Consider the following 55,236-nt stretch of genomic DNA (forward strand, 5'->3'; position numbering starts at 1 on the left):
TCCTTTAACTATTAAAATAAAACCTCAAAATGCTCCTATGTTCTTTATCTATACTTTTTTTATTAGACTTAAAATAATAAAAAAGAAAAAGAAAAATCAATTAGAAAAAATTTAAACGTCTTTCTTAGGTTTTTTTTTTTTTTTTTCTTTGCTAATGAAAGAAATGCATTTAATGAAAAGACATAGGGGGTATTTGTGGGTCTTGAAATTAAATTAATAAAGGGTAATTTAATGTTTTAACTACTAAGATAATTAAGGGTATTTTGGGATTTTAATTATAATATCACTAGAGGGTTATTTGAAATTTAAACTAAAATATCCTTTTAATTTAGGATAATTTGAAATTTTATAAAAATATTTGACGGTAAAGTTAAAACTTAATGGAAAAAACTGAGAAATGGAGAGATTAGATAACTTTGCTAGGTAAGTAATAATATCCGATTAACATGGGGTCCAAGTGCCATTTGGTCAACTAAGAGGGAAGGTAAGTGATATTTACCCTTTAGTTTAAGGTTTCTAAAAACTTAAATTATGGAAAGATGCATTTTCATTGTTCTTTTCAATGCAATACTAATCAAGAAGATAAGTTACGGCTAACTCCACCCAACCCAACCTAGTTAAAATCAATCAAGGTAAGGTTGACCTAGACTAAACCCTGCACTGAGACTTTTTAATATTGAATTAGGGTTGCAAGGGGCCTAAAGTCAAGTTAAAGGGTCTTAGAGTTGGACTTGAGTTTGAAAAGCCCTTATTCTTTTCACCCCTAATTAAGGAATTTTGTTGGGACTTGGGAGAAGGAGGCAAGTGTGGCACAAGAAGATTTGAACTCATGATCTTAATAATTTCCCCCCCCTAAAGATAGCACGTGAATTGCACCGTTACTATTATATATTACGTGGAAATTCCCCCCCCCCTAAAGATAGCACGTGAATTGCACCGTTACTATTATATATTACGTGGAAATTCAACCTTCAAAATTCGCAAATGGAACTCTCCTTGAATGTTTGGTGATCAGATAAACAATATGAGGTGAGTCAAACTGTTAAAAAGATACAAGTTTCCTTTGGGGGTGAGGGCTTAATGGTCTTAAAATTACTATCATACAATTTGGTGACTCACATGTCTGGGATTCTAATCCTCTCTACTCTTCTGTTTTTCGCAATGGACAGTTGTGTACATCTTGACTTAGGCATGAGACTATTACCATCTTCTACGGACTATACTAGGCCTCCAATGTGACCCGGACATGAGACTATTACCATCTTCTACAGACTATACTAGACCTTCAATGAGGCTGACGCTTGCATGAGTCAAACTCGAAAGTCCGAACATTGCGTGGTCAGGCCCAAGGTCAAGGTCGGTATTATTTAATCCCTCTTTTCCTAAAAATATTAAAAGATTATGGGTTGTGAGAGATACATTGGGATCAATTTAAGATTTTGCAATGTTTTTTGAGTTAAAATTTCCGGGCCCATTTTAGATTCTATATTTCTGCCACCTAATCCTTTTTGCTAATGTATGGATGAGATGAGATGAGGATAAGTCAGAAATGGGATTGTTCTGAAGCTGATTTCCTCCAATTTTCAATCCAATCCAATCCAATCCAACCCAAGAAGAAGAGAAGAGAAGAGAAGAGAAGGGTACACGCGCAGCGTACGAAAAAGAAGGCGTTGTTGCATTTTTGTCGTGTCTCTGTTCTGAATCTGGGGCATGGAACTCACTTGGGATGCTTTTCGGTGGTGGGGTCCACCTTGTCTCTGTGTGGATGAGTTGGAACAGTTTGTCCTTTTGATGTACCTCTCCAGTCTCCACAATATTTGATTTTTTTTTTCCCCTTTGTTTTTTGTTTGATTTATTTCTTGTGTCTCTCTCTTCTTCTTCTCTCCCCTCCATCAGTTTCAAAAGTTCAAGAGACAGATTATAATTTGCAAGGTTGTAACTTGTAACTTGTAAATTAACAACAATTATTAGCACAACAAAGTATCAGCAACGAATAGAGGATGATGAATGGGCTTACGCCTCTTGAACCAGATTACTCTGAGTTTGCTGAAGTCGATCCCACTGGAAGATATGGAAGGGTAACCTTGCACCACTCTTCTTCTTCTTCTGTCTTGATTTTTTTTTTCCCTTGTTTTCACCATTAGAATCCTCAAATGGTTCTTGGGTTCGTTTATTTTTCTGTTGCAGTACAATGAAATCCTTGGCAAAGGAGCTTCAAAAACAGTGTATGAGACCTGCTTATTAAGTTCGGTTATCAGCAAAATTTTAACTTTTCTGAACTGGGTTGTTGATAAATTTTCTTTGTTTTGTGCTTTTCTTCGGAAATTTTGTCGTTTGCAGTTACAGAGCCTTTGATGAGTATGAAGGGATTGAAGTCGCTTGGAACCAGGTCAAACTCCATGATTTCATGCAGAGCCCTGAAGATCTGGAGAGACTTTACTGTGAAATCCATCTCCTCAAGACATTGAATCACAAGAACATCATGAAATTTTATACTTCTTGGGTTGATACCGCAAACAGGAGAATCAACTTCGTAACCGAAATGTTTACTTCTGGGACTCTGAGGCAGTAAGTATATCTGATCCATTTCTTCTCTGTTTCGGTAGGGCTTTTGCTTATGTTCTCATTTTTCCTGTTTTTCTCCTCGGGGTTAGGTACCGGGAGAGGCACAAGAGGGTTAACATTAGAGCGGTGAAGCATTGGTGCAGACAGATCTTGAGCGGTCTTCTCTACCTCCACAGTCAAAACCCTCCTGTGATTCATAGAGATCTCAAATGCGACAACATATTTGTGAATGGGAATCAAGGGGAGGTCAAGATTGGCGACCTCGGCCTTGCTGCAATCCTCCGTAAATCTCATGCCGCCCACTGCGTTGGTGAGTTCTACTTCTCCTAATCCTTGAAGTGTTTTCAAGCTTTTGATGCAAATTAATGGCTTGATATGGATATAGCGAGAATGCGTTTCTGATTTTCGGTGAACTGTTTTGGACATGAATTGATTAAGAGATAACAATTTGGTTGCAAATTTCATAATTTTTTTGGTTTCCCCGGCACCCCAGAGTTAACAATTTGGTTTCAGATTTCATAGTTGTTTTTGGTTACCCAGGCACCCCAGAGTTCATGGCCCCAGAAGTATATGAAGAAGAGTATAATGAACTAGTTGACATTTATTCCTTTGGGATGTGCATCTTGGAAATGGTCACTTTTGAATATCCATACAGTGAGTGCACTCATCCTGCTCAGATCTACAAGAAAGTTATATCTGTAAGACCTGCAATCTCCCTCGCTATGTATGTTATGGTTCTCCCCTTATATCTGTCTAGTTATGTAGTCTTATGTTTTTTACAATAGGGGAAAAAACCAGATGCTCTATATAAGGTGAGTGATTCTGAAGTGAGACAGTTTGTGGAAAAATGTCTGGAAACTGCATCTCGAAGGCTCCCAGCAAGGGAGCTTTTGAAGGATCCTTTTCTTCGAACCCATGATTATAGTTCAGATTTTAGGCAAATAGACTTTAGGCCAGAAATGAATGATGTGGGCCCTCTCGAAAGGCAGCCTCTCTTCGAGCTTCATCACAGTAACAGTTCCTTGTTTGATGAGTATTCTGGTGATCTTGGTCATGAACTTGATAATGGATGCGGTTACCATCCAGCAGAGATTGAACTTTTCACTTACCAAGAGGATGATGACCAGTATTCTGATGATGTTGACATCTCAATCAAGGGGAAAATGAGAGAAGATGGTGGGATCTTTTTGAGGCTTAGAATTGCAGACAAAGAAGGTTAAAGCTTGATTCCTGACTTTTATTTTGTAATCTCATCAATTCTTATAACCATAATATTATTTTTTAAATTGTATTAGTATCAAATGAAGAACTTCAATTCTTCCATGCAGGCCGTATCCGCAACATCCACTTCCCTTTCAACATTGACACGGATACAGCTTTGAGTGTTGCAACAGAAATGGTTTCTGAGTTGGATATCACTGACCAAGATGTGACTAAGATAGCAGATATGATCGACGGGGAGATTGCTGCATTGGTGCCAGACTGGAAGTCAGGGTCTGCCAAAGAGGAGACTGCACAATTCACAAGTATAAGCTTTTGTCACAATTGTGCTTCTAATGACTCCTCCACTGGTTCCTTAATAGACTATCTCTCAATGAACCAACAAGCGCTCCATTGTTCTCTATCTGGATGTGCTGCAACACATGGTCGATTTGAAGAGATCAGATATCAAGTTGACGAGTTAGAGCATTCTGTGACAGGTGATGCCCCAATCTTGTCAAGATGTTCAGATTGCATACCATATGCAGATGTTTGGGCTCACCATGAAGGCCCTGAATTAAGTTCAGAGTATTCTGGGGAGATTCACTCTGATTTGGAACATGAGAAGGTGGATCAATCAGTCTGTTCCAAGGATGAAATGGTGAAAAGTGTTGACAATCAAAAGGAATTCGGTTCAATAAGCTCCACAGATAGGTTGCCTATCCATGATTCTACTATACCTTCATCAGCTGGTGACTTCTCTGATGATTATTACGGTAATGAGATCCAACAAGAACTGAGATGGCTCAGAGCGAAGTACCAGATGGAACTACGAGAGCTCCGAGACCAACAGTTGGGGATTAAATCAAAAACTTCTTCTCCAAGGTCCAACTGTAGGGATATAACCTTATTCAAAGGGGAAAACAAGGAAGCAACTTTGAAATCCTTGGTTTCTGAGAAGCAAATTACTTCATTTTATCAACTTCATGCCCAGAAAAGCTGCCCCTATTCTGAGACCCGAAGGGCTCGACATTGTGAGGCGACTGACAAGTCTTCTAGTCCAGACTACATGGCAACCACCAAAAGTTTCTACACTGGGTATCTGCTTCCACACCCAATTCACAGAACAACATCCCTTCCAGTTGATGCTTTTGATGTTTAGTTCTCTAGTACCCACAAATTCTTTCACCTGTCCAACTACACACACATACGAGCTGTATATTTGTTGCATTATACTTCTGTGTAGCACTGTTTCTCCTCCCCTGTTTGGAATGATGGGGTCATTGTAGATCTGATCAAAGATGTAACTTTTAACAGGCAAAGTTTGATTCACTTTAGCCAATTTCAATAAGGTAATGAAGAAAAGTTTCTTTTGAAGTTTCAGTTTTGTCCTTGGAATCTTAGCCAACCTGTGAACTCCTCAAAGCATGTGATGTGTTCCATGTTCTGGGGCCATACTTGGGTGTTCAAATAGCCCACTTACCTGACAATTATTTGGTTTTCATAGAAAGGAAAATAGCTAAAAAGAAGGCTTTTTTACATATACATATCTTCTTCAGACCTCCATGTTCCGAAGCAGCAGCACACCATCGCAGCTTCGTCCAGTGAAATATAAATCCACAGTCAAAAAGAAACTATTCTACTTCCATGCATACGAGTTCAGCTGAAATTAAAGTAGAATTTGGGCTGGGATTGATAATGACTACCCAACTTTAGTAGGGGATAAGCATCATGAAAGGTAACAATTGTTATTTGAAGAGATATGTGGATCTCTCTTTTTAAATTAGAAATGAAAAAAAGAAGTGGGATCGGTGGCTGGTGAAACTGTAGAAAGGACAATTGATGATGATGAACACAGAGAACTTAGTCATCGAATCATTGTAAAGCTTTGCTTGTTGTACACTTTCTTTACATCAATAATGCGATCATGATGACGACAATGAAGCGGAACAGCCTCTTTTTCGCAATTGAGGAGGAAGAAAAGAAAAAGGGAAGGGTCGCTCTCGTAGGATTAAGCAGACGTTGTCATGGATTAAATTTTTTTTAATTTTTTTCAAAATCAAGGAACTTTCCATTTATGGCTGTGAAAGGAATTAGACTGCATTCAAAGTAGTGGAATCCGGCCAAACTTTGATATACACCTAACCCTTGACTGCAACAATGGTGATGAGATTCGAGGCCTACCAGATCGTAATCCTCTGAGTTACCCACTTTGATGTACACCGTTCAAAACGCGACTTGACTGCAAAAAAGTCATGAGATTCAAGGCCTACCAGATCGTAATCCCCTTAGTTGCTCTCTTTCCACCAAGTGGGTTGTCGAACACCCACCTTTTTACTTCTCACGGTTCTATTTCCCTTCTCTTTTTTGCACTTCTAGCTTTCTCTAATGTGACCTATGCCCACCATTGATCACGAGCATGCTTAGGTGCCCCTAGACCTAGAGCTCTTCAACAAGCTTCTTCCCTTTTAATGTCAGTAATGGTTTTTTCATTTTCATTTGACAAAAAAAAAGAAGTCAGTAATGGTTTTTTGCTTTTTTGGTAAAATAATGGTTTCTTTCAAGTAAACAAATCTCTCTCAAGCACAGCCATTGTCCCTGTTGTTGCGGCATATGGCTTGAAACTGCAAAAAGATGCAGACAACACGCTTTTGTAGAGAGTGTCCAATTAAACCGCGACAAGACACGCAACCTAAACCATTCGTTCACCGACAGAACCCAATGTACGAAAAGCAAACACAAGTAGATTCTACTGTATGGGTACTTCGTTTTCACTTGGGAAAATTGTGATTCAGATTCTCATCTCAACTAGCATACACAAAAATGTGTGTTGTGTTTTTTTCCTTTTTTCCTTTTCTCGGAGGAAGAGGATCTACATATTTATCACACAAGCAGCAACATTACATAGATCTTGAGCCAACGAAGGGTGCCTTACTGACACAGCCATCCTGGCAAGAGAATGAGATCCATGGTTACATTCTCTAACAATAAAAACAAAAGAAACCTCCTTAAACTGACTAGCCATCTACTGAATGTCTTGACACTCCATTAAGAGCATTAACCACCTCCAAGCAATCTATTTCAACTAACACATTATCCACCAAATCCGCGAGAGCCTAAGACATGACATACCTTCGCGCACCGCTAGTGCTTCACCTAGTGCAATAGCATCGAACTGGGCTTGGAAGGATATCCCCTTGATGGGCTTCCCTCCATGGTCTCTGAAAATAAGGCACAAGCCACCTCCTCTTTTTTTTTTTTTTTAATTTATTTAGATGCATCAGTAAGCTTGATGAAGCCCGAGTCAGGGGGAATCCAGTGCGCCTCCAAGCTGATCATAGAGGGCCTGGAGGTTGGCTTGATGGGCTTAATAGAGTTGCAGCCAATATACCCTCGAGCTGAACCTGCTGCGTGATCCGCTACCTGCTGGGTGTCCAATGAAGCTTGTTGAAGACGAGGTCATTTCGCACCTTCCAGATGCTCCAGCACAAACAGGCAATGAAACCAGTGGCCTCCTCCTTGTACCTGCTCTTCTCCTCGGGCAAGGGTCGCTTCCAGGATTGGAAAACACCTCGACCACTGAAGGTTGTGAGGGAGGGGAGAAGGAAAGACTTGAAGCAAACCAACCGGCCCTTGCAAACTGGCAATCCAGTGGCGCGTGATCCATAGACTCTTCATGACCGCATCTGTTGCAATAGGGATCAACCATCACATTCCTCTTGCTCGAGTTATTTAGCCACTGGTAAAGCTTTCGCACTTGCTCACCACCGGCATACACAATGTAAAAGGAGTAGTTTTCAAACCCCTGCCATCAAACATTTTAGATTTAAACAAAAAAAAATATATGTTTCTGGAAATACACCCACGCTTATCAACGAATCATGTACAACAAGCTGATAGACTGCAGAATAAAAATTCACCATATTATAGACATTTCTTTTCAATTAATGAAAGCCCCATGAATGTACATGTATTTCTCCATTATATCAAAATGTACATGTATTTTGCATATACAGAAACATTTTACTATGCCAGACGATACTGAAGACTCTAAACGTTGCCTACTTCACAAACTGATACAGAAGCTATTGACTGGTTATTGACTCTTTACAGAGGCCTCAAAAGTGGGTAATCTTCAAGAAGCTCCCGCTCTGACAGTGTGTCATTTTCGTTCTGAGGAGTCCACAATACCTCAACTGCCTGCATGAAATCGACACTTTTTTCACAAAATGGAAGAAATAGAAAACACTGTTGTTGTCAAGTGTGACTTTTTAGTATTGTTACCAGAGTTCTGCTGGATGGAATGGAACCCAGCTTTTGTAAGGCATCCTTCAAGTCTGCACTACCATTAATGGCAGGTAGCTTATGAACTCCTTCCGCAGCTACCAATATTGTTATCTGAAAACATGGACATTGACTTAGAAGAAAAAAACTTAAAACAGGAAAGGGCAAGCAGCAGGGAAAAAATCTAACAAAATACAATTCAAATGTGAAACCTCATTTTCTTACTCATAGGGTAAGAGCAAGTCACAGTTAATCTCAATAGTCCTACATGAGAAAAGGAAGAGAAAATAGTACTCTGAAAAAGAAAAAGAAGAAAATTCAACTCCAATATAGCAAAATTCTTTCAAAGATAATATGTCCAAGATTGTTCTGTAGTTGATTTTTACAGTCAGTCTGATCTGAAGACTGACTAACAATTGTACTAGAAGTACGTGCAGCGTGTCAAAAGTAAGCCATGTCTGTCCAGAAAAAATCATCGTCTTATTAATCACTGTCCAGAGACTGGAAAGAAAACAAAGGAGAACATTTATTACATTGGAGACATTCTTGGAGGTTTGCTTCATCTTTGCATGCTGAGAAGCATAATGGAAGATTTAGTTAACATAGAGCAAGAAACAGGAAAGGAAAATTGCTGGCCTTTGGTGGTTATGTTTTCACCTTCAATAGTTCATTCTTTGTTGATTTGTTAACTTCCTAAAGAACCATCAATATTGTTTCCTTTATCTAACACACTAACCACATATTCCGGAAATAATGGATACCAATGAGACAGAATTATTCCAAAAACCCAATTGCACCATCATGATGAACTCAACTGTAAGGTGAGGAAACAGAAAAAGGATGTTGCCACTAATAATTCAAGGTGCATGGACGAAGCAGAAGGTTGCTCTTGGTGATCCAATGTATAACTCTACAAGCCATGAATAGGAACACCAAAAATTTTCTGAGCAAAATGTAAAGCAACAAAACAAAAAACAACAACAATAAGCCTTGTCCCACCTAAATGGGGTCGGCTAACAGGAATATACAGAATATAAATGCTAAACCGTCAATGACAGAACAAATGCTGCACATGCAAACCTAGTAGCAGGGGCACCAACAGTAGCAAAAGACTGAAAAGTAAACTATGCTGGTTCAGCCAAATACAGAGAAAATTTGCACAGGGATGAAATGACAAGGGTCTCGCAGAACTCAAGTCAGAGGCAAAATGAAATAAATTAGTAACTCTTCATTGAAGCTTTTCTCAAAACACATTTTCATGACCTCCAACTCTGGTCTTCCAAAAACAATAAAAATAAAAAATAAAAAATCTTTTGGTTTGAAATTGTAATTGTTTTTCCAATCAAATCTGGCTCACTGTACTAATTTTGGAAGTTTAATTAAAGAAATGAATGCAAGGATCAAACACAAAAATAAGATTTGATAATGTTGCTTGGTTGTAAAATCACATTTATGAAACAAAAGACTAAAAGACAACCTCCCCCCCCCTCCTATTTCCCCACCTCTGCCATATATCCAATAATTACATCAAAATTCAAACCAACTTACAAAAGGAAACACTCCATTCACATTCCAGATGGGAAAATTGGTTGTTGAGTAATATTCTCAGAAGATGCAATTGCATGCTTAGTTAACAATGTCCGCCAACATGCATAAACACCACCTACCATTGAGTTCGTAACACATGCCCAGAAGTAACCCCCCATATCGCGAAATATGCTAAATTGTTCATTATGGTGGAAATCAGTTTCAACCTCCATAAGATGATGTTGTCTAGAATGATAAGTGATGAACTAGGCCCACTTCTCCCAAGATCTTGATCAAAACCAACATACAGGACAAAATAGGTTAGGTCTAGATAGGTTTTGTCATGGCCTTATGCATAGGGTTGTGTGGTTTGGGCCATGATGGGATGATTTGTTGCTAGAGACGGAGTGTTTAATGTAACAAAGCTTGGTGAACTCAAACATGATGGTCAGGTTAGGTCTCAAAAAGATTAAATTAGGTTTGAATGCAAAAGGGAGATTTCTTGAAAATGGGGTGAGAGTGAGATATCTCTAAATAATATAGATGGAAGACTTAGAGGTGTCTGAATGGACTCAAACTTAGCAGCAATCTGAGTAATGATAGAGGGATATGTTCCTCCAAGTTTGGTTGGATTTGGATGGCTGGATTGGAAGATATGGAGCCTCTTGTTTTTTGGGGTTTTCAGGAGTACGAAAATTCAAGAAAATATTTATATCTTGAAATTTGCGGGTCAAGATGGAGTTGAAACTAGGATGGAAGTCACCTAGGGTAAGGGGAATGATGTGCCTGAAGCTTGGGACAGATCTGATGGGTAGATTGGTGTAGATCTGACCTTGAAATTTGAGTCCCTTTGGAAGTCTTAAAAATTCAAGAAAATAACATACGAAGTGATATGAAGGGGGAGAGAATGTAGGATGCCAGATACAATAGTTGTCAAGGCATCGCCTAAGCATCACCTAGGAAACACCTAGACATCCTGGTCAATCTTTGGGTCAAGGCGTCCTAGTGTTGCTTTGTCACGTTGCTTGGTGTCGCCTTGGCTTTCGGTGGCTCTATTGTCTTGCCTTGCCTTGTCACCTTGACAACTATGCCAAATGCTTGGATGCTGAACCCTTCTGGAGCTTCAGATCAATGGCAATGGAGTCTTGAAGGCTGTAAATTCAGCCACGGCAAGGATCTTGGCTTGACTTAACCTAGAACATCAGAGAATACTCTACTCCTGGAACTTCTCTAACCAAAGAGAACATAAACCAGTAATTGCAGCAACAAACATAAAAGCACTTGAGGCTTGTGGAAAATAACTTTACCAGTCAAGTGTAGTCTATTCCATCAAGTGGGGGCTATTAATAGCCTGACATATGATCCAACTGAAATTAGGAATAAGAAAACGACTTAAACTAGGACAACAGCTAACAGATTATTGTACTAAGTAAGCAACCAAACCATGGGCTGCTACAATTAAAAGGCGGGAATAAAACTGACTTCAACAGAAGACTAATAACTTAAACAACCTTGCTGTCCTTGACTTCAGGTTGGGCAGAATCACTATAGAATTACTTAACAATGACAAAAAACTAAGTGCAGAAAAACAATAATGACTTGAAATGCTGCTGAGCAAGCCAAGGGGCTTCACTTGGCTTCTAAGGACAGGGAATCATATCCGAGGGCTCTAAGTAGGGGTTGGATCTGCATCATGGGATCTCAGACCATATCCAGCTTCTCCTTCATCGGGACTTTCCTGTTAAGGTTTTCCATCTTTGGACACCCTATTTGGCCATTCTCCCATTAGAAGATGAACTCTACCACCAGATGATTCAAGGAAACCTTCCACAAGGGGCTATCCCATGTAATCCACATCACATTCGACTGTCATATAAGGATTCAGCTTACTTTCAGGTACACATACCTTAACTAGCACTGCTGTTCACCTGTGCAAGCATAGTTACCATGGAATGGCCCAGACAATTCTCTGTTTCCAAACTTCTTGATCACTTGGACGCCTAATATGCATAGGATGGTGCCTTGCCCACCTTGTTGGTGTCACCTTTCTTGTTTGCCCCTCTAGAACACCTTGCTGCCTTGATAACTATGTGTGTAACACCAGCCTCAGGTGTAAGAATTCCTCCCCACACCAGCAACATTAGCTGTAAAATGAAAATATCGGGCATAGTTGGGTTGCTTTAATCTTTCTAGTAATCTAATAGTTGATCTTATTTAGTTATTGTTTGAAACTGTAGGTCCAATAGGACTTCTGAAGCTATGGATTAGATGAATAGTGAATCTGGTCCTATTGAGTCCTACTTTCTATTATTGAGCCATAGTTTAAATTTGAAAGGCATGTAGTATATGCTCAGTTGGGCCCATAATTTGATGAAAAAGTTTTTTGAAAGTTGCTGCTTAACGTGAGAGCCACTCTACTCCTCCCCTTCATCGAGTTCTTCAAGCACTTCCCCCCAGCTGCCATGCTCAAATTTCTTGAAGGTCTTCCAGTTTCTGGAAACTCTTGCAAGATCGGGGTCTTCTTCTATTGTTTCAACTTGTTGGCGAGATCCTTCAACAGACAGTAGTTTGAATTCCTCAATCCTTACGCTTTTTCTTCTTTTAAAACCTCTACAATCCCAACCACTGGCAATCCCCCTTTCTTATTCTCACTTCTCAAATTTCAAAACCTAAATAAGACCTAATCAACCATCTGAGAGACCGCAAGCTTTGACCACATAAGCCCTTGTCAATAAGCACTCAATCCCCTTTGCAGTCCTATCCATCCATTAAAACCCTAACAACCTCCATCCCAAATTCTTCTAAGGACACCCTCATTTCCACACAGACCAAAGAAACCGTAAAAGTTTCATATTTGGATCAAATCTCCTCCATACCATAAGGGAAACTTGATTTTTCTTGCAACCTCACCATCAGAAACCTTCATCTCCGTCATTTTCTTCTTTCTTGAAACCCTGAAATCAAACCCTAATTTGACAATATTCCAATTTCAGCAATACAGCACCATCAATGAAACAACCAAACCTTCACTGCTTCACTGATGGACTTCCTTACGCCAACTTTACCATCAAAACCTAGGTCTTACACTCTTATCATCCATAATACTAGTTTGAACTTAAGAATCCTCATTTGACCTACACAAGCTTGCTAGTTCATCCTAGATCCTAGATATTGGCTTCTAGTTGGTCTCCTACCAATCTTGGACTCTATCAGCTTGGCTCTCATCAATGCCACTTCAAGATATTAACAAATGGGAAATCACACCCATGGTAGAAGTTTCAGTCGAAATAATTTCAGTCAAAACATTTGATTTTTATCCCTCGAAGTTTCAATCTTCAGTTTCAAGCCTCATATGGACTCAAAATGATCTAGATTCTTGCAGACTTCTTATTTCAAGCATAATAAACAAAATGGAACTACTAGTTTACCAAAAAAAGCCCATTGAAAATGTAACATTCAAGTATACAATACACATGAGAAGAATCGAGAATATTACCAAGTACAAACCTCCTCTATTCCATGTCTCCCTCTTCTCTCTTGCACCCCATACAATGACAATACACATCCCATGGTGTTTGCTCCATATAGTTGTTGACGTAGTCAGTACCTACAGCTCTGTATGTGGCCTCATCCACATGCCTAAGATGTGCTGATGGTGGGAAGTTGGGAATCTCCTGATAAGGAATTGGCTTAATTGTTTATGGAAGGGTGGTGGTGGTTGTGGTATAAAGTGGAAGACCTACTCAACAAATGAAAAAACACCCTCGTCGGCAAGGGCGGGAACACCATAAGCTCCATAATGATAATAAGGCTCCAATGGCAAACTCCAATAGGTGACAATGGGAGGGGCACCATAAGCTCCATGACTATAAGGCTCCACTGGTGATTTGACTCTAAGTTTGATAGCCAAGAGGGACACCATAAGCTCCATAAGTCGACCCAATAGAACCAATACTCTCCATAGCAGTATCATATGAGGACTCTACATGCCTATGCCATCCAGATCCTCTTGAGGTGGAATCTTTGAAATCATCTATGCTCATCGATCTCATAGATCACACCAAGCTCTCTACATCAACCGGACAATAAGACCCATATGATGGAGTGTCCTCAATCTCATATCTGTGTTGTCTCCCCTTCCCCTTCATCGAATATGTCAACAAAATATTTTTTGCCTTGAGATGCATCTCCACCATGGTTTAAATCCTATGTCGTATGGGTGAACTAACTCTCACTCTGTGAATCTTGGTGGTTGTCCTCCCCCTCCCTGACTCTCACGTACTGTTGATGTTGGTGCTGGTATTGGTGGTGGTTTGTCCCTAAGATCGGCTGAATCCTGATCACGAGGTCCAACACTCTCATCATCCCCTCCATCACCATCATCGTAGTCATCATCATTGTCACCGGGTGCCTGAGTCACATCATCCTCGGTGTCTGACCAAACAATCAAATCCTCACTCTGCGTGGATGCATTAGGGTGTGGCACGAACGGACGGGCAAGCATTGCATGTGCACTCCCCCTCTTGGGCCATGAAGTTCGTCACATCAGCCCCCATCTCCTCTGGCAACTGTCTACTGGTACGACCTCCATCCTCATCTAGCAAAGGCTCTTCACTATCCCTGATCCAGTCAACTATTGGGTTATCATCATCATCCATCTCAAATATGATAACCAACTCGATCATGTCACTCTCTCTATTCATCCCCTGTCTAATATGATCCCCCCTCAATCTCATATTATAGTATAGATAGACAAGTCCTCTAGACACTTCACACCCAATCGGTTGCACTTCTTTGAGTGGATGAGGTTGAATGTGCTCCAATTTCACACACAACTAGTGGCAGAACATGTCTGGGAGAGCACTTTACATGCAATTGTACTCTAGTGGGGTGAGTCATGGCCAATGGCCACCACCATTCAGGTGCAACAAATGTAGACTCCAAGTCATTTCAATAATCAATACTCAAGTAACTAACTTAAAGATAGAATATAACTAATTAAATATATAATGAATTAAATTTCCCTAGAGAGAGATTCTTGTCCCGATATGGCCACGAACAACCGAAGCTCCCCAGTGGCATCCATAAATGCCTTTATCTAACATATAAAGAAAAAACATAACTAGGTTAATACTTAATAGCTTAATATTAATTTATGAATTTTGAATATCAAATCACCATCTTATCTCCATAAGGATGATTGTCTATTTAGATAGATCCGATTCCAACCTCTCCACTACGGTTTGGACAACATCTATAAAATCTTGCCTCATCCCAAGATTGTCTTTGTAATGGTACATGGGATTTAGCTAGTATATTGTGTAAGAAAAAGCAAAAGCAAGAGGGAATAGTCAATACTTAATAGTGTGATAAACTGATAATATAATGAAAATTAAATTGATTCCTGAACTTAACAATTCACCAGCCTTATGTAATGGATGTTGCAACATAGACTCCCATCTATTTTGGATGATGTCGAGGATTTTCTTATTGACTTGTGGGTAGACCTGAGTAACTTGCTGGTTCATCCTATCTATTGCAGCCCATATGTGTGGTAGAGTAGGTCTCATCTGCTGATCTACCATCCTCAACACGTGCACCAAGGCTTAAGCATCTTCACCACTATCCTCAAATTCTTCCAGAAAGTGTCATCGAGTATGGTCAACTGTGCTCTCCTTCCTCCTATGGATGAAGAACCCTCCCAATTAAACCATTGCTCCAATGCAAACATGCTCTTAAGGCCAGTCTTCCTACTTCTAAAGCTCTGCAATGCTATCCAATTAATAGCAAATCTAGTCATGCTTGGCCTCACTAAGTCACCCTGACACTTGTACCTCATCATCGTTAGTGCATATGTGTGGTTATTGATGAAGGTGCTAACTTTTCAAGCTTGCTCCACGATCTTCTTCACAAGCTTGACCTTCTCAATGTCCTTTAACATTGGGCCAATGCAGTGAGCAGCACATGGATTCCAAAAAAAACCAATATCCATCCATCAAGGCATCAATACAAAGTCATAAAGTGTATATGTAATGTAATATATGTATTTAAAAATGAAAATTAGTACTAGAAGTAGATGCATGTTTTGATACATGGGGTTCTCCTACATCTTCAACCTAGCATTCTTGTAGTTGGAGCCATTATTAATCACAATTTGGATCACATTCTCCATTCCAACCTCCTTCACCACTTGCTTCAATGATTTGTAAATGTATTTTGCATCCTTCTTCTCACTAGATGTATCTACTAACTTGAGGAACATTGTCCTTCAATCATAATTCAACATGAAATTGATGATGAACTGTCTAGTGGGACCAGTCCAACCATCAGCCATCACAGTCACTCTATAATAACCCCACATGGTCTTTGATCCATTACTATCAAGGAATGAAATTTCGCCGGATATCGCTGGTTCGCTGCCCAGCGAACCTGGCGATATGGCAAAATTTCGCCTGAATATCGGCAAGATGGTGAAGGAGCTCGAGCTAATGGAGGGGTGGTTTCACACTGGGGTACAGGGTACAGCAACTACGGTGGAGTCCCACCCACTCTTTTCCAATGTCTTCTGTAAAATAAACCCCTTTCTTTCAACCCATCCATCTCTGCAACAAACAAAAGCACCTTCTTACCCAGCTTCTATTTGGTCTTGCAGAACGGCGACAGCAAGGATTGAGAGACTGAGACAACGGCAGAGAGCCAGAGGTTTTTGGTAAATGGAAACCAGTGGGCCGTAGAACTATAGAAGTTCTCCTTCTTCTCCTTCAAATCCGGTCATTTTCTTGTGATTCGTCGGAAAATCGTAAGGGTGTGGCTTGCAGTTGCAGAGATTGAAGGGCTTTGAGAGGTCGTAGAAGTTCTCCTTCTTCTTCTCCTTCAGATCTTGCCATTTGCTTGTGATTCGCCGGAAAATCGACCATTTTCCGGCACTTTTCGCTGAATTGCATAAAAATCGACGATTTTCCGGCGATATATGCTTTTCCGGCGATAAACGTCAAATATCGTTTTGCTCCCTGGTATCGTTTCGCCAGGGGGCGAAATCACTGAATTTCGCCGAATTAAGTTCCTTGATTACTATACTCATTCAAGTCCTCTTTCGTTAAGGCAAACAAGCATTATATATTTCATATGAGGTGGGCCCCTATTCACCACTCTCAACCCCACCTATCTCCTCAGTCATATCCCTATAATAAGGCCCTTGGGTTGTATGTGCTAGAATACTATGGCACATAGCCGATTTGGAGAAGCCATCCCCACTTTCTCCTTCACACTCCCCCCACAAGTGCTTCAACTTTCTCTGCTTGTGCTCAGGCCTCCTAAATAGGGTCGGATCATTATGAAGAATATCAAGATCCATATCCATAGGATGTGTTGATGAAGCTCGAACCCTTGTTAGGGCCCGTGGAATAGGAATCTCCTCCCTCACACTTTGATTCCTCCTCATAGGGACTTGGGAATTGTGTGTGCCTCCCATACCTGCTAGGTCTCTGAAGGACCCACAACCCATAGCCCTCTGCTGCCTCCTTATGTCATCAACCCTAGCCTACTGCCTACTCATCATCATTGCCCTCTTGATCTGTGCAGACTCTGGGTCAGGGTCACATCCAAACTCTCCTGGCTCCTCTGGATCAAAATCCCACTCTCCTGACTCTGGAAGGTCATCTAGGCATGCATCCTCAAACTCCTCCCTTTGTGTTATCTTCTCTTTCCTCTTTTGCTTTCCCCTAACCAAGTATGAGGCCATTGCCTTCTTGACCTCTGAAGGCACCCTTTAGCATCCTACTACATCCCTATTTTCCCCAGCTAAATGCACATTCAATCTAATGGCTCCACCTCCTCCTATTTGTTTCTTGTAGTAATTACCCTCACTCTTCTTCCCATCAACTATCAATGGTCTCCCATGTTGCCAAGCTATGTCAAACATCTTTAAAAAAAAGTATTTGAGACAAGAAATACACACTAAGTATCTTAAAAAGCTCCACAATATGCTTCAAAATTATGTACATGCTTCTAATATGAGGCAACCTTTTTTAAATATAAAACAAGGTTAGTTAGTATATTTAATATCCAAATGATTTAAAAATAGATGAAATACACACTAAGTATCTTAAAAAGCTCCACAACATGCTCCAAAAATTACATACATGCTTCCACTAATACTCTCTTATTTTTAATTTAAAACATAAATCAATTAGTATTTTTAATATTTTTAATATTTAAATATTTTAAAATTATTTAAATATCTTTCAAATAAAATAAATAATTTACAACAAAAAAAATTGATTCAACACCATCACAGCAATATGGTGTCTCACATACATTAATTTGAAGCTCATACATCAACTACGCAAGTATACATATACATCTTTAGCAATATATATAATTTACAAAATATAAATACTAGGAAGAACCAAAAATTATTTTTGACACCACAAATTCATAGATCAACACTCTAGACTAGACATACTTTAATTTGAAAGCAATCTAAGTTGATTTGAGCCATAAAAAAAACAAAACAAAAATAAAAAATGGAGAAATCTAAGTTTTTTCATAAAGGTACGAAATTTCATGTCGTTTTGACGGAAATTCCGTACCATTTTGGTCGAAACAAACCACTTCGATGAAAAAAATTGCATTTCGTTTTGGTTTCAAAAAATGCAGGAATTTCACTCAAAATTTCGACAATTTCGAGTGAAATTTCTTCCATGATCACACCATAATAAATCCAATTCACCACTCGCCAGCTTTCGGCGTTATTACTCTGCCCGTTCATATCATCCTTGCTTGGGAAACATACTAAGGCATTGGAGAGTCCCTTGTAAAGCCACATCCCCACCCTCATGCGCGTGCAGTGCATGTGCACATCCTCTTTAGTCTCTCTTCCTTTGTCTCCATGCAAATGTTGCACACACAACGGGACGATACAATCTTCTGTGGAAATATCCATGTTGTAGATACCACAGACTGGACTCACAAACTACATTGTACCTTCTCAATATCTAACAAACAATTCGTCTGCCCCATCCTACTGGCCAAAACAAAACGCAAGAAAGGGGGGGGGGAAATAACCGCAAATGTGGATTACAAAGATGAAAGCAAATAACAGGAAGAGTGTTCTCCAAGCTGGTAGTTTGATGAATGCTCCAATCAAGTAGCATAACATGGTTTCGTTAATACAGAGCAGGAAGGGGAGAGAGGCTTTGCTGGCATAGCTTTTGCCGCCAGCTTGAGATACTTTTTCGGTTTTCCACAAGATTAATTCACCGAAAAGAAATTATAAACAATACACAGCTAGTTAAATGGCAAATATCACCGAAAAGAAATTGTAAACAATACACAGCTAGTTAAATGGCAGATATATACAACTTTAAGTATAACCATGCCAAAATATTTTAACAAGAAGCTATCATGTTACTTGCAAATTAACCTTACCACTATGTATTCATTACTGAATCCACTAGCCCTTTGGCTTGTTCTGCTTTGCTTTTTGATGTTGTTCACATTGACCAGTGTTTCTTCATCGAATTTCCCTCTTTCTTCAATGGAAAGCTGATTGAATCGCTTCTCTCCATCCTCAATGCTTCGCTTCACATCCACCTGAAAAGGAAGTTCCATAGAACACTTGAATGCACTGGGCTTTCAAGAATATATAATGAAAGAAGTTTGCAGAACAAACTCAGGAAGAAAAGGCCCAATTCCAACCGTGAAATAAATTGCAGAACTCAATCAAAAGGAGACAGAATCAGTAATAGTATCACTGTACAAGCACAAATTTAAGGAATGGTAATCAATATCTAACTTCATACTTTTCTTAAATAATTTCCCAGGTCCTCGCAGTATTTATAACATGGAATCAACAGGAACTTTCAGTTGCAACATGGAAAGTACTTGGAATAGTGTCGACAGGTAAAATGGAAAAAGGAAAATAAAATTAATGCTTTAGATGCCTAAGTGGACTATCAATTTGGAACACTTGTAAGAATTCATAGCAGACAATTTTTGAGGAATAGAGGAAATAAAAGAAATGGGTTTTGAACTAACAGATCGTGAATTCAAATAATTCTCATCATATAACAGATTGCTTCATAAGATAAAAGTATATAAAAAAAGTTACCCGAATAGGATGCAATAAACTAAACATGTATTATGACCTAAACTTTCCTAATAAAATTTACTCCTCCACATTGTATATTCAAGAGGGGTAGGCCTTGGTCCAATGTAGCCAGAGGTCAAGGTAGCGGGACAGTCTCTCCAAAAAGATTGCTGAGGTAAGGCTGCATAGGGAAATCCCCCCCCCCCGGGGGTGGGGACTCTGCCTGTGCAGAAGCCTTTGGCACAAGGTTTGCTCAACTGTTTATTCAGAGACAATAAATGCAAACTATCTAGTTATGGATGCCTAACTGCCGACATATGGTCTTTCTGGTAAACCAAATATACAGTCTTCAAGACCATGGAAATAATCAATACCTATTGATATCAATATGGATTGGGTTTCCATTAATGTTTGTATGGTGAAGAAACATACTAAGAACATGTATGGCAAGTTCATTATTTTAAACTTGAGAAATAGTTCTTGAAAAATGATCCTTTGATCCAATTTGCAGATAAAATTGTATGGCTGTTACATGTTTGGCCATTATCGATTTTAATTCCATAGATGAAATCATGGGCATGGCAGCAATGCAGGTGCCACATCTTAAAAGCACTGACCTTGTTTTCCAATAATTATAAAGGTCAAAATACAAAAGGAAAGAGGTATAAATATCATATTATAGAAATTTAAGGGTCGAACAGTGAAGTACTGAAGTGCTTGAGTAATAATATATGGTGGGCCCAAGACTAGTCTTAGGTTTTTGACACCTCGGCACATAGGTCAACTAACTACCTTGGGCCTTAAGGCCTCCCTTGTAGCCCAGGCAATGCTTCAACAACAATGAAAGATACAAGAAAACCAAGGGTTAATTCCACATAAATTAAATGTGAGAGAAGATGTTAGGAAAATTGGCAGAAAAATGCACTAGAACAACAATAAATGATGGTTTAACAAAGGATAGTAAAAATTCCAGTTAAGGTACTTCTTTTGTATCGACCTTTGTATATGTTTCAGTCTCAGAAGTCATTACAGCTCACACGAAAACACCATAAAATACTATCCCAATGAGGTTTCTACATAGGGACAATGTCCATGTATTTGCAGACAGTAAAGATTAAACCATACATAGGACATGCCAAATTACTTTCATGAAAGATAAGAATAAACAGTAACATAATCAACAGTCCAGACACCCCCCCCCCCGAGGGAGAAAAAATTAAATAATTTTTTGCAACCCTGGTGGCTGGTGTTTCTTAATTTAGAAGTAAAACATAAAAACGAAGAGCAGCAACACAATGCGATGGAACATAATATTCACTTACCGATGAATAACCTGAGATGCAATAATCAGGATGACGTAGTAGAGATAATGTGGTCTCTGCAACAACAACAACAACTCCTCAGACTTGTTCCAACTAATGTGCTCTTTCCAACAATAGATAGAATAAGAAGATTTTCTGTCAAGATAATTGGAAGAAAAAATGCAAAACTCCACATAAAAAACAATGATATACCACACGCAAGTAGATTCTTCACCTTAAGAGTAAGTGAAACTAAGTTCCATGTCCTTCAAACTCACCACACCATCTCAGTAACATACATGAGATGGCATCATAATAAGGTATACAACCATAAAAACTTTTATAGAAAATGGAATGGAGCTAAGAAAAATGAGGCAGCACAATTATTTGGCTTAAGTGAACAAGCATCCAAAGAAAAAATATGCGTCACCATGTTGGCTTTATAAAACAATAATTTGAGATAAATCTCCCCAACTCCCCCCCCCCTCTCCCAACACCACAGGGCCACACATCTCAATTCTCAAAGAAAAAAACAAAGAGCATCAAAAGAAACTAGTACTTGCATGGCTATCTTCTATAACAAAAAGTGAAGCAATTAGACCATGCATATCCATGGAGAACATCTATATGCACCCATGTTCCACTCTCTATCCTTCGGAAATTAAAAATTCATTTGGCTATTTCTCACTTGAGATTAGACCACTAATACTATAACCTTTAGGACCATAATCTCACCTCAATCATCTGAAGGCTGTGATTTGACTTGAAAGGTTTATCAATTCTCTACAACAACAACAACAAGCCTTCTCTCAAGTCTCAACTAACTGGGGTCGGCTACATGGATTCTTGCCTTTCAATCAGCTATGTTTGAGGTTGTACTAGATACAAGGCCTAAGCTATGCATATCCTTTCTCACCATTTCTCTAAAGGATATCTTTGGTCTGCCCCTAATTCATTTAATTTCTTCAATTTGGATTAAATTGCTTCTTTGAACAGGGGCATCTAAAGGCCTCCACTGAACATGGTTGTGCCACCTCAAACTGCTTTCTCTTAGCTTATCATTTATTGGAGCTACTCCTAGACTGGCTCAAATATGATCATTCTTTATCCTTCCTAGTTTTGCCAGTCATCCATCTTAGCATCCTAATTTCCACTACATTAAGTTTATCTATATGATACTTTTGAATAGCCCAACACTTTTTAACAGCGCAACACTCCGCACCATACATCATAGACGGTCGAATGACAGTTAAGCAGAATTTCCCTTTGAGCTTTAAAGGAACAAGTCAATCATGCAAGACCTCGGACGCACCTCTCCACTTCAGCCATCTTATATTAATTCTTTGGAAAACATCATCCTCTATATCACCGTTTTTATTTATGATTGAGCCAAGGTACCTAAAACTAGCGTTTTTATGGAATCTCCTTCTCATTAAGATTTAGCACTTGATCATCTGTCCAATCACAACCAAAGTTACACACTAGAAATTCCATCTTCGTCCTACTCAGTTTAAAGTCTTAGTTCCAAAGTTGGTCGCCATGATTCTAACTTGGTATTATCCTTGTGTCTCACCTATTAAAACAATATCATTAGCAAAAAGCATACACCAAGGAACCTCATCTTGAATGTCTTTAATAAATTCATCCATTATAAGTGCAAATAATTGTGGGCCTAAAGTTGATCCTTAATATAGCCCAACTATAATTGGCCAATTGGGAATTCCCACCTTATCCCCCCCGGTTCTTACACTTGTCATTGAACCATCATACATATCTTTACTCTGTTCACATATTTATTTGCAAGTTGCAACATTTATTTTCTCTAGTATTGGCCAAACTAACACCCTGAGGACTTTATGCTTTTTTTAGTTCAATAAAGACCATATGAAAATCTTTCCTACACTCTCCATACCTTTCCATAAGTCTCCTAATAAGGTAAATAGCTTATGTTGCAGATCTTCTCAGCATAAAGCCAAACTAGTTCTCCGTAATACTGGTTACTCATCTCAAACGTGCTTCAATTACTCTCTCCTATAATTTCATAATATGACTCAATTTGATGCCTCTATAATCACTATAGCTTTGAATATCTCCTTTACTTTTGTAAATTGAAACCACAATGCCTCTTCTCCATTCATCTGACATTTTCCTTGTGCTCATTATCTTATTAAATAACTTGTTCAAAATCAAGCTAGGCCATAGGTTCCTAGGCTCTTCCATACTTCTAATGGGATTTCATCATGACCTTGTGCCTTGCCTACTTTCATCCTCCTTGGAGCTTTTTTTACTTTTGAAAATAAAAATTTTTCATATAAATGTTCTAAAATTGGTGCCATCTTAAATGGTGTAATTGCCCAAACACAAATACCAGAAGTATGTTCGTCTAGTAAACTAGAGAAATAGAGTTCCCATCTCTTCCTGATGTCCCATCATGTGCTAGTACTTTACCATCTTCACTTTTAATACATCTAACATGGTCCAGATCACTACTCTTCCTATCCTTTATTTTAGCTAACTTATTTATAAATCTTCATACTTCTTCTTCCTTGCTTTTCCCACAATTATATGAGTTTCATTTCAAGCCAACTTATACCTTTGCAGATCCTCTACATCCTTAATCCATTGCCATGTCTCAAAACTAGCTTTCTTATTCTTAATGGCTGCTTGAACCTCACCATCTCACCACCAAGTGATGTAAACTAAATCCAGGACCACCCAATGAGGACCCAAAGGGCTTATCAGCAACCTCAGTAATTTTTTCCAAGTATAGGGGTATTTTGGTAATTTTACCATTTTTTGGTTAAGTCCACTTAGGGTCTAGTTGGGTCCAGCATGTTACTAGGACGCTAGATCTATTTTTATTTTTGCAATTGAAACATTATTTTGCAAGTATCAAAGAGTCCTTAGTGTTGGATTCTTAGTTTGTGTTGGAATCCCCTAGTCTTAGTCTACTTCCTTTTAGGACTCCATATCTACTCTTAGAATCCAAATTGGATCTCTCTCGAGCAATTTATGATAAGAGACCTTGTTTATGTGCGAGTCATTATTTAAGATAGAATCATACTTAGAATTAGATTATCAGTTCGAAGTCAAGTTGGTTTCCCAATCTTTAGTTTGTTTCTTTTAAAGGCTATAAGCCTTGATTCTCTGTAAACACAAGTTGAGTTGAATAAAAACTCTCAAAGTTTTGAAACAAGCAGGATCTTGGCTTCTTGGGAAGGCCACGGCAGAATTAGAGTGCCTTTATCTTCAATTTCAGCAAGTGTTCTTCATTCCAGAAGCAACCTTCAATCGCCAAGTAAGTAAACAACAATCCCAACCCCTCCCCTTTTTCCCTAGTCCGTCCCCCTCCATTCCAGCGACAGCAACCCACCCCTCCTCCCCTTGGAACTTCATCAAACCTAACCTTTAGTCCCTCCTTTTACCCCTAAGGGGACCCCACCTTTTACCTACACCGTAGTCCTACTCCTAGAATCCCCAATAAGCCCTACATCCAACAGGTCTCAAAATTCTGCAATTCATACCTTTGGAAACCCTAAACCCTAGTTCCATTAGAACTCCAATACCTCTCCAACCACAACTCCAAACACCTTACCCTCTTAGGATTAGCTTCCCCACCCTTCCACACTCGGTCCCAATCCCAGCCCAATCCTAGAATCCCAAACCCTTGTGACTTTTCAAACCTATCCTAAACCAACTAGGACTAGCCTAAACATATTAGACTTAACCTAAAATTATAAAATAGTAACAACGCCCCTTTCCAAGCCCAACCAAAACCCTATACAGCATTTCTTAAGCCCTCACTTCTAACTCCAGATCTGAAATTCAAGTACAGCAGAAGCCAAACCTTGGTAACACCCCTTCCAAGCCCTAAAACCCCTTACACCTGAACCAAAATCCATTCCCAGATCTGAAACTGAAAATACAGCAAGGTTACAAGCTTCAAAACATAAGATACTTTGTTTCAAAGCGTGGTCAAACCCTTTGTGGGTACTGTTTCTGTTACTTGAAACCCTGCTTCCTCCAAAAAATCACCAATAAGACTATTGGTTCACTGAGAGAGGATCCTGGAGTAAACCTAATCAAGGGAAACATCATTGCAAGGCAAACCCTAGAGTTTTGGTTTACATCACCAAGTCTCTCTATAAGAATGGTGCCTTCCTTTTGATTCACCCATGATATCTTTAGCCACCTTTCTAATACATGTAGCCATCTCATTCCACATTGTATTAGTGTCCACCTCAAATTACCACTTCCCTTGTAATACTTCATCAGTGAAAGATTTTAAGCATTCTCCATTTAAGTTTCACCACCTTACATTAAGATAGTTAACCTCGGACATCTTATGAGTGTGTGGAATTAGACACACATCCAAGAAACTAGTCTATGTTGTGCAGTTAAGTTTTCCCCTGCTATCACATTGCAATCCTTACACAACAATCCATCAGACCTTCTAGTTAGGAAGAAATCTATTTGACTTTTCTATGATGTCCACTTCTGAAGGTAATTAAATGTTCATCTCTCTTTTTAAAGTATTTATGATAGATAGATCAATGCAACAACAAAATCCAAAATTGAGATCCCTTCCTCATTCCTCTCTCCAAAGCCATATCCTACATGTACATTTCATAGCTTCTTTAATCTTTCCCAGCATGCCCATTTAGATAACCCCTTATGATAATCTTTTCTTCTTGACAATTCCTTGCACTAATCCATACACATTATCAAAATTGTAACTTCAAACTTTCATTCACCCTTACTTGAGGTGCATATGCAACAATTATTTTTAATCTTTCTCCATTCCAAGCTTGACAGTAAAAATCCTCCTATCACCTAATTTTTTAACATCCCCCACATCGTTCTTTAAATCTTTATCCATTATTATACCTATTCCACTTATTATTACTTTTATCCCTAGTATACTAAAGTTTAAAGTCATCTAACTCTTTAGCTTTTTTACCCTTCCATCTAGTCTCTTGGATGCAAGCCACATTAATCTTTCTTTCACTCATTACATCTATTAATTCTAAGCTCCCACCTGTTAAAGATCCTATGTTCCAAGATGCCAATCTAATCTTATGTTTCTGAACTAGTTTTTTTACCCACACCTGTCCATGCCGCAAGAACCCTACCTACTTATCATTGCATCCGGGCGCCGAAGTGGAGAATTTCTTACAGGGGACACCCTAGCTAAGCCTTGCCCAGTTATCACTAACCCCAGGACATAGTGTAGTGCATCGCTTCTTTTGTCAGAGACGCCCTAGCATAGCATTTATCCTGTAAGATTGTCAAATCCATGTAAAAAGGGATTGGCTAGATTTTTTGCAATGCCGGCTGCTGCCTTGACACACCAACTCTCCTCCTTTACCTAGGCTTGGGACCAGCAGCGAAACACTGGCGAGGACCAAGTGTTTGTAGCAGTCTAAGTAAACTTCTTCGTCAAAGTTTCCTAGCATTTCCTGACCAATCTTACTTGTCTAGGTAGAACACTTCCAAATATGGATGAACAACTAGAATGTAACTTCTGTTTGTAATCTATATGGTTGCTCCATAAAGGTGATATCCAAATCTAGCACTCACTGTCACAGGATCAAATACAAACTGTACTTTGGATAAAGTGATAAAGAAAAAGTAAAGCATGAAACCATTGTATCATCAATTAGTTTAGATTTTGTCAAGAAGATCAACAACTAATGGTATTTACTTTACGCAGCAATTGATGGAAAATTTGGAAAGAGGAAGAAAGATCTTCATATATTTTTTGGGAAAAGTCTTCTCGATGAACGTGTGGAATTCTTTCCCATGCCCTTTTACATAACTCTCACTCTTCCCACCCCTGCCCCAGGAACTTGTGGGACCCCTATTGACTAAATCAATTTCCTTGTGCTGATTGGTATGGCATGGGAGATTTCCTGCATGCACTTTGGGGAACACTTGCTCATCTTATTAGAGAAAACACATGAAATGGTCATAGGCCTACGCACCATCTTGGCATCCCAATGGAAATCTTGGGGGCAAGGCTCTTAGTGGCTAATGCTATTGCCATGGTGCTATTTAAATTATGGGAAACGGCATGCTAACCACACACAGCACATCATGGCATGTACCTGCTCCCAGACACAGCCACACTCGCAATGACACGTACCCACTACCCCCATGCGCTTGTGTCTAGGCCAGGTACATACTACTCTCAATGACACGTACCCACTAACCCCATGCATGCTTGTGTCTAGGCCAGGCACACACCACTCTCAATGACATGTACCCACTACCCCCATGCATGCTTGTGTCTAGGCCAGGTACACACCATGGTGCACAACCAGTTAGGCTTTCCCTTGCCCTTTATGTTTTTATATTTTATTCTTTTGGTATGTTTCCATTGAGTTGCATACACTAAATTACTATCATACATACTATTTTAAACTAAATCACCTAAAGGCATAGATATACCAAATGAATCCTCAACTCTTTCTCAAGAATTCACCAGAAGGAAGATATGAAACCCTTGATTACTATCATAACTCCCCATTCACTCCAGCAACCAAATGAAACCCTCAATTCCTGCCCCAAATCTCACCCCCAGCAACTCTTGTAGCAAAGGCTCTGGATGCTCTAATATCAAGGAGCCTTTTTTTTCTTATGCTTTCATTCCATTTGTTATGTTTCTATTGGGTTTGTGTATTATTATTATACGCTACTATGCACCAAATCTTCTAAAGGCACAATATATGTTGAATGAAACCGATGGCTCTTTCTCATACCTTCACTTATGGGAAGAAATGGAAACCTTGATTCCTAACATACCTCCCCTCTGGCTACCAAATGAAACCCCTGATTCCTGCCCCAGATCTCACCCAGTGGCTCCAGCAACCACAAACTAGGCCTCAGTGATATGGTAAGTTCTTCTCTTCTTCTATGTTAGTGAATTTTTTTCTTTGTTCTCTGTCTTCTTCCTCCAATCTTGACTATTCTCTGGGTGTTTTCCCCTTTCCTTTCATGTTCTGATTGTTTCAGTTATTTTTCTGCTCAAGATCATACTCCAGCAGTTCCAGCAACCACAAACTTGGCTCCGATGACAACTGCAACCTGCAATTTTGGTAAGTTCTCTTATTCTCCACATTCTTCTTTGCAGCAAGTTTGCTTTTCCTTTTTTATTCTTCTTCCCATCCTCTAATCACAAATTTTCTCGAATTTTATTTGCTGCAGTGGCTGCAGCCTGCAGCGGATGATTATGATCTTGCCACGTATTCAAGATTAAATCTAACACTTGTGAGAGAAAATATGAGGAGACATACGTAAATATGCGTTTTTCTTTTTATATTAAAAGGTTTAACATTTTGTAAAGTTACAAACTGGAACCCCTCATCTACCCGATTCTAAAGCCCTATTTCCCAAACCCTAGTTGGAATGCCATATCTCCATTTCCATTCCTAACCTCAAACCAGGGGCAGAGAAGCCAAAAACCAATAAATTTTTTCTTTTGAAGCTGATGTAATCAGACTTTATTTCTGTTACAGAAGCAAATTGTTTTACTAGGAGATGTGTGCTTTCCCATAGCTAGTTTTCTCTTCCGTTTTCTTATAATAAGGTGAAAGGATTGAAATGAGGCAACTGGAACAAAACAAAAACAGGTAGAAAAGAAGCTCTATTTGAATGTTAAGTCCAGACAAAGAATAGTTAACGTTTTTCCGAGCATCACCCAACTGAAAAGAAAGAAGAAAGCCGGCTTGCACAAACTGTAGAAGCCCATCCTCTTCCAAGAGGAATCTCTCCTCCAGCTGAGAACGTCTCATAACCGTTAGATTTAATCTTGAATACGTGGCACGATCATAACCGTCCGGTGTAGCGCTGCAGCAAATAAAAATCCTAATTTTTCTGCTCAAGCTCTTGCTCCAGCAATTCTAGCAACCACAAGCCTAGCAATGGTGATGACCAAATATAAAATTTCTTCGTTAAGTCCACTGTTTCACTTTTGCAGTTCTTTCCTCTGTTCATCCTTGCATCTTTACGCCTTTTTTTTTTGTTCTTTTCTCCTCCAACCTTGATTCCTCTTATTGAGGGTCTTTTTGCTTCCTAATTTTCTATTCTATTTGTTCTTCTTGATCAGTTGCAACTTGATTGCAGTACTTTCTTTTTCCCCTTCATCTTTTCCTCCTCCAGCGCCTCATTTTCCTCCCTTTGGTCTTCAATTGTAATTATCTTGTATGTAATGATCTTCAAATACAATTGTGCAACTGTTAGTATCAATTAAGTAGCTTTCTCATTTTGTAGTTAAAAATTATGTAAACCAAAATTATTTGTCTGTTTCACTTATTCTGTAATGTGGCTGTTATATGATTATATAGTTCCTTGAATCTGCAATTCAACTGTGAAATATAACCTTAACAGCAGCAAATAGGTTCAATAACTCATACACGTCCAGTATTCTAGTGCTATAAAATGTAATAGGCTGCTAAATTAGCATTTATTGATTGAGTTAGCTATTACTGCACTGTGTATGGACTATTTATTTTATCAATGTAAATGTAGCTTTACTCATTTTGGGATCAAAAAGAAAATCACGCCTAGGCACCACCTAAGTGTTCAGAAAGAAACTCGAATGTCCTAAGTGCTTAGGAAGAACCACAAATTCCTAGGATCACTTTACGCCTTCACAAATATTGACATGGTACCTAGAAAGATCCATTTGACATGTTTTGAGCATAAGTAATACAGAAGAAGTGAATTATTAAAAAGATCAAAGGCAAGGACAATAATCCTCTAGCTAGTCACAAAACTACTGGGAAAGAGAAACAGACAGGTTTCTAAACACAATTAGTCGGCACCAGAGTTAAGCGTCAGCCCTTATCTATTCAACAAATTACAGAGTGACCTGCTCAGCATATACATAGGATTGGTAGACAAGACCAAATAAAGAGGAAGAAACCTAAGGAAGTTGCAGAGGGTGCTTAAAACCCAAAGGCTATAGAATATAGTGGGCTAGAACAGAATATAAGGAAAGGACTAAATGATTTTAATTAGGAACACTTTGAAGGGAATTATTTGGCTTTACTAAATTCTTTGAGAATTCAAATGGAATATTATTTATAGTAACAATTGCTCACTGGACTCTTACTTGTACAGAAACCTTTGGCACCCGGTTCGGCCTTTTTCTATTATTTATAGCAACAAATTTTGGACAAGCTAGAATGTAAAAGGAATTAATGAATTGTGATATAGTGAAGGAGGAAAGTAAACGAACAAGATCAAGAGTAGCACTCTCTGAGCCTTTACCTGTCAATACATAACTCAAACCCATCGATGTCGACGTGTCTGCAGTTTCGGCAATCCGATCAAGATCCCTTTGAAGGGATCGTGCCATACCCAATAACCCCACCTATTATTGGACAAAATAAACAAATCAGACAAGAACCTGCCAAGCTAGACTTGGAAGAAGAAACGAACACCAAGAGATGCCAAAACCATGAACCCAGGACCTGGAAAGCTCAAATAAAATACTTGCAACAAACACGTAAAATGGCACCAGCGGAGTCACTGTCTCCCACTTATAGCGCTAACAGGCTAAGCAAAGACGAAAAATTAACATACCTGAAGCATCAGAACACTAGTTTTCTGGGTAGCAGTAAGAACACCATCGTCTGAACGATCAGAAAGAAATCCCGACACCAAAACGAATGCAGCAAAACCCATTAAAATCAAAAAGAAACCCGAACCCGCGCCCACCCCAACTCCAAACGCCGGGCCTGCATAAAATCCCCCACCACCAAACGGCGTAGGCGCATAATATGGAACCGAATACGAAAAACTTGGGCTTGCCGTCCGTGTTGAATAGCTCCTTGACGAAGAAGACGACGAACCAGACGAGAACGACCGTCCTCCCATCCTTCCACCCGAAGCCGCTAAAGCTGAATGCGGGTCATATGTCAAAAGCAACCCTAACACGATCGCAGCAATAACTGGTTTCTGCAATGCCTTTATAGTCTTCAAGACGGCCTCTGCCATTCCTTCAAGCGGATTTCGATTCTTCTCTCCATCCGCCGGCACTATCGTCCATTTCTTCGAGTCCAACGCGCATTTAACTCTATATCGACAGTTTCTGAAGAAGCGTTCATTATTGTTCGACGATCGAAAAGATACCTGAGGTGAGAAGCTCTGTAGCAGAGGATTCCATTTAAAATATGGTGAGTTCGACTCCCTCACGAATGGAACCGCTTCGAGAATCGAAGCAGTTGCCATAAGATTGATCCCTCTGCTCTGCTACTAAATTCTCGCTGCACTTCCAAATCTTGGCTTTGTGGCTCCTGTGCGTAGAAATGGACGTAAGAAGAATACTAGCTTCAACCCAGAAGATAGACATTTGGCTATGGCCCCGCAGAATCGCCCGCGGGCAAGTTATGACCGCGAACCTGGCCTATGGAATTATCGATGTTTCGGACCTCATCTTCTGTTAAGTCACATGACTACTAAAAATTAGCTTCACTTTTTCTTTTTTTTTTTTTTTTTTTTTGGTAAATGGTTAGTTACAGATAATAAAAGATATCAAGCTGCGTTTGTTGGTAAAGGTGGACAAAAAATATATATGTATGAAACCCATATGTATTGTGGCGAAGGAGAAAGATATAGAAGAATATTAAATGTGGATATCACTTCTTTTTCTTTGTGGAAAGGTGTTTTGAATTGAACTAGGAATAGAAAATAAAAATTACATACGTGGGTAACACTTCCCATTGGCATCCTGGTGAATAAGTCGGGCCAAATCCGGAGGAAGGTTACAAAGACACAAGTGGGTTTCTCCAGGGAAGTTCGAGAAACGAGCCAAAAGATTTGCACAAAAATTAGATTCCTTAATATGATTTGAACATACAATGATGTAGCCTATGCTTGATGTCCAATATATCATCTACAATACCTCTTGCTGCCCATGGGATTTGTAAGCCTCCAATTAGGATTTGAACTGCAAGTTGAGAGTCGGATTGCACTTGTACTTGAGTATGGCCATAACGTGTAACTCTTTGTAGACCACAAAGTATTGCTTTCAGCTCCATATGAAGCACATTTTTGTCATTGCTACAACCCGGAAAAGCAAAGATTACATGGCCTTCCGAGTTTCTTCCAATTGTGTCGTAGCCACCATGATCACCTCAAACTGATCCATCGCAGTTAACAGCAATCCAAGGATCAGGTGGTCTGGTCCACTTGTGCATTGAGAATTTGGCTCGTCGGAAGTTCGGATGAATGTCCCAACAATTGTAAAAATCACAGCTATGATTAGTATCCTCCACATAATCGGTTAAGTTCATAAATCTATGTCTTGTATCAGAGATGATCCAAGCAAGTAAGGTAGGAGCAGAAATGTTATCACCTTTAAAAATCTTGTAATTCCAAGCTTGCCAAATGCGGTAGATGGTCACATTAAAACTAAAACACTTAATTTTGCAAATAAAAAATGACCCTGGTAAATGTGATTGTACCCAATGAAGTTCCTCCATCCATGTTGAGCATATTTGTCTTTGATATCCATTTCTTACAAGAATATTATTCCATATAAATTGAGTGAATGAGCGTTTAAATAGCAAGTGATCTAAAATTTCGGATTCTAAACCACATAAGCAGCAATTAAGATCCACTTGTATCCCCCATGAAGGAATCACATCTTTCGTATTTAACCGATGTTACAAACCAACCAAGAGATGAAAGAAAAACGAGGTTGTCCACCAAAGTGCCACACCACCTTGGCCCAAGTTGTCGTTGGGCTCTTTTGTCTTATACAGTCACATGCAGATTTCATAGTGAATAGGCCATTAGATAGTGGTTTCCAGATGAGAGTATCACTTGGTAATCTGTGGTAGAATCTAATAAATTTTATCTCATCCCTACACCTCAAAACTTCAGCATTGCTGAGATCTTGTTTCCATGTTCCTTCACTACTACAGATAGTTGTAACCTTATCACTAAGCTTTCTACCCATCGCCTCAATCAATAGGATTTTTTCATGTTGAATTGGATTGCCATTGATCCACGGATCTGTCCATAGGTATGTCTCATTTTCACCTTTCAATTGAATATGTACATTTGGAATGAGTAAGTCACGTACCTTTAGTATACATCGAAGTGTATATGAACAATGGCTCGATTGGGGCATACTCCACAAAGATATTTTCAAGAACCATCTATGGTTGATGAAGATTGGCCAACATCTCTTTTTTAGTTACTACATTTTTCACAAAATTTCACATATTTTGTTGGATTTTAAAAAGGCATTGAATGGAAAAATTAGTAGATCACCTTACTGAGTCTCTAATTTGTATACCCTAAATAATCAAACAAACCACACTTTTAAGATTTAATAGAAAATTTTGTTTTTTCAAATATTTTTCCACCCCACCTTTATTCCAACAAACAAATGCAATATAATAATTAGTTTTTCCAATCATGACAACACATTTAAGGATAATGTTATTTTTTCCTATTTTTTGGGGTCAAGTAAGGATAAGGGGGTTCACAATGAAGGAAGGTTTAGAATCCACTTCATCTCCTTTAATTAAATCAACCCTCGATCTGAATATGAGAATCCATCTTCGGGTGTGATCTAGTCGCAATCATCGATGGAAAGATTATAACCATCAAACTCACTATCTACAAAATCATGGAGAGAAGAAAAACACATTACTACTCAATAGAGATAAGTAAAAAGAGCATGTGCTCAACTTACCTCCAATCGATTCGTAAGACAAATGAAAAATAGAAGCTTATTTGCCTCCTAACCGTCCACTGTAGCCTCCATGAATAAAATAATACGAAATGAAGTTGTGGATGTCTATTTATAAAGGGTCGGGGGCAAATTAGGGTTTAATCCCGCAGTTTGACATGGCAAGTCGCTTGGGGCGGTTGGTTGGGTCAATCAACCACATTAAGCAACCGCCTCCTAGTACTTTTTAGTACTTGGGTGCTTTGCTCAACTGGTTGATCCCCAACACTAACCTAACTTAAATCAACACCTCAGGGATTCTTACCTTGATCACAGACATCTTCAAACTCAACTTGACTAAGGCTAGAGATCCACCTTCCTAGTCCATCAGAGTTTCTATTGGATCTCCTTTGGGTTCCCAACATGGCAAGTTCATTGCAGAATTCAGATTCATGGGCTCAAAGTATAGATCACAAGCTTCAATCCCTATGTTCACACCTTATTCTGGTTGGAACTTTGGATACTTGGACCTGCAATACCGATCCCGGGTTAGAATTACAGGGTTGTTTCAACACTTGCATAATACATCACTCCATTTCATTTACATTCATATTTCACATTTGGTACATGTATTGGATGCATGATTGGATGCATAATATGTGATATTGATGACCTCACTAAGTTCTGTGGAGCTCATTCCTCGAAGATGTATTTTTTTAAGACTCTTTTATAGGTTATGAAGATTCTACCATTCCGGAGCATCCACCGGCGACCAAGCCGTATGACATCCTAGCAGGTAGAGATGTGGAGACCCATGGGGACACGTGTCCATGCTTGGACTGCTCATACGATGTTCAACCCTTGGGATTACCGTTTGATTATTTGAGGCATTATAGAGTCTAATAGAAATTGCATAACTCTCTTTTGGGAAATCGAAAGGTTAAACTAAATTCCCTTAAATTTATTAGTGAATTCTCCTTAGTCAACAATAGTTATGGCTGAAAACCATTATGAAAACCATTAGCTGCAATCTATCTATGAGTTCTTATTATCCACGTACTTATATTTTACAAGTAAACTCTAAGAGCTGAAAATGTGCAAACCCATGTAGAATTTTTTAGAGTGATTATACTTTTTCAAAAACATCTAATGTCTACAATTTCTAAAGTTCTATTTATTATTTTAATTTTATATATGATGTTGTTTTTCTTGTTTAATTCATAGTACTAAATTTTGCAATTTCGCGAAATCTCGTCATTTCAGTAAGTACCGAAACAAAACTAAGAGTGATATAAGAGCATGCAATATCTGCGACTGAAATTCACTACAAAAGGCTTATTCTTGAAATTTCTAAAGATTTTAGATGATTTAGTGCTCCCAAATGCTTTGTGATTTCATCAATCTTCATAATTTTAAGTGTTCTGTTTGTGGACATTGAAATGGTCTGTTGGATTTTTAATTTTAGTAGGGTAAAATAAACATTAAACGTCATACTATGGTCTTTTGGCTTTTTAATTTTAGTAGGGTAAAATAAACATTAAATGTCATACTATAATGGTTTCTTTAGTTTTATAAAGAGCAAGGTCTTTTTAGTAATTAAGTTGTAGTACGGAAGACAATAATAATTACACCTTAAAAATATTATTTTGTAGAACAAAATATTTTTTAACTTAATTATGGAAGTTAATCATAATTATTATTTTTTCGATTTATGCTAGAAAAGTATTTGTTTCGATTTTGAAAAACATTTACTTGATTAGATATTTTTAAAATAGTTTTCATCAAATAGATTCTATTTTTGAAAATAATTATTAAATCCCAAATTTTATTATAAATTTTTTCACCCAACTAATATTCTACTATGAACTACTCAAATTATCCTCAAAGTCAAGTATTTTATGTATAAATTCAATTAGTATTTTTTTTCTTTTTAAATAATTTTTCTTCCAAATTCAATTCCTAAAAAATAGTTAAACAATCTCACTTAACTCTTTTACTAAAAAAAAAAAGAGTCACTTTCCTATGCATACACTTGTTGAAGAGAGGAAGAATTGAATAATCTAATTATATAATTGGAATTCTAGTGAAAATGTTCAACTAATGTTCAACCATCGGCCAATTCAAGTTGTAAAAAATAAGGTCATTAGAATAAAAAAAGAAAAGAATAGATGATGATTTTAACATGATAATCTATCCATGATACACAACAAAACTTCTATCATAGCAAGATTGTATTATTAGTGAAAGAAAAAAAAAATACAACATCATAAAAAGAGAAAGAGACAATACTCACTGGTTTTATGAGAATCAAAGATTTAATGATAATGATTTACAAGTGAAAAACATTAGGACTTCTACACTTCTTTATAAATTGTCTGCTACATAAAACAAGATGAATAAGAGAAGAGTTCTTGCCTCACAAAATAATAAGAGTCATTTGAAAAATCAGAGAAAGCAAACCCCCCCCCAGGCGGCACGTCCTAGGTCTGAATTTTTAAAAACAACCAAAAAGAGGAAATTTTTAGATCTCTACATCTAAGGTCAAACTTAAGGAATAATATATATATATATATATTATACATATATAAATATAAAAAAAAATAAAAACAACTCCTATATATATATATATATATATATATAACTCATAAAAAAAATTAAAGAAAAAAAGAAAAAGAAACAATCATTTGTCACATAATGACATAACCACATAACCTTTTAAATCCACCAAATATTGTCTTTACCAATAAAAATATTAAATCTAACCATGTCAGATGGTGTCTGTTTCTTAGAATCATGTGAAATGAACACCAAAGATAATAGGCAGCTAACTCAAAGTATCATTGTAATTGGAGTATCAATATCATGAGAATAAAGTCAAAACATGGGTAGCACATCTTTTGTTTACATATTTTGTAGGTACATTTTCTTTTATTCTAACAATTTTTTTTTAAAAGGCAACTAAATAATTCCGAAGATCCATGTTATTAGGAAGGGGGGGGGAAGAGTTTGAAAAGAAAGAGAGTCATCTCTTTCAAGTCTAATTTCCCACTCACATTGCTCAGTTTGTTGGGTTTTGTACTTCCATTGCAATAGGAATTGCTACTTTGGGAAATGACATGAGCAAGTCAAAACATATTTAGAAGACATATTGTGTGGTTGTTCTGTCTTATTTAGGGGTTAAATTTGATATTCATGTCCGAATCCATTATAATTTATCTTGACGTTTTGAAAAAAGTGTTTATGGTATAGAATGAAAATCTAAGACATTATATAAATAGTTTATGAAAGAGGAAGCAAGTTATTTATTGACAAATGCCACAATTAAAAGATAAAGATCCTTATTCAAGTCGGAGAGCTTGATGTTGCAATCGAACGAACCACCGATCAATGAGGTTGAGTTATACTTTGAGTGCTATCTTTAAGGTAATTGATTCACCCTACTACCAAGGGTTCTTCACACCACCACCTCCAAGATAAAGCAACCTTCAACTAGAAGATGAAATAGTTCTTCTAGTCCCTTCAAGGAGCCAAAAACTAAAGCACAACACTTAGGGGTTGTATGGTAACGATTCTAACACACTTATTCTATGCTATTTGCCCACTTTGGCACAGAAGTCAGCAAAAACATGTATGGTAAATTAGTTCAACTTTTCTGTGTTGGTTCAGCAAAACTGTGCTGAACCAGACATTTGGCACACTTTTTCCTTGTGCCAGAGATGCTCCAAATTGGAGCTTCTTGGGCACAAAAGCAATTATGTCAAAAATGCGGGCACAAGCTTGTCGTTGACGGTACTTAGGGTTATCGATGTAATTTGATCGATAACCCTAAAAGCTCCTGACGACCTCTTGTATCTCTCAACTCTCTCGACGCTCTGGTTCTCTCTCAACGGTCATCTTTGTTATGCCCTAGATAAACTTTCTCCTAGATGAGTATAAAACATTGAAGTTATTAAGTGAAATCAAATTGGGAAGGGGGGCACCAGAAATTTCTCATATGCTTTTTGCAGATGACACTTTCATTTTCTACAAAGCGGATACCGAAGAAGTTTTGGCTCTAAAAGCAGTATTGGAATTGTTTGCTGATCTAACAGGACAGGAGATTAATCTCGAAAAAAGTGGAGTGTTCTTCAGTAGGAATGTCCCTCCCGTGGACAAACAAGCAATCCTTTCTATCCTCAAAGTCTAAGAAATCAAGGGAGAATTATCATATCTGGGGTCAAATCTAACACCGGGAAGGGCGAAGACAAAAACACTACATAATGTGGTTACAAGAATATCCAAGATATTGGCAAATTGGAAGGCAAGCAATCTCTTGTTTGCAAGAAGAGGGGTGCTAATGCAAGCGTCAATTCAATCAATGGCATAATATCAAATGCAATGTTTGAGATTTCCCAAAACAACCTGCGACAAAATCGATGCAATCTGCCATCGATTCTGGAATGGCCAACCCATAAAAGTAAACAATTGAACCTTATCTCATGGAGCAAATTTTGTCTACCAAAAGAGGTGGGAGGAATGGGATTCAAGAAAACGGAAGACATGAATTCGGCATTACTAATGAGGCAGGGATGGCGACTAATCTCAAATCCGGATGCACTATGGGCATGGGTCCTCAAGGCAAGATATTTCAAAAATCAAAGTTTGTTCGATCCAATGGTCTCAAAGAAAAAAGGATCATGGATTTGGAATAGTATTACAAGCATCATCCTGATGCTTAGAAACATGGTGGCAATGAAGATAGGGAATGGAAGTTGCACCTCATTCTGGTTCGACCCATGGGAGCCAAGTCAAGCACAAAGCTGACTGTGAACCAGGATTTTGGCAGATGGACAAGGAGTGCAACCGTTGCTAAGGTAGCAGAAGACTTACATAACAATAACATGGAGTTGTCTCTAAACTTAACACCTGTACTAACCTTGCCAATCACTTTGACCAATAATGAGGACTCTTGGTCCTCATTAATCTCTCCAAATGGAGATTTTCCAGTCAAACTGGCCTTTAAGGAATTAGTCAAACAAAGAATAGGGATCCAGCAACATCAATTCACGAGGTGGTGGAACCACATGTGGAAGCTTCCCATACACCCAAAATTCAAAGTCTTTTTCTGGTGTGTATTAAATGTTGGGGTTCTAGTCAAGGTAAAATTTGCCCGGTGGTCAAATATTAACGCACAATGCGTTATATGCGGCAAAGCAGAAGAAACAATATGGCACATTTCATTTCATGCGATTGGGGAAAAAGGATTCATGCGGCAGGACCACTGGGGCTACGTATGGAAAACTGGAATAATTCATCCCTTATAAGCCAATGTCAAGAGTTGCTTATAGGATTGGATAAAAATACGGCTTAGTGGTTCATGTCGGTGTTCATAATCACGTGCTACTTTATATGGAAAGAAAGGAATCTGAGGGTGTTTATGCAAAAAACGCTCGATCCCCAGGCTGTGCTATCTAGCACAAACTACTGGATCAAAGAACTGAATTTACAAATGAATGGAGATGACACATCTCCGACCCCACAATCAAATAACATTAATAATGTTATGATAAATGAACCAGATATAAACCTGTGTAACATGTTCTTACATTCTAATAAAAATATCCAGCACCTATGAGTAGTTGGTTGGAGCAGCGGGATGTGTAGCGATGGACACTTACAGTCGGTCAATTTTGGGAACAAGAAGGAATAGGGAATCCTAGAGACAATGCTTGATGTCATTCTAAAAGGAATGAACAAAGCGATAGCAGAAGGGATAACGATAAATGAAGTATGGACAAACATTCATTTTATCACACAAATTTTACCAAACCCTACAAGAGCAAATGGCCTCTCAAGGAACTCCCCAAGTTAATGAACCTGACTACTATATCAAAACAGATGGTGTTTTTGGATTTCCACAACCCAATGCTTCAATTATATTTAGAATATTATGCATAAACAGGATTCTTACATATGGATAACTGTAATTGCACTATATGTAGTATTTGTAAGTGTTTTCAGCACTAATTTCGTTTTAGTCTAAGTTTATTCCCATCAAAAAAAAATGTCCCCTCTCGTCTCTCTGCTATCGTCTCTCTTTGGCTCTGTCTCGTTTGGCTCAAGGATCTGGGTTGCTGGACTCTCTAGAGTTTATCTGCCTGGTTTGTATTGGAGGTTGAAGAAGAGCATCAAGTCGGGTTGGGTTTTGCGAGAAGAGGAGCCCTTGCATCTTGACTGCCCTCCTCCTTTGTCTCTCAACAATATCGCCCTAGTATGTTTTTCTCTAGTTATTTTCCCCCCAAGATTTTATCTTCGGATTGCAGTGAAATTAGGGTTACCCATTTGAGTTCTGATGTCCGAATAATATGTGTTGATTGTGGATTATGCTTTGTAGTTTGAGCTTTTGGCTACCGAAGAGTTTTTCTGCATTCTGCTCTCAAGGTCCCTCGTCTCATCTCTCTCATCTCACTCAACTTGGCAAGCTCTCTGCAACTGACACTCTTCTTCTTCTTCTGTGGTATACTACCGCTGCCACCAGGTATCTTCTTAGCTATATAAATTTCTGCAAAAATATAAGGCATTTTAACTTTCATAAATTATGCTACTAAAGGCTTTACCAGCTCTTGTTAATGGCCAACCCTATGTCGTTTTCTAATCTTATTATATCCCCTGTTTCTGTTAAAGATTTGATTATTATTTAACAATTCCTGCTCATCCAGTCTACTATTGCTTCCTTCTTTTCTAATCCCCATTAGATCCATCATAATCATTCTTTTTTTTCAAGCTTGATTCAATCAATGAGTATTTCCACCTAACCTTTAAATCTAGTATAAAAACTTTGTATTTTTTTTTCCATGCCGATTCTTTTTGATAAGTTTCTAGCTGATTTCTAGATACATGATCTTTTCTGTAGTTCTGGAAAGAGATTGGTTCAAGTCAATTCATCTCTTTTACTTCCTCACATATAAACTTTGCTGTCTAGCAACTTTTCGTTTCATCTCATCTCCTACTAATTCTTTACAATGTTGGTTCATCTAAGTTGGAAATTACAATACTAAATGTTGTTTTTGTTGATAGAGTAACCATCTTGAATTTGATTACTACTAAAAAAAACAATATGTTATTTTGCTCAATTGGAGTTCAACACAATTTTATTAACTCACCACCCCTTAGTCCTGGACTTTCATGGAACCATCGCAGGTGCAGCATAGTCCCTTAATAATTTTCATTTAAAGTCAATTTTTGTTTCTAAGGTGAAACAAATGAATTTGGGTTCTACTCCATGTATAGGTCTAATCTATTAAGATCTAGTTAGTTGCTGCATTCCTTTTCATTTTCTAGTCCTGGTCTGTTTAAGGGTTATAGTCCCATTTGAACTCCTTTGTTGTTGTCATAAATTAAGGGCCGTTGGTCCTAATGGACCAACTGGAATCTGGAATCTAAGAAAATATAAAAAGTCATAAGGGTGCAATTAGGCCAGGAAAGGGTGCTGACTAGAACAGGGGCTGACTACTTTCATTATGTTATGGTATTAAACAAGGTCTGGACGTGGAGTTCAATGGAACTATTCAGCAGAATAATTTAATGGGAAATGGCAGAGATCTGAGGTGAATTGAGAGAGATGCATATGAAGTCTAAAACCAAGCTTGAAAATAGAACAAGCACAACCTGATGCGGATCACTTATGCTTCTGGATCCGGCTGAGTCACCTCTCGTATCCGGGACGATGAGTCCTGCAAAAAATGTTAGATGCGGGCCGGCTTGTATGTCGGGCAACCGCCTCCGATGATGAAGTCAGACAACGAAGAGCGAGAGGTCTCGTGCCAAAGCTACACAAGAATGGACTCAGTGTGCACGAGACCTCTCGCTCTTCGTTGTCTGACTTCATCATTGGAGGCGGTTGCCCGGCACACAAGCCGGCCCGCATCTAACCTTTTTTGCAGGACTCATCGTCCCGGATATGAGAGGTGACTCAGCCGGATCTAGAAGCATAAGTGATCCGCATCACAACCAACATAAATGGCTATGAAATAAAGGTTTTCTAATATTGGAATAAAATTAAAGTATTTTAGAAGAAGCTACTGCAGCCAAATAGGCCATTACCATAGAAATTTAACCACAAGAGTCTCACAAAAGTTCCATTGAATTGTAGAACAGAAACTTCACTTTTGTTGATGATTACTTCCAAAATCCACTGCATAATATATTAGATTTATAAACTAATCCTTGAAGTTTTTATTTTTTATTTTCTTAGCATGACTTCAAATTGGAAACAACCCTCAATTTCTGGATTTTAGAACAATGGAATCTGAAAAAACAAACTTTCTAGGGCTTCTAGAATTGTAAAACCGAGTAGGCAATTCTGTACATGATAAAGTAGAAACAACTGAAAATAGCAACTCACTATGGACTTTATTCCAGTCTAAACCTTCAGAAAACAGAAATAGTAACTAGAAGTGAATACATGATCTTGTATGGGTAGTCCCCCCATACCTGGCATTCATTTTTAATGAGTTTCAAAACAAATTAAGATTCAGAATGGTTTAAATCTTAAGGTAGTCTTAACAACTCTTGACTCTTTTATTGGCTTGTGAAATTTCATCCTCTCTTCTTCTTCTTCTCTTCCAACCTCCTCCTCCTTGTTCCATTAACTTAATTAAGTTGATGTTGTTTGTTACTTTTGATCTTTGATTTAAAGGCCAAGGACTTATGATTGTTTAACATATGTGTTCGAACTGCAATCGATGGAACTCATGTGCATGCAATGGTACCGGCTGAAAAACAAGTATCATATCGTGGAAGGAAAGGAATCACCACACAAAATGTCACGTGTGTGTGTTCCTTTGACATGAAATTCACATTTGTATATTATGGCTGGGAAGGTTCTTCAAATGATTGCAGAATTTTTAGATAAGCGATTACAGACCCTGCGAGGGGCACCATGAGGTGTGGGGTTGATTGGCACCATTAAAACTAGCTTATCCTTGTAAATTTCTACTGTTTTATCATTGAATTTCATAGTGAATAGTAGGTTCTTATCAACTGGCATCGAGCATTAGTGATCCTCGGGAGGTGAGATGACACTGTCATTGTTTTCCAGTGAAGGACGAGAGCAGGAATGGTTGAATGAAATTGAATCTTTCTGCAAGCAACATCAGATGGAGCATGAATATTGGCTCGGAATAGCTCTCCAGTATTTGGAAGGAGACACGTTGGATTGGGTATGCGCAAGGTCTTGCCAATTAATCGAAAAAAAAAACAATGGGAATGAATCATATTTTGGGTTTCTATTTTCTATTATTTATTTATTTTTAAAAAATAAAAAAATTAGTATGCCATAAACACAACAATTGATAAAGAAATTAATACAGCTACGTTTAGAAGTCAAGTAAGACATTATGTGTAACCTTAACGTACGAAAAAATGTTGTTTTATGAACTATACGTTTGAATACACATATTAATACGTCAATTAATACATGTATTTACTATCACTAGTGGTGTGTCCATAATTAGTCTTAATTGCATACCATACTCTATAAGAGAGGCAAATCAAAATATTGTTTTTCCTGGAGCAAAGTGATTTGGGTCAAACCTCGAGGGGTGAAAGTGATTTTTTTCCCGCTTTGATGTTGTTAATTTTTATAGATTTTATTGTATCATATCCGCTATTTCTAATTTGGATACGTGTTCGGCTAATATTGTATCATGGGTTCAAGGTTTAAAGTATCAGCCCGTATGATTTTGTATTAATTGACACATACTACTACGACTGCGAGCGCGATAGGGAAAGGAACCGGACCCGGCTCCCCACGCCACACATCGATGGGGCCACGGTGAAAATACTTTTGGAAAAAAACAAAAAAATTCACCGGTGGGACCCCGATAGGTGTTTGGGGACGGGGAGAAGATCCGGATTCGTTTAAAAGTATAGTTCTCCTTATTGTCTTCCCAATATCATATGTATTGGCCATACGGATCAAAATGATTCGATACGCAACTGCGCTACGTACTGGCTTTGATTTTGAAAAATGTTATTTGTTTAGGGCGGGACGATCCGGAGATTAAATACAGAGATTCAAACAAGACCAAATCATGGAGCATAATTTATAAAAAAGGTTGGGGGAATGAAACGGGATCATCCTAAAAACTATTTGATCGACGGATTTTGGAAGACAATGAAGCTTTGAAATCTCGGTTTCCCCCCATAACGATCACCTTTACCAAACGGAATCGAGACGAACAGAGTTTTACAACCAAACGGGATATTCGATTCATGAATCCGAGATTTGAAATCTCTAGATTCATGTAACCAAACAGGCCCTAAAGACACGTAGCGACCATACCGCTTGTATCGATATGACGATAAGTACCCAACCGATAAGATACGATACAATCCGATACATATCGATACAAACGATGCACAACTTAATAGCGAGGAGAGGAAGGCTTGCCTCTGCGAGTTGCAGACGCCAGAGGGAGAACGACGGCCCAAAATATTGGAGACGGATTAGGCTTTTTTGTTTTTTCCCCTCTTCTTTGTTACGATTGCCTGTAGCTTCAACTAAAGAAGGTGAACCTAAAGCTTAAACCTAAGAACGGGTTAGTATTTTTTTTTAATTTTTTTCCTTCTTCGTTACGATTGCCTTATTCATTTTCTTTTCTGAGAACGGGTTAGCATTCTTCCTTACGATTGTCTCTTATTTGTTCTCTTGCACTGCCTTCATTGGTATGTGTCCTAAGTACAGTTCCAATGGGATATCTACGAACTGTTCGATTGAATGCCTGAGGAATAATCAATGGGTTTGGAATACGTGGTCTATATTCTAACGCACTTACTCTTTTTTCTTGGGTATTATTACGTACCCAATTCCATAACTTTTATTTCAATCCTATCAACTTGCAGCCATTCTGGTAAGGTTGAAGAAGGATGGCATTTTTTATAATCAATTAGGTACTTTGTTGTTGATCCTATAGAGGAGTTTCATGCATGTATTATTGACCTATTAGGCAAGGGAGGGAAAATTGAATCAGAAAAATAAGTGATTGATAAAATGTTAGCTACACCTAGTGGTAGTATTTGGCAGATCCACTAGGTGCTTGTAGAATTTACAAGGCATTTGCAATAGCTGAAGAAGTGGCTGAGAGGCTCCTTGTCTTGGAGCCTGATCAATCGAGTGCTTTGACATTGCTTTCAAATACATATGCAGATGCTGGAATGTAGAAGAAAGTAGAGGAGATGATGACTGAAGAGAGACTTTAGAACACTGTTGGGTTGAGCTCCATTGAAGTTGAAAAGAAGGTTAATGTGTTTAGTGCCAACGTAGATTGAGCTTGTAGGAGCAGAGAATTGAGCAAATTTGAAGTTCCCTACAAAAACAAATGAAGGTGTTGACTGGGTTATAGATTTTGATATCAAGTCTTAAAATTATTTAGGATCTAACTTTATGTACCCTTAGCCTTATTGTCTCTGAATTCAAAGGGACCTTCAAACAAAAGGAATATTCTACTACTATTTGTAAGTTGTAATAGCTATATCTGTTGATTTATATTCAGATTGGACCATTTCCATATGCATTTGAATCACTTCCATCTAATTCTGCACTTACTAATACGTATCTACGATACAATAAGATACAAAACGAGACGTGCCTTAAAATTAAACGACCGATACATTACTGTTATGCGATACTCTAAACCTTGCATGGGATATTTTAAATCATCTATACAATGTACAGTAGATGTGAGTAGCCTGAGGTATATAAACTCAAGTTTGGATCCTCTACCCGTCTAGGGTAAAGTTCTGTGCTCCCCTCACACTTTTACATCACATATTAGGATGGTTCGACCTTCGAATTTTGACAAGATGAATTAGGTGAGACCCCTAGTGGACCCCCTTTCTTAATGTGTGGTGAAGAGGGGTGGGGGGTGGGGAGCAAGTTATATTTTGGTCTACATTTGGATGTAGTTGAGGTGCGCGTAAGCTGGCCCAAGCGAACCTCAGTTCAAGAAAAGAGGAAATTACAACAAAATCGCATAACCCAGCCAAAATGCCTAGTCCAAAGGGGAGGTCAGCTTGCTTCTGTTTTGGAACCATAACCTCTTTCATTTTCTCATCTTCTGAACTTGTTTACCTACTATACCAGCGGAGCCGGCAACTTGTGTTTTGTGTCCGGTGTCCTTGCCTCCTTCCTTTTTTCCTTCCTTTTATCCGTTTCCAAAATCTAATTTGATTGCAACGGCAGCCAACGAGTCTCCGATTATTGTCTCTGTAAGTCTTTCCTCTTCCTAAATGATAACAACAGTGAATTTCCATTAGGCTATTCATTCTTCATCTCTTGGTATGCATCGACTATTGGTTACGATTAGTTGTTCTTCAGACTAGGTTCCATCCACATGGGATCCAAAACTTGAAATGGCTAGAGTCAAACACCTCGATTGGGATTCTGTTATAATTGAATGAATTTGCATTTAGTTTTTCTGTTTTTGGTATGTTCTATATGGAGCCGGTGACACAGAGTTCGCTTTGCTGGCAATTCACTGCATATGAAATTGGTACAAAGTCCAGCTAGACTCCTCTAGGTGAAACTTTATCACTTAGACTTCAACCCTTGGTAAGCCTTGGTCAACTGATGATGTAAGCAAAGTAGTGTTTTTAGAAAGATCAAACTACCCTCCTGGGTAAAACCCTTCCCACGATTACACACTCCTTCATCTCTTCTTCCAGTCTTGCACTGACCTGCACATTCGTCTTCATTTGTGTTTTTCCATTTTGCTCTCCTCTTTGATCCTCCCTTTCTATTTTTCTCTTCCATTTTCTGAAAAAAGAAAATAAAAAAACCCCTAGCTTCATCATTGCTTTATGATTGAAACATGAACTTGTGAAGGCTGGCTCCGTCCATAACTGTTGCATGGGCAACACATCAAAGAGTTGGTAAGGGGTTCTCTAACCACGTACCAGCATTCTTCCCTTGGCTTTGTGCTAAGTCAAGTGATTGCTGTGGTTGTATTACAGATTTCTTTTCTTTGCCTTCTTGGTGCTTTGTAATCTATCTTACAGTTAAGTTATCTAGGAATTAAGCGTGGTAACAAAGCTGTTGGATTCTATTAGGAGTCTAATAAGAGTTTGTATAGGAATTAAATTAGAGTTTGAATTCATGGAAACTTCTATTCCTTGTAATAGTCTACTTTCCACTTTATTATAAATAAAGGGCTTGAGATCATGGATCAATAGCCATCCGCCAAACATTGTATTTCAACATGGTATCGAGCCTAAATTCGATGGGAAGCGACCTACCTTCTTCTTCTCTAATTTTTTCAAACCCACGCCAATCTTCGTTAGCGACCATCTTGGTCGCCAACCGAAACAAAAAAAAAGAAAAAAAGAAAGAAGAAGACGATGGTCCGATTCAATGAATAAGAACAGAAAGCACGAAAGAAGAAGAGAAGAAGAGAAGAAGAAATCGCAACTTCGCGCAACAACGCGCTCGCAATTTTTCCTCGATTCTTCATCCGAAGCACAAGCTTGGTTAGTCATCCGAAACCTTCGATTGGGGTTCCGCTATTAAGGTTCTTCGACCGGGGCTGTTCTCCTTAAGCCTGTGAAAGACCATAACGGATCTGTTATGGTTTGAATTTGATTTTTGAATTCAAGTTTTTGAATTCAATTTTTGAATTTAAGTTTTGAATTCAAGTTTTGAGGGTTATTTTGGAAATTTGCTTTGGGAATTCAAGTTTTTGAATTCAATTTTTGAATTTAAGTTTTGAATTCAAGTTTTGAGTTATTTTGGTAAATTTGCTTTACGGGGACTTATATGTAAATTTGTATAAGTTCGAGATTTATTTGCAAATTCCATTTTTTCAAGGACATATTTGTCATTCCTGGAAAAAAAAAAAGAAGAAGAAGAAGAAGAAGAAGAAGAAGAAGAAGAAAGAAAGAAAGAAAAAAAAGAGGTAGATCTGTTGGGTTGTTTGGCTATTGCATTCTGCGACATTTCAGTTACTTCAAAGGGTGAGAAGATGAAGAACTGAGATAATTTTGTCAACATGACAACTATTGATGATACTCGCTCCCACTGGATCCGAATATTTTTCCACTTTTCATTATCTTTCGGTAAGATTTGGCACAAATTACTGATCTGGTCTCGATCCGCTTACCTAACTATTCTTGGGAAGAGGACTAGTTGGATACATTAGGGCACTACTATCAAACCCATACCGCGGTGTTTCACAAGATAAATGGATATCAAACGACTCTCTTATTATGTCATTCCTTTTGAATTCCATGCATCCAAATATTGCCGGGGTTACCATTACTTGAATCGAGCCCAAATCGGAAGGCTACTCCCGAAACATATGGACGGTTGGGGAATGATGCACGGGTTTATGAGCTACGAAAGAAGCTTCACGAGACTACCCAAAAGGAACTAACGTGGCCCACTATTATCTTTGAGTTACGATCTCTTTGGCAAGAGTTGGATCATTATGGGGATCATCACCCCACTAATCCGGATGATGTGGCGACATATAAGAAGTACATTGATAAGATTCGAGTATATGACTTCTGGCGAGGTTTGAACGGAGTACGATCGGATCGAGTGCAAGTCTTAAGTCGTTCTCCCTTTCCTACACTAGAACAGTCTTATGCTCTTGTTCGGCGTGAGGAAAGTCGCGATTAGTCATGCTCATACTCCTATTATGGAGAAATCAACTACGCTGTGCACTAAATCCGATCCGGCTAAGGAGATTGTCAAGTGTGAGCATTGTCACAAACCATATCATACCAAGGAAAATTGTTGGAAAGCGCATGGGAAGCCTGTTGATTTTGAGCAAAAACGAGTACAAAGACGGGGAAAACAAAAGGCTAATCTTTCGAGACAGCTTCCACCACACCCTCTGCAGACGTTGGTTTCGCGCGGAGGAGTTCGCTACTCTACGACGTATTATGCGGTCTTCTCTGCCGGTACAGCCTCGACCACTGCTTCCTCTACTACCCCTACCAACTCCTACCTAGCTACTTCAGGATGTGGGGAAGGAGATTGGTCGTGGTAAATGGACTTTATTTGCTCGAGCCAATTGGAGGATCTACTTCGCTTTGACTACATCTTCTAATCCGGTCCATTCGGTAATATCGGACCTTCATTAGTGGCACCGTAGGCTCGGTCAACCCCTTTAAAATTTTGTCATTTTCTCTAGATTTGTTTTCCGATACTTTTATCTTACCATTACAATTTCTTCCTTTCCAAGTTTCCCCATTGGAATTTCCTTTGTTATTATCTTCCCACGTGTAACGCTACACGTGAGGGGGAGATTGAAGATGTCTACAATTCAAAGCCTTTCATGTAGACTTCCTTATGCAGAATTTGATCTTTGTTACCTTTGAAAGTTTGTCCCTTACCTTCGCAATCTTGACTCCTTTGAAAGTTTGTCCCTTACCTTTGCAATCTCCACTTTGGAGATCTAACATTGCTATAGATCTATCTTGAAGTGAGAACTTGATCTCGTAACCCCGGAGATTTGCCCCTAACGTGACATCTCCCTTCAGAGATCTAACCTTGCAAAAGACTTGTCGTTGACCTGAGAACTGATCTCTATTACCTTTGGAGATTGTCACTTATCTTGACAAATTCCCTACCTTGGAGATTGCCCCGGCAAACTCCCTTAAAGATCTAACATCTACAAATAAAAACTTCACTGGCAACCCAGCTATTGTTACCCCAAAAATATATTTCCCATATTCCCTCAGATTGTGCAGAAATTTAGTCTCTCAACATTTGAAGATCTACCTACGGGCGTCTCCTGGAGACATAAGGCGGAAAGATGAGGACAAATCAAATGGAAGTCTATAAGGCAAACGAATCTATAAGTTTGAAGATAAATGCGAGTTACCAGACGGATGTTTTATACTTTTGGTCAAGTTGGACATGTGTGATATCCATGCCTCAACTTGAGGGGGAGTGTTGGATTCTATTAGGAGTCTAATAAGAGTTTGTATAGGAATTAAATTAGAGTTTGAATTCATGTAAACTTCTATTCCTTGTAATAGTCTACTTTCCATTTTATTATAAATAAAGGGCTTGAGATCATGGATCAATAAGCCATTCTGCCAAACATTGTATTTCAACAAAAGCAATATCAATAAAGATCTGACTTGTGGAACACAGCCGAACCTGAATTGATCTAACTTATGTAGTACTCTTGTGATCATCAGGTATGAGTCTAAACCTCAAGAATAATAGTGTGCTAATCTATTTGTGCATTATAGAAGAATTGGTGTACATGAAATTAAGAGCATAGTAGAAAAAAACAACCATAAGTCAAATGGATCACATGAAGAAAGTCTGTACTGAGCATTGATGTTTTAGAGCAGCCACAGGAGCTCTTATCTGTCTTCAGATCATGACAAGTCTCCTTTTTTGATGAAGAAACTTTAGAGATGTTTGCTGTTGCTGGAGTTAGGGTTGCAAGTTTTAAAATGTTGATGTCTTTCTGTAAGCATCTGTATGAGCTCCTGAAATATGCGGATCTACAGTAAATATCTGCAGGGGTATCAACATAAACTATGTCTTTGAATTAGGAGAGAGGATTTGGTCGGAATAAGGCATTATTTCCATATTCAAATTTGAATTGAAGAGATAAAACAGTGCAGGAGGGGCAGTATGAGAGGGTGTCTGTGCAGGTGAGTTGTAGCACTGGAAGGGTTCAACGGGGCTTTTTAGCATACAGAGCAAAAATGGAAGAGATATGAAGCTTACAGGTGCACTTTCCAATGGCATATGGATCACAGAGTCTTCATTTTTCAAACTTCAAGAAGCTTCTAGGTTCATTTTTCTCTGGTACAGTAAGTGAAGGGGCATGGGGAGTGGTATAACTTACCGATGAAGCTTGCAGTTCTCCTGCAGCTTCTCCCAAGATTGAAGAAAGAACTAGTTCAGCAGTAAACTTTTTCAAATTTTTACCAAGGCATAATGTGGGGGTAATATTGTAAAACAGGCTTACAAGACTAATGGTTTTAGGTATAGGAGGTCTACTGACATTTTGATTTGTTTTGTGGTGCGTCTATTTTGGGGGGTAACTTAGAGGGTGGCTCTGAAAATTATTTTCTATTTGAATTACTAATTTCTTAGTTATCTTGTTTTAATTTGTTTGTTTCAACTTTGAGCTTTCCTATAAGATTCTTTCATATATACTATTATATTGTTTATTAGTTAGTGCAGATGACTGTTGAATAGTGAATATATGCCGGTGCTTTTGCTTACAAAGTGATCGTATCAAGCACATGCCATATCATTGTCTTACACATTTTATTACGTCAGATTCTTGGAAAAAAAAATTATTGTTGTCTTACTTGTTTAATTTCCATATGTATCCGCACCCATTTTGTTCTCTTTTGTTTGTTTTCTGTTATTGATTTGTGCTGTTAGATGAGGATCTGATTATTTGGAATTGCTTCTCTGGTGATTGCATATTGAAGTATTTACACCTTTGCCTTAATTTTTCTAGCTTCTGCCTATTAGGTGGCACAAACATCTATTAAATAGTGAATGAGTGGATCTGTCCCAATAAAAACCATGGACCAGCTTGTTAGTTTCAAATCTCTAGGTGCATGACCCAAAACCTAATATAAATTTAGAAATATTGGACAGGTATGGAGTAATCATGGTGGAATAGTAACTTAAAAACTTATCCATCTTTGCAAATCTTGAATTTTTTAAAAAAGGAGTTGGTGGTGGATTTTTAAATTTTTGCAAAATTTGTTCTATTTGTAATCTACAAATTTTAAGTGGCCCTTGGGTTTGCTATTACGCCTCGTAGTTCTGTTGAGTTTAACTGCCTATGTGTTTTCTAGAATTGATCAACTAGAGCAGACTTGTTGAGAAGTTATTGGTCATCCAATTCTAATTTGGTAGTAGTGTTGTTTTCTCATTGGGTTACTTGCACAAAACTGGATAGAGTTTTTCTATACCTGGCCTGCATAACTCACATTCTCTCTGGATCTAGGTTTCACAGGCCTGAGCTTGCAAAACAGGTCTACTGATAATAGAAGGAAATGACCAGCTATCTTTGGCGGAAATATGCAGATCACTTGTACACAAAGTGGGAGAAAACTTTCCTTTGGGACATGATTGAGCCATACAGACGGCCAAAGTCGTTCACTCCACTCATCACCATCTATGTAGCTGCGTTCTATACAGGTGTCATTGGATCTGCTATTACAGAGCAACTGTACAAGGTAACAGTTGTCATTCATATTCTTTTAAACTTACATGTTCGTCTTCCGGCCTCCCCTTCCCTCCTTTTTTCTTTCACATTTAATTTAGGACTTCTGATGCTTAATTTTTGAAGGAATTCATCCTTACCTTGATGGGTTTTGTTGCTATGCTTTATACATATATTTTATCCATTTGTATTTTGTTTGGCCTATAAAATTGAACCTGTGAATGGAATTATTGCGGGATGTGCAATACCAATAGTCGCATGTGGATCTAAGTAATCATTTTGACACCTCTAAACTTACAGAATGCATCCTATAGATTTCTGTCTGAAGATGCTTATCAATCTATGATGCGTATGGGGCAAATACCTAAACTATTTAGTTATTTGGCTCAAGGAATTTTTTAGTCATGGTGCTGTGGAACCAAACTTGAAGAAAAAGAGGCCAAAACTCTGTTCACATGAACAGTGTTATAGCCTCATATTTTTCCTTGCTGAAAGTGTTATTACTTATTTGGAGATTCTGCAGGGCCCAGACCAGATCATGTGATTACTTTTTCAGAATGGTCAAATTTATCTATGTATGGGGGAACTTGGAGTTTATTTAGTTTCTATTTTAGTGTTCTTTAGAAGGTTATTATTGAAGCGTTAGAGATTCTAATTTTTAGTTATTTTATATTCAATTGTCAGTAGCACCAAAATTTTGCTGGAATTTTCGCTACCGAGACGGAAGATGGTCCAAAACGAAATTGAGTCAATTGACTGAATTTCGATGAAATTTCGGTATTTCAATGAATTTCAAGGGTGGTATAATTGTAAATTGTAATAGAGATTTGTCTACTCAATGTTTGTTCTTGCACTTTAGTATTTTCTTGTATATCGATATTTAGATTTGTGAAAATACTTGATCTAGTATTCTAGTTTCAACTGCATACAGCCAGGCATGTGCAAATCAAGAAGATTGCATTATGTTAGGTTTTAGTAAAAACAATAAATAAAAAATAACATTGAGTTTATTGGTCTCAAATTAGGTTGTGGACAAGAAATCAGACCCAAAATCCACCTAAAACCCACCAAAACATGCAATTGAAACATGGTACAACGTTATCGGGTTGAGAAACCGAGACGGGACAGAAATTTCAAACTAAAGTCTGTAGTTGCTAGGTTGCTAGTTTCTATTTTCAGTTTCTGAAAGTTTCTATCTATTTTATCTTCTATTTTCTGAACTTACCCAAGCAATTAAGGTTGCACCGTCGCAACCCTGCCAACCCCCCCAGGAAAAAAAGAAGAAAAAAAATTGAAGATAGCAGATAATGTTTGCAAACTATTTTTTCCCCAGGTTTTGTGTGGAAGGGGAGACTTAGACTCTAGTTCACATGATAATGTTTCTTCAGGACTCTTTTTCCTTTGTCCTGAATTGCTCGATAAATGGGATTCTGTTGATGTTTCCATTCTCCTAAAATATGAAATTCTGCATGGTGAAATATCACAGAAACTATTAGTAAATAGCATCAATGGAAGATGGTTACCAAGACCCTCTCCAATTGTAGTTTGTACAGATAAATTGCAAATGCACACATTTTAGTTCGAATAAAATTTTCTTTACTCTCATTGTTTGAAACCATACTTCTGAAATTGACGTGAGATCTTGGTTCCTTTGTATTGAACAGGAGAAATATTGGGAAGATCACCCAGGAGAGGCAGTGCCCCTCATGAAACCAAAGTTCTATTATGGTCCTTGGAAGGTACAGAGGGGAGATTTTCTCCCACCGAACCAGTGAATTGAAATCAGACCCTGTAAATGAAACATGCTTTGGGATGTCTTCACCCTATCAGTTGTGTATCTTTTTTGTATTTTAAGTTTTGATGAAAAGGAGATAAAAGTGTATTAGAGTGAAAACAAAAACTGCTGTGCAGTCTGCGTTTGCAACTTCATGGGTTCTGCAATAATTGATGGTTAAAATGAGATAGCGATTTTCTTTTTAAATTTTGTTCTCCCCCTATATTTACTCTTATTTTATCGGAAGTTTTACCTCTGATGATTCTCCCAAAAACCACCAATTACCTCTTCTTCTCCCTTGATATTTAATAGTTAAATTACTATTGATTTTTACTTTTTAATTGACTAAAGTGATTTCTTCTCTTTTTATTTATTTATTTTTTTTTTTTCTTTTCTTCCTTTCATGGAGACCCAATATACATGATTAGGTGTACTTTTTTATTTTGAAAACGAATTCTTCTCTCCTATAGAAATTTATTATTTTCTCCCCTCTTGTGATGGATTCCTATAATAATAAATATATCTAATTAATAGATTTTTATAAAAGAGGGAGTAAAGGAAAGAAAAAAAGAATTTTAGATTAAAAAGAAGAAAAAGTTTTTGTAATTGGATTAAAGGTACGGAGAAATTAACTAAAGATCTCGTCTTGGAAAGATGGTCGCTCCACATTGGTTTCTTGAATGTTAAGGTGAATTTTTTGGGTTAGGGTTTTCAGAATCGGTGGATAGGAGACTATCAGGAACAATTTTGATTTTGTTTTCGCAGAGGAAAACACCTGGTGCGAGTTTACTGATATAGTAACAGAGACTTAAAAGGTTCGGTAGGTAGGGTTTGAAGTAATCTTGCTTTGATTCCGTGACGGAGAGAGCAGCATCTCTCTTTCTTGATCCGGAATTGTGCGGCAGCAGAATCGAACAGAGGAGTAGAGAATTGAGATTGGATTTTCCAAAGATTTCGAAGGATTGGTCGTTAGGTTGCTGGATTCTCGATCGAAACCTAAAGATTGGATCTCTCCCGACGATACAGATGGAAAGATTGGCTGCGGGAGATGCAATTGCTGAAACAAATTTGAATGGAGCATCAAAGGAGGAAATTGACCACATGCAACGAAGCAATAACAAAGTTAAGCGAGGTCGTGGAGCAGATGTAAATCTTCCACCGGTGGAGGTGCAACGATCTTATGCAGAGATGGTAACTAGAAATTATCCTAGCCCTAGCCAAGAAGAGGGTATGGAGATTGAGGAGATCGACGGTCTCAACGATGATGGATTTTTGAACCAACTCGATTCTGAATGAGACACGAACGATGAGAATGAGGATGATGGCGAGAAGGAAGATGATGCTTTCTGCCCTAGTATTACCTTGTCCAAAAAAGAAAAAGAAAGATTACGGAAACCATGGCAGCAAACCTTGATTGTTAAATTGGTAGGAAAAACGGTGGGTTTTAAGTTTTTGTCCGGTAGATTATCAGCCCTATGGAAACCTACAGGAGTGTTGGACCTTATTGACATTGGCAATGATTATTATATTGTAAAATTCGCTTTCAAAGAAGATTTTCAGAGAGCCCTAGTTGATGGTCATTGGGTAATTGCTGATCACTATCTATCAGT

The 55,236-nt window shown here is 38.2% G+C and overlaps 2 protein-coding genes across 3 annotated transcripts; one reads left to right on the plus strand and one right to left on the minus strand.

The window, feature by feature from the left end:
* Positions 1-1,818: 1,818 nt before the first annotated feature.
* LOC149028575 (putative serine/threonine-protein kinase WNK9) lies at positions 1,819-5,269 on the plus strand. 2 transcript variants are annotated; one of them, XM_089137799.1, is made up of 7 exons: positions 1,820-2,078; positions 2,188-2,225; positions 2,341-2,568; positions 2,655-2,875; positions 3,106-3,263; positions 3,351-3,780; positions 3,894-5,267. In XM_089137799.1, exons 1-7 carry the CDS (start codon positions 2,001-2,003, stop codon positions 4,925-4,927), a joined length of 2,187 nt encoding a protein of 728 aa, XP_088993925.1. In that variant the 5' UTR covers positions 1,820-2,000; the 3' UTR covers positions 4,928-5,267. The 2 variants fall into 2 exon arrangements, with proteins under 2 accessions (XP_088993932.1, XP_088993925.1); XM_089137806.1 differs by lacking the exon at positions 2,188-2,225 and having other exon boundaries at positions 1,819-2,078; positions 3,894-5,269.
* Positions 5,270-7,664: 2,395 nt separating this feature from the next.
* On the minus strand, positions 7,665-31,295 carry LOC149028576 (FLUCTUATING-LIGHT-ACCLIMATION protein 1, chloroplastic-like). Its single transcript, XM_089137813.1, has 6 exons — positions 30,556-31,295; positions 30,241-30,343; positions 20,989-21,044; positions 19,006-19,170; positions 8,050-8,163; positions 7,665-7,965 (listed from the first exon to the last, which is right to left on the minus strand). The coding sequence occupies exons 1-6, from the start codon at positions 31,201-31,203 to the stop codon at positions 7,873-7,875; spliced, it is 1,179 nt and encodes a 392-aa protein (XP_088993939.1). The 5' UTR covers positions 31,204-31,295; the 3' UTR covers positions 7,665-7,872.
* Between the last annotated feature and the right edge of the window lie 23,941 nt (positions 31,296-55,236).

Source organism: Hakea prostrata, chromosome 1, assembly GCF_041222555.1.
Source record: "Hakea prostrata isolate BN-2017 chromosome 1, UWA_Hpros_2, whole genome shotgun sequence".
In the NCBI taxonomy this organism is placed as follows: Eukaryota; Viridiplantae; Streptophyta; class Magnoliopsida; order Proteales; family Proteaceae; genus Hakea; species Hakea prostrata.

Coding starts and splice junctions, on each gene's coding strand:
- LOC149028575 (XM_089137799.1), top strand. CDS start 2,001: ATGATGAATGGGCTTACGCCTCTTGAACCAGATTACTCTGAGTTTGCT. Junction 2,079..2,187: donor CCACTGGAAGATATGGAAGG/GTAACCTTGCAC, acceptor TTTCTGTTGCAG/TACAATGAAATCCTTGGCAA. Junction 2,569..2,654: donor ACTTCTGGGACTCTGAGGCA/GTAAGTATATCT, acceptor CCTCGGGGTTAG/GTACCGGGAGAGGCACAAGA.
- LOC149028576 (XM_089137813.1), bottom strand. CDS start 31,203: ATGGCAACTGCTTCGATTCTCGAAGCGGTTCCATTCGTGAGGGAGTCG. Junction 8,164..19,005: donor TCAGTAATGAATACATAGTG/GTAAGGTTAATT, acceptor CCATGTTTTCAG/ATAACAATATTGGTAGCTGC. Junction 7,966..8,049: donor TTCCATCCAGCAGAACTCTG/GTAACAATACTA, acceptor GATTTCATGCAG/GCAGTTGAGGTATTGTGGAC.